The sequence below is a fragment of the Harpegnathos saltator genome, unplaced genomic scaffold, assembly GCF_003227715.2.
Source record: "Harpegnathos saltator strain DR-91 unplaced genomic scaffold, Hsal_v8.6 scaffold417, whole genome shotgun sequence".
Lineage (NCBI taxonomy): Eukaryota > Metazoa > Arthropoda > Insecta > Hymenoptera > Formicidae > Harpegnathos > Harpegnathos saltator.
This window is the reverse complement of record NW_020230225.1, coordinates 1-70953: the sequence shown is the minus strand read 5'-3', so window position 1 is coordinate 70953 and position 70953 is coordinate 1. Positions and strand designations below refer to the sequence as shown.

General features: G+C 41.2%; 5 protein-coding genes and 1 long non-coding RNA gene across 9 annotated transcripts; 2 read left to right on the top strand and 4 right to left on the bottom strand.

Annotated features, from left to right (window-relative positions):
- The first annotated feature begins 26884 nt into the window (after positions 1-26884).
- Positions 26885-28685, top strand: LOC112589180 (uncharacterized). 2 transcript variants are annotated; one of them, XM_025301421.1, is made up of 4 exons: positions 26885-27106; positions 27191-27271; positions 27452-27583; positions 28037-28685. In XM_025301421.1, the coding sequence occupies exons 2-4, from the start codon at positions 27214-27216 to the stop codon at positions 28273-28275; spliced, it is 429 nt and encodes a 142-aa protein (XP_025157206.1). In that variant the 5' UTR covers positions 26885-27106; positions 27191-27213; the 3' UTR covers positions 28276-28685. The 2 variants fall into 2 exon arrangements, with proteins under 2 accessions (XP_025157206.1, XP_025157205.1); XM_025301420.1 differs by lacking the exon at positions 26885-27106 and having other exon boundaries at positions 27113-27271.
- Positions 28686-29817: 1132 nt separating this feature from the next.
- Positions 29818-31384, bottom strand: LOC112589181 (protein ALP1-like). Its single transcript, XM_025301422.1, has 4 exons — positions 31202-31384; positions 30896-31109; positions 30470-30742; positions 29818-30346 (listed from the first exon to the last, which is right to left on the bottom strand). The coding sequence occupies exons 2-4, from the start codon at positions 31058-31060 to the stop codon at positions 30017-30019; spliced, it is 768 nt and encodes a 255-aa protein (XP_025157207.1). The 5' UTR covers positions 31061-31109; positions 31202-31384; the 3' UTR covers positions 29818-30016.
- Positions 31228-39619, bottom strand: LOC112589182 (uncharacterized). The gene is made up of 3 exons (XM_025301423.1): positions 36829-39619; positions 34525-36740; positions 31228-31722 (listed from the first exon to the last, which is right to left on the bottom strand). The coding sequence occupies exons 1-3, from the start codon at positions 39617-39619 to the stop codon at positions 31228-31230; spliced, it is 5502 nt and encodes a 1833-aa protein (XP_025157208.1).
- A 1744-nt stretch (positions 39620-41363) lies between these two features.
- LOC105188675 (uncharacterized) lies at positions 41364-44688 on the bottom strand. 2 transcript variants are annotated; one of them, XM_025301418.1, is made up of 6 exons: positions 44389-44688; positions 44114-44296; positions 43510-43647; positions 41941-42170; positions 41539-41770; positions 41364-41456 (listed from the first exon to the last, which is right to left on the bottom strand). In XM_025301418.1, the coding sequence occupies exons 1-4, from the start codon at positions 44651-44653 to the stop codon at positions 42112-42114; spliced, it is 645 nt and encodes a 214-aa protein (XP_025157203.1). In that variant the 5' UTR covers positions 44654-44688; the 3' UTR covers positions 41364-41456; positions 41539-41770; positions 41941-42111. The 2 variants fall into 2 exon arrangements, with proteins under 2 accessions (XP_025157203.1, XP_025157204.1); XM_025301419.1 differs by lacking the exons at positions 41364-41456; positions 41539-41770 and adding an exon at positions 42580-42645 and having other exon boundaries at positions 42003-42170; positions 43210-43647.
- Positions 44689-46775: 2087 nt separating this feature from the next.
- Positions 46776-50100, top strand: LOC105184942 (uncharacterized). The gene is made up of 6 exons (XM_025301417.1): positions 46776-47075; positions 47168-47350; positions 47817-47954; positions 49294-49523; positions 49694-49925; positions 50008-50100. Exons 1-4 carry the CDS (start codon positions 46811-46813, stop codon positions 49350-49352), a joined length of 645 nt encoding a protein of 214 aa, XP_025157202.1. The 5' UTR covers positions 46776-46810; the 3' UTR covers positions 49353-49523; positions 49694-49925; positions 50008-50100.
- On the bottom strand, positions 49952-51687 carry LOC112589179 (uncharacterized). Of its 2 annotated transcripts, XR_003113345.1 has the most exons (4): positions 51521-51687; positions 51081-51414; positions 50247-50353; positions 49952-50142 (listed from the first exon to the last, which is right to left on the bottom strand). It is a non-coding gene; the product is annotated as an uncharacterized LOC112589179 (long non-coding RNA). The 2 variants fall into 2 exon arrangements; XR_003113344.1 differs by having other exon boundaries at positions 51081-51657.
- Positions 51688-70953: the final 19266 nt, after the last annotated feature.

The following is a 70953-nucleotide window of genomic DNA, read 5'->3' as shown; positions in this document are numbered from 1 at the left end:
GTCTGCAATTATTTTAAGCACTTTTGACTGGAAACGCTGGAGGATTTCTTATTAGAGTTAGACGCAGTTTCTCATAACTGGATTTCGTTTGTCCAGATTGCTTTAATTATTGTTTTTGTAAAGGAGGAGCTTATTTTCAATATTTAACTGACAAGTGAGATCTGTCACCAGTAAGCCAGTATATCAGGTGTAGTAAAAAGAAATCCATTATTTTTGCATGAAATTGAAGGCTTTAATTACTATAGTTAGAATGATCCGATTTAGGTCAAATATGCGCCGTTTTGTTCGATAACTTGTTGCCATTTTGAAGGTAATTTCATTATGCCTCTCTCATAGAAGCTCTCGTCCCTGTTGGCAAAAAATTGAGACAGTCGATTTTCACAAGCCTCTCTTGAAGCGAATTTTTCACCAGCAAAATTGTTCGCCATGGACAGGAACAGATGGTAATCACTTGGTGCCAGGTCCGAACTATAAGGTGGATGCATAAGCACCTCCCAACCAAGCTCCCGGAGCTTCTAGCGAGTCACTATCGATGTGTGTGGCCTGACGTTGTCCTGATGCAACACAATTCCTCTCCTATTGGCCAAAGCTGGCCGCTTCTGGGCGATTGCTCCCTTCAGACGGTCCAATTGTTGACAGTACAGTTCCGAGTTAAGAATTTTGCCGTAGGCGAGCAGCTCATAGTAGATAATTCCCTGTCAATCCCACCAAACACACAGCAAAACCTTCCTGGCCGTCAATCCTGGCTTGGTCACCGTTTCTGCCGGCTCACCGCGATTCGACCACGACCGTTTTCGCTTGACGTTGTCGTAAGTGATCCACTTTTCATCACCAGTGACCAACCACTTCAGAAATGGGTCGATTTTGTTGCGATTCAGCAGCGATTCGCAGATGGAAATTCGGTCCATGAGGTTTTTTTGCGTTAACTCGTGTGGCATCCGTACATCGAGCTTCTTTTTGTATCCAGCCTTATTCAAATGGTTCCAAACGGTTTTTTTGTGCAATATTTAGCTTTTGGGCAATCGAAACAGTGCTTACATGACGGTCGGATTCGACAATGTCCATGATTTTATCGATATTTTCGACAATTGGCCTTCCAGTGCGTGGTGCATCTTTGACATCGAAATTACCGGACGAAACCAAAATTGCATGTGATTGGCTGTTACAGTATCAGGACCATAAACACTATTCACATTTTCAGCCGCCTGGCTTGCGTTTTCGCCTTTATCGAAGAAAAACTGTAAAATATAGCGTATTTTCTCTTTGCTAGTGTCCATCTTTGACGCGCGCTCAAACAAAACTGAGTCAACTAATTACAAAACTGTCAGAAAAGTTTTTTTTAGTACGAAATCTCATCTTTCTAACGCCATCTAGTGGAACCCGATCGGACTTATACAACGCGAGATACAGATAACTAAAACCATCTATTGGAAAAATAATGGATTTCTTTTTACTACACCTGATATTTTGCGAAGCTGTAAACCCAACTGTTTTCTTTTTGTAAAGATATACTTTCTCCAGTTTAATTTCCGATCTAGGTAACCCAAGTATTTGGTGTCGTCCTTCTGTAAAATTGGTTGGTCGTTTAAAAGAACTGGAGGGCATGTACTTGTTTTGATTGTGTAAGTAACGAATCGACTTGTCCTCGTTGACCTTGATACGCCATTTTTTTAACCACATTTAAATGATACTTAGAGATGTTTGTGATTTTTTGGATGTCATGTGTGGAATTTCATGCGTTGCAAGCATGCTTGTGTCGTCAGCATATGTAGCAATCATCCAGAAGTCTCAGGCAGATCAGCCGTAAATAATAAATAAAGGACAGGGCCAGTACACTCCTTTGCAGCACTCCCGCTCTAATAGGGGACAATTCGTTTCGGGTGTCTTGTTATTTAACTAGGAAGTATCTGTCCTTGATATACCTTTTCAATATAACGTAGTAATTTGTGGATAGTTTAATTTTTAATTGATACAATAGTCCGATGTGCCACACCTTATCAAAAACCTACGAAACATCAAAACACTGTAAAGCAATACTTTTTGGCTTCAAAGGCTTTGTTTATTGCTATCACTAGTCTATATGCTTGCTCCAAGATTGAGTGTTTTTCATGAAATTGGAACAGGTATCGTGGGATAAGTTTTGTTTCAGCTATTAAGGAGTAGTTTGGAAAGCAACAGCTTCTCAAAAACCTTACAAACAATGGGCAGGAGGCTGATAGGTCTACAAGATGTTATATGACATATTTTGGTGGCTCACCATAATCCGGTATAACTTTCGAATTTCGAAAATGTGAAAAAAAATGTTTTGGCCCGCTACTTTTTTCCAATTTTTTTGCAAGCTGTGAAATTTTCGAAACATGTCTTAGTCGTTTCTTATTGTACTTTTTTTTTTTTGGTAACGCAGGGGAAATTCATCATGGATACCCCCTCCCCTTTGAGGGGTAGGGGGTTATGTCGGACTCTTACCGACTAAAACCCCTGCGGGATATCTACTTGTTGGGCCGTTGGGTGGGGAGTTGGGGGAACTGCTACCGCATTCCTTCCCCAGCCCCCCGGCTCCAGGGCTCTCCGGGAGCCCCACGCCATCAATGTACCGCGCCCTGTCCCACAAAGGGAGTCCAGGGCGCGGTCCCCGGTGGGTTGCCCCACCGGTTGGCCTTCTGGTCACACCTATTAGGAGGGGGGGGATATCCACCCCACCCCCTTTACCCTTCCTCCCTTGCTAATCAAGGGGGGAGGGTTTTGGGGAAGTGGGCCCGGCCCCAACCAGGACACCACTCCCCCTTTACCCTGCCTGTCCGACCGCGCGGGGGGGATCTAGGGAAACCTAGTCCTCCCCGCCCGTACGGTGGCGGGCCCGAGGCGGCCGAGGAGTCTCCGACCTGTCGCTATCGACAGGCGAGTCCTCCCCGGCCGACGCCACCTCGGGTCCGCTGCCGATTCCTCCTCCCGGGGATCGTCGACCGGTGCGTCGCCTCCTGCGACGCACTCCCGGTCGACGTCCCCACTCCGCGGCCTCCTTCTGCGAGATCACCTCTCACATGGCCGTGACCATGTGCGGGAGCGAGAGCCCCCCCTTCGGCACCCCACCGCCCCCTCGAGGACACGGCGCTCCCCGTCCCATGCTGAGCATACGGACAAGGTGTGATGCGCCGTGTCCTCGAGAATGGGGCAGTGGTGGCATCGAGTGGTGGACTCCTTTCTTATCTGGTGCAGATATCGACCGAAGCAGCCGTGCCCGGTCAGCATCTGCACTAGGTGGAAAGTGATTCCACGTCCCCTCCTGCCCGTCACCTCAGACAGGCAGGGGCGGACAGCCGCGGCCGTCTTGAGACCGGACACCTTCGGGTCGGACAATGCGTCCTTCCATCTCCGAAGAGTCCGGTCTCTAGTCTGGAGTTTCAGGCCCTTCATGTCCCTGGCCCTTAGCGTCCCCTCCGCGCGGAGCTCCTTCACCCGCTAGTAGAGGACAGACCTCTCCTCGGCTAGGAGCTCCACGGGAGGGACGCCAGCCAGGGTGGTCGCCGCCATGTATGACACGGTCCGATACCCTCGCCCTTATCAATACCGGCCTCAAGGCCTGCTGGAGGGAGCGTTTTCCCCTCCGGCAGACCAAGAGGCTGGGCGCCCATATGGGCGCCCCGTATAGGGCGATCGAGAGCACGGCCGTGACATATAGGCGGCGTGCCATTCATCCTGGGCCCCCCTGGGCGCGCATGAGGCTGGCAACTGCCAGACCCGCCTTGGGGGGTTTCTTATTGTACTCGGCTAGCACAATTCAACACAACTCGCAGAATTTGAATATCTACTGTTCAAAAGCTATAGTGGTATGGTATATAGTGGTCTGAAAATTATTCCTAAAAATTGCTTTCCTTGAATGCTAGTAGTGCGAAAAGAAGTCATCTGAGGACATTTTACAATTAGAAAAAGTTGTTGGATTTAACTAGCACAATTCGACACAATTTTCGAAATTTCGAAAATATGAAAAACTTTTTTTGCGTTATCAATTTTTGCAAATTTTTTTGCAATCTGAGTAGTTTTCGATACAACTCTAAATAATTTCTTATTGTACTCGATTAGCACATTTCAGCACAACTTGCAGATTTGCGGTAAATGCATTGTAGGAAAAGTCATTTGTTAATTTATATTTTAACTTTAACATTTTATTTCTTCTAAACGAAAGGAGATATCCAGTTTCTTCAAACGGCGCAACGCGGCAGAAATTAATAGGAATTCACAAACAAAAATTGGGTTCATTCGGACAAAAGTTAAGGGTTGGCAAATTTCCATTTTTATTTCTTTCTCAAATGTTATTGAAGTTATTAGTCTGACGTTTGCGACACAATACGGCACAAACGTAGCACAATTCAGCACAATTAATGAAAATACAGAAGATTAGAAATACAGAAATACAGAATTCGAAAAAGTGGAGGCTATCAGACATTTCGTTTTCTTTAAATTTCTTGAATACGCTTTGAGCTATTGAGTTGCGATTTGCGGCAACAATATGGCACAAACGTAGCACAATTCAACGCAATTAACAGAAATAGAGAATTCGAAAATGTGAGGGCTACTTTCACACACGTGGTCTCATAGCTAAGCGAAAGTCCCCCCGTCTTGTCTTTTCGATTTCTCATCTTTTACGCAACGCACTGCTTGCAATTCGGGAAGAAATATTAGGTAAATCGGAAAGTTCCGTCCATTTAGCGACAAGTAGCTACAACTAGAACTGTCGTTAACCTGTAATGTCTAAACGAAGCTTAATAGTTTGTTTTGACATCTGTCAATAACATTCAGTACATAAAAGTATAATTTGCATCAATAACATTATTTTTCACTGCATCGAAAATGTCGAAATTTGAGCCAAATAAGCGTCATTTACGCGAAGTGTTAATATTTTGCTTCAATTTGAACTAAACTGCAGCTGAAGCTCATCGAATGCTTGTAGAAGTTTATGCTGATAATGCTCTTTCCGATAAAACATGCAGAGAATGGTTTCGACGCTTTAAAAGTGGAGATTTTGATATAGACGACAAAGAGCGTTCTGGACGGCCGAGAGTATTCGAAGACGAAGAATTGCAGACATTGATGCACGAAGACCCGTGTCAAACGCACAAGCAACTTGCAGAAGCATTAAATTGTGCTCAATCTGTCATTTCCGATCGTTTGAAAGCCTTAGGAAAGGAAGGAAAATGGACCCCATATGAATTGAAACCAAGAAACGTTGAAAGGCGAAAAACCATCTGCGAAATTCTGCTCGCTAGGCAACAAAGAAAGAGGTTCTTACATCGTATCATCAATGGGGATAAAGATGGATTTATTTTGACAATCCCAAACGTCGAAAAACGATTTGCGATTCTGGCCAACCCTCAACATCGACACCAAAGCGGAGTATCCACGGAAAGAAGGCAATGCTCTGTATTTGGTGGGAACAGAAGGATGTGCTATACCATGAGCTGTTGAAAAGTGGTCAAACAGTCACAGGGGATCTCTACAGAGAACAAATGATCCGTTTGAGCCGAACATTGCACGAAAAACGACGAGAATATGAAACGAGACAGCATAAAGTGATTTTGCTTCATGACATCGCTCGGCCTCACGTCACAAAATCTGTCAAGGAAACGTTAGAAACACTTCGCTGGGAAGTGTCACCCAATGCGGCTTATTCACCAGACTGTGCCCTTCCAACTACCACTTGTTTCGCTCGATGGCACACGCACTTGCTGAGAAATGCTTCAATTCTTATGAAAACGTCGAAAAATGGGTCGCTGACTGGATAGCCTCCAAAGATGAGTCATTCTTTCGCCGCGGAATTCGCTTGCTGAGCGAAAGATGGGAAAAAGTCATCGCTAACGATGGATAATACTTTGATTGATGTACTTTTTCATTCTGTTTCTTAAATAAAGTCATATGTTTTGCAAGAAAACGGACGGAACTTTCCAATTGACCTAATATTTAGAGACTGCGCAGACAACTTCTCAACAACAAATTGGCTGCAAAGGAAATTTAAAGCACCAATAATCATTGCTAAGACCCATGCCAGAAACACAATAGTTACTTTTTCATATCTCTAGTCTAGGCATGGGCTGGAGCGAATACCAGGTATGTAAATATGAAACCGGAATTTTTATATAGAAAATACACGTTTATTGTATAAAAATAATAAAAAATATTTTATTCGAAGTATTGCCCATCGCTAGCTATACATTTTTCCCATCTGTCTGACAATTTGTGGATGCCACGCCAACAAAACTGTTGCTTTTTTTAGGCAAACCAGTCATCGAGCCATTTTCGTACATTTTCGTAAGAAGTGAAGCGCTGCGTAGCAAGTGCGTGTCCCATCGATGCAAATAAGTAGTAATCGGACGGAGCCAAGTCTAATGAGTAAGCCACATGCCACATGCGAAAGTATTTCCCAACTAAACGCCTCAATCGTTTCTTTGACCAGTTTTGCTGTGTGTGATGATGCATTATCATGAAGCAAAATCACTTTGTGTTGCCTTTTTTGATATTCTGGTCGTTTTTCACGCAAAACTTGATTCGATCATTTGTTGTCGGTAGCGTTCAGTACGAACGGTTTCGCCAGGTTTTAGCAGCTCCCTCCCCGCGGGTGCCACCTGACATGGTGGGGAGGCTTGAAGGTCCCAATGACGTACAGAGCTGTGCCGGCGGGGGTTTCGGCCCCTGGCAGGTTCTACCATGCCGGAGTGGCCTGTACTGAGGGACTGGACAAGAGCACCCGACTGGGCTGGGTGACCACCCTGGTCCTAGACCAGAATGGTCACAGAGCGGGTGAGAGGGGATCACCACCCCTGAAGGCATTGCACGCCGGTGTTCCGGCAGCCGACAGGGATGACCTCCGCTACACTCGCTCCAGGAAGGGGACCTCTCTCTCCGAGGCATTGCACGCCGGTACTCCGGCAGCCGAAGAGAGAGGACCCTTTCCTCCTGCCTCGGTTGGACCGTTATGGTTAGACCGGGGTGGAGGGACTTACCCGCACCCAGGACTCCACCCCATGGGGATCCCCCCATGGGCCTGGGTGACGGACGGGTACTCCGAGCCGCTCGGACGTTTCCGAAGTCGGGGTCGGGATACCCTCGATGCGTCCTAGGAGGACCCCTCTCTCTGAGGCATTGCACGCCGATGCTCCGGCAGCCGAAGGGAGAGAGGACCTCCTTCCCTCATCCGTCACGGTCACGACTGTGCGGAGGGAGAATCCCACACCCGGGTCTGCACACCATGGGATAATTCCCATGGTACCTGGGGATGGAGGGGTGTCCCGGGCCGCTCGGACTTATTCCGAGGTCGGGGTCGGGGCACCCTGGGTTGATGAGGGGAGAGGACCCCACCTTCGCTGAAGGTGGATCTCCCCGACTTCCCTCACCCGTTCGGCTTCGGCCGGACGGACAGAGGAACCCACACCCGGGTCTGCACACCATGTGGATACTCCATGGTGGTACCCGGGGGGTGGAGGGGTGTCTCGGGCCGCTCGGACGTATTCCGAGGTTAGGGTCGAGACACCCTCAAGCGCAATTTAGAGGACTCACTCCCGGAGGCATGGCACGCCAGTGCTCCGGCAGCCAAAGGGGGTGATCCTCTCCCTCATCCGTCCTGGCCATGGCCGGGCGAAGGGAGGTACCCACACCCGGCTCTGCATAACGTGAAGGTTTGGAACCCCTCACGGTATCCGGAGGGTGGAGGGGTGCTCCGGACCGCTCGGAAATATTCCGAGGCAGGGCCGGGGCTCCTGTGTGCTGTGCTCGAGGGAATGCGATCGCATTACCCTAAAGCGGACCCTCAGGCGGCGCGAGCACGCTGGCTGCCATGGGAGAGGCGTTCCCGGTGGGATGCGACACCGATGAACTACCTCCTTCCATGGGGCCCCCCACGTGGCGGCGCTCTGCACGGTGCCCACATTGTCGGAGGTGTGGGACCTCCGAAAGCGATCTGGCCACCAGAAATGGTGGTCAGGGCGCGTGTAGGGGGCGGGAGGCCTGTGCCGACGATGACACATTCCGTCGGCCCGTGCCATATGGTGCTCCTCTGGGGGAACCCGGAGGCTCCCCCTTTCCGGGGGGATGCGGGCATGCCCGGGCACCGGAGCCGTGCAGAGTGGTGAGTTAGAAACCAGAATGAGCGAACATTTTACTCCTAAAAACGACCTCGCGGATACGGATCATGCCATACAGACCCTGGCAAGGCAAACGGACACTCGAGAAGCGGAGACCCATGGTGGTCCTGCTGGGAAGGAGGCAGGAGACATTGACACCGACGTGGAAATGATCATGGATGACCAGCCAGGTCCGAGTCACCGAGAAAGGCGGGAGGGGCTTTGCAGTGCCAGCAGGTTTGGCGCTGCGGAGACCTCCAAAAATGGACTGAGGTTGAAGATACCCAGTAACAGGAGGAGAATCGTGTCTTCCTCTGAAGGAGATTATAGCTCCTCGGAGGAAAATGATAAATGGGACATTCCCAGGAAATCCGACGGGGAGGTAGATGAGATGCATTTGCAAAGAAGCTAAGACCTCGAGGAAGACCTGAAACGACGGGGCAGTACAAAAAGAAGAAGGCCTTCTTAGCTCAAAGGAAAATCTTTGAGCAGAAGATGAGGGAAGAGGCTCTTCTAAAGCGTCTGGTAGACCATCCAAATGAAGAGTTCCGGGATTGCTCCAACAACCGCAAATATCGTGTGGAGCTACACAGGGTTACGGAGCAAATGGAGGATGCCCCGTTCAGAGATATCACTGCCTCGGTGATGGAGGCAGCGACAAAAATACTGGGATTCTCGGTTCGCTCTAAGAACTTAAAGGGCACCCACGTTAAGGTGCTGCGAGACGCCTCAGCGGCCATTGCAGCGGGTGCCACTTTGATGGCACAACGTATGGCCTCCAGTCAATGCGGGGAGGGCGAGGACGTCTTGGAGGAACTAAGAGCTGAAAACAAGTAGCTTCATATCGAGCAGGGTGAGATGAGGGAAAGGATGGAGGAGTTGGAGAGAGCACTTAGGAGTATAAAGGAGGTATCTCCTTCAAAGGAGATATCCTCCTCGCCTCCGGTGCAGGGAATGGGCCGCGGGCCTGGACTTGCACCTATTAAACGTAGGGAACGAGCCAACATTCATAGGGCCGCAGGGGGAGTCTATAATAAACCTCACCTAGGGTACCCTTGCGGCCTTGAGACGGATGCAGTCCTGGAGGGTGGCGGACGAATTGGAATCTCTATCAGATCATTTACTGATCGAAGTAGAGCTGTCCGTTACCCCCAATGGCCTGCGGCCACAGCGTAATGATGAACCCCGACCAGGGAGATGGGCCTTGAGCAAACTGAACAGAGAATCTCTGGAGTTAGCTCTGGAGGTTGCCACCTGGCCACGGCAAAAGGAGGGGCAGGATCTCGACTCTGAGGTATCAGACTTTATGGAAATAGTTGCACATGCGTGCAACGAGTCCATGCCCAGAGTCGAGTCCTGCCCCAAAAGGTCCGCCTGGTGGTGGACCGACCATATTGCGGAATTACGGCAAAGGACGGTCCACCTCAGGCGGATCTTCAGAAGGCACCGGAACAATCCGGATCAAAACCCCGAGGCCACCCAGGCCGCCCGTATCGAATATTGCAGAGCCGCAATCACACTGCGGGAAGCGATAGGGGCGGCCAAGGGAAGGGGGTGGGACACCCTCCTCCTCTCGTTGGATGCGGATCTGTGGGGGCGTCCGTATAAAATGGTTATGAAGAAGCTCAAACCATGGGCGCCCCCGTTAACGGTGTCGCTGGACCCCCGGTTCCCAAAGCGGGTCATGGGGGCCCTTTTCCCGTTTCGGGAGGGGCTCCCTGTGACCCCATGCTTCTGTATGTATCATACTTCTGTATTCCTACTCCCGAAGAACAAGGGGAGGTACCGGGGGTCATTGAGGAGGAGGTGGCCGGGGCCATCGAGGGGGTCAAGAGCAATAAAGGTCCTGGACCCGATGATATCCCCGGCCGAATCCTTACCCTGGCCTCGGGGTATATATGCGAAAGGCTCTCGTGTATATTCACGAGAGCCTTGAGGGAAAGGCGGTTGCCTCCAGTCTGGGGGAGGGCCAACGTGGTCTTCCTCCGTAAAGAGGGCAAGCCGAAGGATTGCCCCTCCTCGTACCGGCCCATATGCCTCCTCGACGAGGCGGGCAAAGTCTTTGAGAGGATAATTGCGGCCCGCCTCAAGAAGCACATGTCCCGGGAAGGACCGAACCTCAGTGACGGCCAATTTGGCTTCCGAGAGGGGAGATCGACGATAGACGCAATCGAGCGTCTCAGATTCCTCTCGGGGGCCATTGTGGAGAAGGGCGGGATGGCGGTGGCGGTGTCGTTAGACATCGCCAACGCGTTCAACACCCTGCCCTGAGGTAAGGTGTTGGAGGCCATGCGTACGCATTTCGGCTTCCCGCCTTACCTCACGGCCGTCATTGAGGATTACTTCCGGGGTCGGCGTCTCTGCTGGACCGATGCCGACGGCAAGGTGCGCGAAAGGGGGATGCATTGCGGGGTTCCACAGGGGTCCGTGTTGGGCCGGCTCCTGTGGAACCTCGGGTATGACACGATCCTCCGTGCTGTCCTTCCCCCCGGCTGTGACATGATTTGTTACGCGGATGACACACTCATCCTAGCCGGGGGGAGAGACTGGAGGGATGCCATCAATAAGGCGAACCTGGCGGTGGCGATCGCCGTAGGCTTAATCAGGAATCTGGGTCTGGTGGTGACAGAGAGGAAAACGAAGGCCATTTTCCTCCATGGCAAGAGAGCCAAGCCACTCCAGGCCCAGATCAGAGTAGGAACGCTCAGGATTCCGATAGAGGCCCAGATGAAATATTTGGGCCTCACCCTGGACAGCACTTGGTGCTTCAAGGAACATATAGGCCGCCTGGTCCCCCGACTCAAGTCAATCTTGGCGATATTGGGCAGACTTATGCTCAACATCGGGGGACCGGGGCAAAAGGCCCGTCGCCTCCATGTGGGAGTGTTAAACTCGGTCACGCTCTATGGGGCGCCAGTATGGGCCGAGGCCCTAGCCGTCAACCGACAAATGCGCGCGCAGTTGCGCAAAGCGCATAGAGTGTTGGCGGTCAGGGTCATCAGAGGGTATTAAACTATATCCCACGTGGCGGCGACGGCTCTGGCGAGCATACCCCCCCTGGAGCTCCAGGCATTAATGTACAAGAGAATGTACTTTGAGAAGAGGGAGCTCCAGGGGAGGGTTAGGGAAGACGAGGCGCTCGCCAGAGCTATAAGGGATATGAAGCACCAAACTCAGCAGGCCCTCCTCCATAGATGGCAAAGGATGCTAGCGCACGCCAGGTACGGGAGGAGGGTCGTGGCTGGCCAGCCCTGCCTACACGAGTAGGTGGGCAGGGATTTCGGGACCCTGACGTTCAGGTTGACACAGGTGCTCACCGGGCACGGATGCTTCGGTGAGTACCTGTGTCGAATAGGGAAAGAGCCCACGGCGAGATGTCACTACTGTGACTACGACCACGACTCCGCGCAACACACAGTTCAAGACTGTCCGGCATGGGCAGTGGAGCGTGGAATCATGGTCAGAAATTGGGCCAGGACCTCTCACTCCCAACGGTGGTGAGGGCCATGTTGGAGGGTGAGAGGAAATGGCAATTATTCGCCTTCTTTTGTGAGACAGTAATGCTCCAAAAGGAGGCAGCGGAGGAAATCCGCCGGCAGGCGGAAGGAAGAGGGAAGGGCCAGAAGAGAAGGCAGCGCCACAGGGAGTGGCGAGAAAGTAGGAGCAGGAGCAGGGATGGGGTGGACTCGTCAGAGGAGGAGGCACTGAGGGCCATGCTGAGGCAGCAACCTCAGCCGCCTCCCCCCAACCTGCTCCTCTCCCTGCAAGAGACAGGGGAAAGGCCCCCAAGAGGCGCGATGCTCCTCACAGGGCGAGCGTCGTGGGGGCAAAGAGGCGACGACACATGGGAGGGAGGCGGTGGTGACCGGAGGGTCTCCCCCGTTCACTGGCGCGTCATCGGTGGATGGAGGGGCGGGGAGGGGAGCGGGGCATCCGTCCCTAACCCCCAGCCGTGGTCCTCCGACCCCGGCTCCCAGTTTGGGGGCCGGATAACAGTAAAGGGGGGAGAGTGTGTCGGTGGCGTCGTCACCGGTTAAACACCTGTCCCCCTTCAGCAGGGCCCTCCACAATGCCCTCCACAATGGGCCTGCAGGAAGAGGTCTACAAGACCTCTCCCATTCCTCCTTTGGAGGTGGGAGCGCCCGGCGGCTAGGAGATCATTTTCCCCCGTAACCGCCGGGAGGGTGGGGCATCGGGCGGGGATTCCTGATGTCCCAGCTATCCCTCCACACGTAGGACGGCCGGCTGAGGAGGTGGATCAGCCGGTCGCAAAACATGCATTGGCGGCGCCCCGTCTGGCTGGGAACGGTGGTTGAAGCGCAGGCGTTGCCGGCTTCCCCCTTCCCAGCCGAAGAAGCGGAGCGTGAGGGGTGGAAAAAAGGGGAGCGGCGGTCGAAGCAAGCTCCGGCTCGCTTCCCCCCTCCCCTGGGAGCAGCGGTTGAAGATGAGCCTTGGCTCGCTTCCCCCCTCCCTTCCGCCCCTCGGGGACCGACGATGGTCGACATCTGGACTCGGGGTCTCGCAGTTACATGGCTCCGGGGCCCCGATCCAAGTCCCTTCGCAGCGCCACCCGAAGAGGTTTTAGCCGGTAGGAGTCCGGCATAACCCTGGCTCTTCCCCGAGGGTCAGGGTATCCATGATGGATTTCCTCCTTGTCAAAAAAAAATAAAGAAAGGAAAGTTTTAGTAGCTCATAATAGATCACACCCTTCTGATCCCATCAAATACAGAGCATCGTCTTCCGTCCATAGCGATTTGGCCTTGCAGTCGATGTCGATGGTTCGCCTAGAGTTACCCATGATCTTTTACGCTTAGGATTCTCCAAATATATCCACTTTTCTTCGCCAGTCACAATTCGATCGAGAAATGACTTTCTTTTGTACCTGGCGAGCAGCATTTCATAAGTGGTTTTTCGGTTTTCCTGCTGTCTTTCATTCAGTTCATGTGAAACCCATTTTCCCATCTTCTGGGTCTTTTCCATGGCTTTCAAACGTATGGAGACGGCTTCTCGTGTCACATTTAATTGATCCGTGAGTTGTTATTACGTTTAAGCGTCATTGTCATCCAACAATGCTTGCAATTCGCTGTCTTCAAACTTTTTCGGTGGTCTTCCACGTTCTTCGTTTTTCATGTTAAAATCGCCACGTTTGAATTTTTTAAATCACTCAAAGCACTGTGGTTTATCAAGAGCATGCTCACCGTAAGCTTCGACAAGCATTCGATGCGATTCTGCAGCAGTTTTCTTCAAATGGTAACAGAAAACCAATGCTGTCTGCAAATCGTAGCTTCCAGGCACAAAATTCGACATGATCAACGCTATTACAAACGATGCTGTTGTATGAAACTTGTATTGTTGTGAGTTAAAAATCTTTGTCAGATGTTAACAAATGGAAATGGTGGCAATGACGCGGTTTGACAGTAACTACATTGACAGCATGGCCATCTATGGGTAAATTCAGGTTTCATATTTACAGACCTGGTATATGCAACTGAACTGTCAAAATGATACAACACCGTTACATTGCTAAGATCGTTAATATTTATTTTGGAATGTGCAATAATGTAAACAATTTCTGTATCATTACAAACCAAAATACTTATTAACTACATAATTTACTTATTGTAACAATTATCAGTTTATCATATTAAGCTTAAATATTCTTAAGCGTACTTCTTCCGTAAATTTCTCGGAATAAAATTTTACTCAAAAAGTAGTGATAAACGAATTATTCGAATTACAGTTAGTTTACTCTTATAGAATATATACTCCACTCTGAATTGTTGAATGAATATTGTGATCCGAAATTGAAAAGTGAATCTACTTTTTATGGTCGGAGAAACATATTAATTCTAATCAATTGAAACATTGCCCACACAGCACTGCAATATTGCAGCAATATTGAAGCAATATTATAATATCGTAGCAATATTATAAATCACAACATTATTATATAATATTCCAGCAATATTATCACAATATTACAGAGTGATATATCAGATTACAATATCACTGGAATATTACTGCAATATTACAATGTGACTATCGTATGGCAACATAGTGACAATATTACAACAATATTGCGCGATGATAAATCTCATTGCAATATCACAGGAATATTGCCGCTATATTCCAGCATGATAGACCGCTACGTAATATTTCTGAATATCGGAGTAATACTTCAATGTGATATATCAATCTACAATATCGCAGAAATATTATAACAATATTGCAGAATGATATATCAGATTACAATATCAGTGAAATATTACTGCAATGTTACAACGTGACTATTATATGGCAACATAATGACAATATTATAACAATATTGCGCGATGATAAATCTCATTGCAATATCATAGGAATATTGCCGCTATATTCCAGCATGATAGACCACTACGTAATATTTCTGAGTATCGCAGTAATACTTCAATGTGATATATCAATCTACAATATCGCAGGAATATTATAACAATGTTGCGGAGTGATATATCGGATAGATTGAATAAATCAGCATTATAAAGTGAAAAAACGTTAGAAAAATCGATATAAGATGAAATTCGTGATTTTGGCTGCAATGTTGAGTCCGCCATATTGAAAAAGATTTAGAAAAAAACTACCCACATATTTTTAAGGTACAAATGTTAATAACGCGATCTTTGTAGTTTCCGGTATAAAATAACAATTTTTTTTAAGAAATCAATGATTTTCATAAAAGACAGACTGAAGAAAATACGCCGTTTTGTTTAGATCTAAATGGTCAAATTGTAAAAAGCTTACCCGAAAACTCTTAAAAAAATTATTCCCGAAAAGAATTATTAGCGATTTCTTTAATATCTGTTAGCTCAAAGTTTATAGTCACGCTATTGACGGTTGCTGTACTCAGTTTCAGAATCCTCTATTGAATAAGACATAAAATTTTTTCGATTTGCGAAAAGTTCTTATTGAGAACTTTTATAAATGTTATTCTTTATGCTATCATTATATTTATATTTCTTTTATTGAAAATTATCTTATATATATATACGTTAATATCAGGTGTAGTAAAAAGAAATCCATTATTTTTGCATGAAATTGAAGGCTTTAATTACCATAGTTAGAATGATCCGATTTAGATCAAATATGCGCCGTTTTGTTCGATAACTTGTTGCCATTTTGAAGGTAATTTCATTATGCCTCTCTCATAGAAGCTCTCGTCCCTATTGGCAAAAAATTGAGACAGTCGATTTTCACAAGCCTCTCTTGAAGCGAATTTTTCACCAGCAAAATTATTCGCCATGGACAGGAACAGATGGTAATCACTTGATGCCAGATCCGGACTATAAGGTGGATGCATAAGAACCTCCCAACCAAGCTCCCGGAGCTTCTGGCAAGTCACTATCGATGTGTGTGGCCTGGCGTTGTCCTGATGGAACACAATTCCTCTCCTATTGGTCAAAGCTGGCCGCTTCTGGGCGACTGCTTCCTTCAGACGGTCCAATTGTTGACAGTACAGTTCCGAGTTAAGAGTTTTGCCGTAGGAGAGCAGCTCATAGTAGATAATTCCCTGCCAATCCCACCAAACACACAGCAAAACCTTCCTGGCCGTCAATCCTGGCTTGGCCACCGTTTCCGCCGGCTCACCGCGATTCGACCACGACCGTTTTCGCTTGACGTTGTCGTAAGTGATCCACTTTTCATCACCAGTGACCAACCGCTTCAGAAATGGGTCGATTTTGTTGCGATTCAGCAGCGATTCGCAGATGGAAATTCGGTCCATGAGGTTTTTTTACGTTAACTCGTGTGGCACCCGTACATCGAGCTTCTTTTTGTATCCAGCCTCATTCAAATGGTTCCAAATGGTTTTTTTGTGCAATATTTAGCTTTTGGGCAATCGAAACAGTGCTTACATGACGGTCGGACTCGACAATGTCCATGATTTTATCGATATTTTCGACAATTGGCCTTCCAGTGCGTGGTGCATCTTTGACATCGAAATTGCCGGACGAAACCAAAATTGCGCGTGATTGGCTGTTACAGTATCAGGACCATAAACATTATTCACATTTTCAGCCGCCTGGCTTGCGTTTTCGCCTTTATCGAAGAAAAACTGTAAAATATAGCGTATTTTCTCTTTGCTAGTGTCCATCTTTGACGCGCGCTCAAACAAAACTGAGTCAACTAATTACAAAACTGTCAGAAAAGTTTTTTTTAGTACGAAATCTCATCTTTCTAACGCCATCTAGTGGAACCCGATCGGACTTATACAACGCGAGATACAGATATGTTACGTCCTGTAGATTTAATTAGTAAAAATTCTTTCCTCTCGCGGATTTATATTTTCCTAATATAACTATAATAGGAATATATACATGTATAAATATAAATTAGGAAACAAACCCATCTGGCGAACAGCCGTCGCGCCAAATGAAAGGCGATTCGGGAAAATTCCATAACAGGAAACAGTGCCCTGTTGTAAAAACCTATACCTGGGTAGTGTTCGCCAAGTGTGTCCGTCGTCTCAGCTATAAAAATTTGAAACTCCGCGCTAATAAACCTTCAGTGAAACAAAGCAACTCAGAGCATTCCTGCTCTAAAACTTGAAACTTACATCTTCCCAATCCAAAACCATATGTGCCCAATCAGTCAACCAACAAAGCCTACTTCACTGATAGTCGTAAAATCTGATCCCAGCCTTTGATTTACGGCATTTTGATTTTTCCAGCCGGCCACTTGTATACATTTCTCTATCTCAAGAACCCACCACCTCCACGCTTGTCGCGCCTAACTCATTCAGCCAATCATATATCCATCTAAAACTATGAGACACTCACGCTCCACCCTTTAGCCCTTCCATATTCATATCTCCAAAAACTAACTGTCTCCTCCCACGATGTCTTTTAACTTTGCTAATGGCTGAGACTTTTTCCCACTAAGACCAATCCACCCCTTCCTCAAAGGCCATCTCTCTACCCACCCTGATAGCTTCTGCCTCCGATTATCACTATAAAAACCGCGGTAATCCGCCTCCGCGACACTACTTCTACTTCTACTTCTACCGTTACTACTACTCTGAGAGACAGAAGAACACGGAAACGAAAAAGCTCAGACTCGCACTCTCACTTCATTCAAATATTTAGTATTCAAATATTCAAGCATTCGGATTTTGGAAAAAGTGCGGGCTTCCTCTTTATATAAGTGAACGACTATTTGGTGCCTCAATCGGAATACGAATATTAGAAACGAGAGCACCTACGCAGATCTGCGCCATTTTCACTTCTGCTTGTGTCAACTCATCCCGAATCAGCAGTAAGTTCTGTTTTTTTTATATATACAGGGTGGACCATTTTAACCTTTAATGGAGAATAACTCGACCGGTGAGCGAAATAATGAAAAAAGTTTCATACAAAAGTTGTTGGACAAGGAGGGGGACGTATGACCATATCCTTGAATTTGACCTTGACTTTGACCTTAGGAGTTATTTGAAGGTCAAATAACATTTTTTAAATGGAATTGCCTATTTTCGACCCCGGATTTGGAAAGAGCGGGAAATTTTAGAACAGGATATGGTATGATCGATAAGATCAAATGTCATGTTTTGAGGTCATTTCAAAGTCAAAAGGAACTTGTACGTGTATTCATGCGAAAATCGTATCTGTATACGGGGATTTCTAAATTATCTTCTACACTTAGCATTACTCAGAGACAACGACGTGGACGTGGTAGAATTCTGCCTCTTTCGGGGTGCTTGTTTAGAGTGAGTCCCCTTGCTTCTCACTATGCATACTTTGCTATTGTTAATCTAGCTATTCAAAAGGTTTTCGAAAGTTGCACCGTTCGCATTTATGCAATAATTGAGCCTTCTTTGGAAATGGGCCACTGTGCTGAGCAAGACATTTCGTGGAATCGCTTCACAAGCTCGTCTTATGCGATTTTCCATATCTTCTCTTGTTGTTGGTTCTTCTTTGAAAACAACTTCTTTCAAATAGCCCCAGAGATAAAAATCGAGTGACGTCAAATCAGGAGAACGAGGAGGCCATACAATCGGACCCTCTCGACCAATCCATCGGTTCGGGTACCTTTCATCTAAAAACCTCCTGACTATACGTGCAAAGTGCGGTGGTGCACCATCCTGTTGGAAGAACATCCTTCGCCTGGTTTCCAAGTCTACGTTCTCCAACAAATGAGGCAATTGGTCTGTGAGCAAATCGAGGTACGTATTTGCATTCACAGTACGTTCGAAAAAGAATGGACCGACCAAGTATCCATTAACAATCCCGCACCAGACATTGAGGCTCCAGCGGTGTTGATTGTCAATCGCTCTATGCCAGTGCGGATTGGTATCGGACCAATAATGGCAATTATGCCGGTTCAACTCCCCTGTGTTCTTGAACGTCGCTTCATCGGAAAACATCACAAATCTAAAAAAATTAGGGTCCCGATCGATCTGCTGTAAGGCCCACCGGCAGAACTCGAGGCGTCGATCAAAATCGGCAGGTAATAATGTTTGGGTCAAAGTGATATGATAAGCATGGTACTTCCGAGCCTTCAAAATCCGCAAGAATGTGGACTTCGGTATTCCTGTGGATACCTCCAGTCTACGGCTCGAAATATGAGGATCGAGATAGACCGATGCCAAAATAGTCAGCACTCGAACGTCATTCTCGTCATATTCGTGATGACGACGTTGACGTGTCATTTGCCCAGTACGTGCCCTCGTGGTCAAATTTCTGATCGTCACGTTACACGGATGTTGTCTCCTCGGAAAGCGCTGAGCGTAAAGTGCTGCGGCATTCACATAGACACCTCGACATTCTCCTAAAATATAAATCATATCAACGATCTCATTGAGTGTATAATCTCCCATTTTAATCACACCAAATCTCTGCTTATTAATACTAAGAGACAAGCTGTATGATAATAATTGAGTTTTATCTCAATGAACAATATTTATTATACTAGCTTTATAATAATTATTGTTATAATTATTATTATCAATATTATTTTTGGGCGGATAATGATAATAATAACAATGATAACACTATTTTATATTCTCAGCGAATAATTCCTTACGAGTGAAAAATGTGAGCATTACGCGGAAGCGACGTGGACATATTGTATTTCCCTGCGTGCTCCTACTGGCCACATGTGAATGCCGCAGCACTTTACGCTCAGCGCTTTCCGAGAAGACGACATCCGTGTAACGTGACGATCAGAAATTTGACCACGAGGGCACGTACTGGGCAAATGACACGTCAACGTCGTCATCACGAATATGACGAGAATGACGTTCGAGTGCTGACTATTTTGGCATCGGTCTATCTCGATCCTCATATTTCGAGCCGTAGACTGGAGGTATCCACAGGAATACCGAAGTCCACATTCTTGCGGATTTTGAAGGCTCGGAAGTACCATGCTTATCATATCACTTTGACCCAAACATTATTACCTGCCGATTTTGATCGACGCCTCGAGTTCTGCCGGTGGGCCTTACAGCAGATAGATCGGGACCCTAATTTTTTTAGATTTGTGATGTTTTCCGATGAAGCGACGTTCAAGAACACAGGGGAATTGAACCGGCATGTCATTATTGGTCCGATACCAATCCGCACTGGCATAGAGCGATTGACAATCAACACCGCTGGAGCCTCAATGTCTGGTGCGGGATTGTTAATGGATACTTGGTCGGTCCATTCTTTTTCGAACGTACTGTGAATACAAATACGTACCTCGATTTGTTCACAGACCAATTGCCTCATTTGTTGGAGAACGTAGACTTGGAAACCAGGCGAAGGATGTTCTTCCAACAGGATGGTGCACCACCGCACTTTGCACGTATAGTCAGGAGGTTTTTAGATGAAAGGTACCCGAACCGATGGATTGGTCGAGAGGGTCCGATTGCATGGCCTCCTCGTTCTCCTGATTTGACGTCACTCGATTTTTATCTCTGGGGCTATTTGAAAGAAGTTGTTTTCAAAGAAGAACCAACAACAAGAGAAGATATGGAAAATCTCATAAGACGAGCTTGTGAAGCGATTCCACGAAATGTCTTGCTCAGCACAGTGGCCCATTTCCAAAGAAGGCTCAATTATTGCATAAATGCTAACGGTGCAACTTTCGAAAACCTTTTGAATAGCTAGATTAACAATAGCAAAGTATGCATAGTGAGAGGCAAGGGGACTCACTCTAAACAAGCACCCCGAAAGAGGCAGAATTCTACCACGTCCACGTCGTTGTCTCTGGGTAATGCTAAGTGTAGAAGATAATTTAGAAATCCCCGTATACAGATACGATTTTCGCATGAATACACGTACAAGTTTCTTTTGACTTTGAAATGACCTCAAAACATGACATTTGATCTTATCGATCATACCATATCCTGTTCTAAAATTTCCCGCTCTTTCCAAATCCGGGGTCGAAAATAAGCAATTCCATTTAAAAGATGTTATTTGACCTTCAAATAACCCCTAAGGTCAAAGTCAAGGTCAAATTCAAGGATATGGTCATACGTCCCCCTCCTTGTCCAACAACTTTTGTATGAAACTTTTTTCATTATTTCGCTCACCGGTCGAGTTATTCTCCATTAAAGGTTAAAATGGTCCACCCTGTATATACTCTTATTTATTGGTTCCACCCGTTTATTGAAATACATTTTTAGTGGGTCATTATTGTCGTTCTGTGGTATCCATCCAACAAGTCCTTCATTTCTTTGAGACGGTGTACGAGACTAGAGACCTATATGAGTTCGAACACCAACTGCAATATCTCCGTTCCATCATAAATATTACATTTGAAACAGATTTTCACCCAGACCCGACACTCCTACCCCCTTTTCTACTCCGATGTCTACTTATTAGTCCTCCCTCGTCTCCTACGCGCGCTTCTACTCCTTCTACCCCTTCAATATCGTATTCTCCCGTCTCTTTTTCCGAATTATCCACCCCCTTAAATTCTCCTGACCGCTCTCGTTCCCCCTCACCCGACTAACTCTTTACTCATATTCCTTCCTTTTTTTATTTATTATTTCCTCCTTTCACTTCTCATACACACACACATACACATACACAGTCATTCAACAATTATATTAAATCGCGCCGTAATTAATTTTGTTATTATACTCATTTTTAATAAATCTGTTATATTTCATTTTTTTTTCCAATTGATTTCAAAATCACATATACCCTTCCAACAGTCAACTCATGGTCCTATCCCCGGTAAAGGGATTCGCATCCCTGACCCAAAAACGGACCGCTCGTCGACGTCGGTGCCGAGTAAAGGGACCGTCTGGTCCTGACCTTCACTGACAGGTGTACGAAGAGGTTTTTGCGACAGATTGCAATTATGGTTTTAATTAAATTAATTTAGTTTAAGCATGTTCGAATTTTGGTTTTAACTTAAAGATAGCGATTATCAAATATCACTGGATATTACTGCATGTACAAGTGACTATCGTATGGCAACATAATGGCAATATTACAACATTATTGCGTGATGATAAATCTCATTGCAATATCACAGGAATATTGCCGTTATATTCCAGCATGACAGACCGCCACGTAATATTTCTGATTATCGCCGCAATACTGCAGTGTGAACAATTTATACAGGGTTCCATTTTAATGTCACATCATATATCTAGAAACACTGCGTTAAATAAAAAAATTTTCAGACAAAATTGTTTGGCTTGAAGGAGGACAGGAAGCGATAGCATTTTGTTTATAAATGGCGCCACTTTTGGATATTACTGACAATAATTTCATAAATAAACCATTTTTTGTTATATTTTTTTCTATCAATATTTGAAATTTTGTTGAAACATTTTTTTTTGGTAAATTTTGAATATTAAAAAAAACTTGGTAACTTTTCAACATTTAACTTACGATATCTCGCTAACTATTCGTCGAAAGAAAAAATAGTATTAGACTTTTTTACTTTACTTACTATCAAGAATATATTATTATAATAGTGCCCTAACTTTTGTTAACATATCGACCTTTGGAAATTTCAAAATTATTAAATTAACAAAAGTTAGGGCACTATTAATATATTCTTGATATTAAATAAAGTAAAAAAGTCTAATACTATTTTTTTGTCAACGAATAGTTAGCGAGATATCGTAAGATAAATGTTGGAAAAGTTACCAAGCTTTCCTTAAATATCTCAAAAAATATTAAGCAAATAAAAAATGTTTCAGACAAAAGTTGTTCAAATTAATTGGTATAAAAAGAAAATAATGAAAAGTGGTTTTATTTAAAATTGATGGTCGTGAACGTTGAAAGTGGCACCATCTATTAACAAAATGCTATCGCTGTCTTATGTCCCCCTTCAAGTCAAACAACTTTTGTCTGAAACATTTTTTTATTTAACGCAGTGTTTCTAAAGCGTGGTCTACAATGGCCGTAAGCAATAAGAAGAAAGCGTGAACAGTAAGAAATGGACCAACCACAGTTGATTATATTTGTCATAATCGACAGTGATTGGTTTATTTCTTACCGCTTACGTTTACTTCTTACTGCTTACTGTCATTGTAGACCATGCTTGAGATATTTTTGCGAGATTTATGCCTAGGACATTAAGTATTTTTGCAATATTGCTGTGATATTTATGCAATATTTCAGTAATATTCCTGCAATATTGCAGCAACATTTAAGAAATATTGTAGCAACATTCCTGCACGATGCATAATATTTCGGCAAAGTGCAATATTTGGCTATACATAGGTATTCCTGCAAGATTGTGGCGATATTTCAACAACATTGTGGCAATAGTCCTGTGATATTGTAATAATATTCCTACAACATCATAACAATATTCCCGCAATATTTCTGCGAGACTTATGCCTAGGACATTAAATATTTCTGCAATATTGTTGTCATATTTATGCAATATTTTAGTAATATTCCTGCAACATTTCTGTAATATTCCTGCAATATTGCGGTGCTATGTGGGTGGCTCATATGGAATCAGAATTCATTTCAATCTTGAGTGAAATATTCAATTTTGTGGTTTCGAATGGGACCGAATGGTATGAAAATTATAAAATTGAGTATAAATGTAAGAAATGGCCATCGTTTCATGTTATTGTGTTATTACATACGAGGGTAATCCCAGAAGTACCCGACCTGACGTATAGAAGACAGTTGTTGTTTGTAAAGAATGACTATGGTAGAAAGTATCAACCTTATACGACGTTACGTTGTTTAGTATTTGTTTGGCAGCCATCAATAGTAAACGCTCTCGGTGAATTTGTAAACATGGAAAAAATTGATCATCGTTATGTGATACAATACTTTCATTTGAAAGGCCTCAGTCCAACCAATAACAAAGCGGAGCTAGATTCTACTCTAAGGGAGTCTGCTCCTTCGTTTGCAACAGTAAAATATTGAGTGGCAGAGTTTAAACGAAGCCGTACGAGCTGCCAATACGAACATTGCAGTGGTCGACTAAATGAGATGACCACGCCAGAAATGGTGAAAAAATCTACAAAATGGTATTGGATGACCGTCGACTGAAAGTGCGCGAGTTAGCAGATATGGTAGGCATTTCAAAAAGTGCTGTACATCGCATATTGACTGAAAATTTGGACATGAGAAAGCTGTGCGCAAGATGGGTACACAATGATTGGAACAAAAACAGCGTCGTGAGGATGTTTCAATCGAGTGTTTGGCGAAGTTTCGCAGCAATAAAGCCGAGTTTTTGCGTCGATTCATAACCATGGATGAAACATGGGTCCATCACTTCACACCTGAGACGAAGGAACAGTCAAAACAATGGACTGAAAGGGGAGAATCGGCTCCAAAGAAAGCGAAGACAGTTCCATCTGCAGACAAGGTCACGGCATCAGTTTTTTGGGATGCGCCTGGGATAATTTTCATTGATTATTTTCAGAAAAAAAAAACAATCAACGGCGAGTATTATGCGAACTTATTGCAGCGTTTGAGTGATGAAATCAAGAAAAAACGGCCGCATTTGGCGAAAGTGAAAGTTTTGTTTCATCAAGACAATGCACCAGTTCACACATCCGTTATCGCGATGGCCAAAATCAATGAGTTAAAGTTTGAATTGCTTCCTCACACACCCTATTCGCCAGATTTAGCCCCCTCGAATTATTTTCTATTTCCAAACTTGAAAAAATGGCTCGGTGGTAAAAGATTTGCCAACAATGAAGAGGTGGAGTCTGCGGTTGATGGCTATTTTGAGGAGCTCGACGATTCCCACTATAAACAGGGTATCGAAGCTATTGAACATCGCTGGGAAAAGTGTATTGAGCTAAAAGGAGACTATATAGAGAAATAAAGATATTTTTTCCCAAATTTTTTGTGTTTTCTTTGTTAGGTCAGGTACTTCTGGAACTACCCTCGTATATTTTTACTATCGACTTGAGTGCTACGTTTCATCTTAAAAAATTAAAAAGAGTATAAGTACATCTATTCAAAGCATTTTGGTTTGTAATGATATAGAAATTGTTTACATTATTGCACATTCCAAAATAAATATTAACGATCCACACAGCACATAATATTACAGTAATATCATAATATTACTCCTCTATTACAATATTACGTTGTAATATTGCAATAGAGGAAAAATATTACTACATTATTACAGTGATATCACAGTAATATTATGGTAATATAATACTGTGATCAAAAAATAAGATGAATTTTTCATTTAAACTTCGCGGATACCATAAAATCATGAAATTATTTTTTGGTGGGTTGGTAGCACTGTCTATGACATTTATGCAGTCTATGAGTTTCATGTCAATATATTCAATTGCTGCAGAGCTATACGTGTTTTTGTAAACATGCAAAAGTGAGTTTTTCGATTTTTATCTTTACTATGTTTATTTTTACTATGTCTGATTTTGTTGAGCAAAGGATTTGCATTAAATTTTGTTTGCGGAATGAATATTCTGCCGCGGAAACGTTGAGGATATTGCAGAAGGCCCTTGGTGATAAGGCTACATCGCAAAAAAATGTTTACAAGTGGTACAAAGACTTCAAAGAAGGCCAAAAACGAGTTCAAGATGAACAGCGCCCCGGACGATCATCAACATCTACCGATGAAAGCCATATCAAGGAAATCAAAGATTTGCTGTTCGAAAATCGTCGATTGACAATTGAGACCTTGCTGATGCTACGGACATTTCATTTGGATCAACCCAAACCTTTTTAAAAGATGTTTTGTGCCTCAAACGCGTCAAATCTCGATTGGTTCGAAACACTCCATTTTTTGGAAAAAAAGAGCGTCGCGTTGACATCTGTGAAACAATGATTTCTGACTACCAGGACGTCATGAAACGCATCATTACGGGAGATGAGACTTGAATCTATGCATACGACCCGGAAACAACCGACCAATCGAGCGAATATCGTGCAAAAGATGAATCAAGACCGAAAAAACCGCGCCAAAGTCGCTCAAAAATCAAGGTCATGTTGACAGTTTTCTTCGATTATCGCGGTGTTGTGCATTATGAATTTCTTCCGCCAGGTCAAACTGTTAATAAGGAATATTATTTGAGTGTGTTATATGCGTCGTTTGCGTGAAGCTATTCGCCTCAAGAGGCCAGAATTATGGGCAGACAATTCTTGGTTTTTACACCACAATAATGCACCGTCCCACACTGCATTGGTTCCTCGAGAATATTTCGCTAAAAATTTGACCCATATCATTCCACAACCACCGTATTCGCCTGATTTAGCACCGTGCGACTTCTGGCTGTTCAACAAACTCAAATGACCACTCCGGGGACACCGTTTCGACTCGATTGAGAAGATAAAAGCCGAATCGAAGAAAGTATTGAAGGCCATCCCGGAAAAGACTTCTCTGACTGTTTCGAGGATTGGAAAAAACGTTGGCTTAAGTGCATTGTGTCGGACGGGGAGTACTTTGAAGGCGATGAAATTGATTTGGAAGAATAAATAAAGATTTTTCATTTTATAAACAAATCCACCTTATTTTTTGATCGCAGTAGTACTACAGTAATATTGCAATAATATATTATAGTAATATTGTCACAGTAATATATCACAATAATATTATTGTAATACTGTAAAGTTATAGAATATTCTTACGGAAAAAAAACACTCAAACAGCAACTGCAAAAGCACATGTTTTTTCGCCTGTTTGGTGGACCTTACGGATTGAATCGAATTGTGGTCTAAATGATAGCTTATGATGATATATTGATCTGGGAAAAATTTCAAGTTGAGTATAGGAATGGTTTCGGAGATATGAAGAGTCAAAGGCAGCCACAGGGGCTGCCTGCAAACACGAATAGCTGAGCCACCAGACGTTTGCGTTGTTAACGAGGTGCAGCGTCGCTCGGTAAAAGGTATCGAGAAACTTTTACTTATCAAGGCTTACATGAAGTCTCGGTTTCTTAGCGGAAAATGTCATCACATTTTTGTTTTAGTAGATAACGTAAAAACTGGTAGGGACTCAATTCGCGAGTACTACTGTACATGCGAAAGTGGTGCACAGACTGTTGGTTGCTGCGGCAACCAACTTGCCGCGTCCTTGCTGCAGCCATATTATGCAGCCATTGTATGGTTCCTAGGTTATGCACAATATGAGGGAATTCATATACCGAATCCGGATATATGTAATATATCCATTTCCATACTTAAGAAAGCAACGCCAGATACATAAATCCCACACGGAACAAAACCTCCATTAGACATCCAAATAACAACCATAGCTCCACTAGACATCCATCTCCATGGTAGATGTCAAAATGACATCTAATGGACATCCATATTATATCCATTGTGGATATCCATATAATGGGTGCGTTCGGAAACAACACTCGTGTGCACACGAGTGCACACCAGCCGTTCGGAAACACTCAGTGTGCACTCGTGTGAAGTCGTTCGGAAACACTAGTGGAGTGACATCCCTAGCCACCAATCCACCCGACGAAAAAGGACGTGGAGTCGGTGGGACTAGCGAGAAAATCTAGTTTTGGCGCGTGTTATTTACATTACTATACACTAGGTGTATAGTATATCGTCGATGTAACCTATTAATCTAGATATAATCTATTAACATTTGGCATTAATAATAAAAAAATATAATAATGCATAATAATATTACATTAGTAGAAGGACGGCATCGTGCTGTAATGATTGGGGATCTACCCGTGTTTAATTCTAAAGGATTGCTTGTGCAGGATGTACAAAGTAAGTTATTATATTGACATTCAAATAATATAAACAGAAATTGTAAAGTTTGTATCTCTTGCATATTTTGTATCAATACAGATTGAGAATGTTATATTTATATAGATTTGGACTTTTTTATAACAATTATATAGCATTATGTATTATCAGTAGAAATGTATTCATAGTTTCATCTTGTAGGTAACAATATTATCGTGCCTATATGTGAGGAGACAGCAAAATTCTTCAATTTGCGGCTTACTGAGGAATCACCTATACATGACAACGGTGGTCCAAATTCTGCTGACATGGTTGAATTGGGTGAGAAAACAGGTAAAAGTTTATCTATGGCGATTGAACTGTTTTGCATGTGACAACTTTTTTCCTGATTTTTCAGAAATACAGTAGAATCAATAGCATCTATCGATACAGCTTAAAATGTCCTTCAAGATTATATATAAACATTTTACAATGTCATATATACATTGATAGTTATACGAATTTCAAAAGTGGTCAAGTCAGTATTGTCTAATTTGTCCACTTTTGAAATTCATATAACTATCAGTGTATTATGACATTGTTTAATATTTATATATGATCTTGAAGGACATTTTCCACTCTATCAACTGATACTGTTGGTTTTATTGTATCTTTGTCTAGAAATCCAGAAAAGAAAGTCGTTACGTACAAAACGGCGTCCGATCACCCACATGTTACGTGTGGTTTTGTCCAAATATATTGTGTCATATATTCAAAAAAATACTAATATTAAAATATAACCTGCAGTTTCAAGTACGGCATCCTGGAAGAACGATAATGAAGTGAGATGCCTTATTTCTAATCTTTGGCAAGATCACCAAAACCATTTCAAAAATATGAAGAGCCGGGATGTATGGCTTATGATTAGTAAAGAATTAAAAAATAGTAATCCAGAATGGAATCAAAAATCTCCTGTCCAATGTGAAAACAAGTGGAAGGACATAAAGAGGAAATACAAAGACCATAACGGAAACGAAAGACCATAACAATCAATCTGGGAATGATCCTAAAACCTGTAAATTGTACGAAGAATTGGAAGAAGTTTTAGGCGAACAGTCGTGTGTTAAACCCATTGCTGTTGCCTCGAATCTTATCAAGAGGAAGAGAGCAGATATAAAAGCCAAAGATCCAACTTATTTCGAGGAGATGAGTGAAGATTATGAGTCACCAACTGAAGGTGAAGAAGGTCCTTTATCAAAGAAAAGACAACGGAAGATAACAAAAGTTCAAAGAGAGTTGCAAGACTGGTCCACTGCTCTTCTTTCCGAGGCGAAATCTCGAGAAGAGGCGAGGGAGTGACGTCACAGAGAGAACATGGCTGAATCGAAGGCAGCAATGGATGCATATAAAGAGATGATGGGGAAACTTATTGATAAGTTGTGAGTCTTTTTGTATTTCCTCGTTAACGTTTTAATGTTTATTTAAATGTTTACTTTGTTTTACAATTTTAAATACTGTTTTTATACAAGATGTAAAAGGTTTGTATTTTCAAAGAATTTTCTAAACTATGCAATATAATTTTATAAATTTTACATTATACAATAAGTTTTGAGTAAAACCAACTCTATTAATTTCGCTCTAACTTATTGCATCACTTCAGGAAGTTATTCGAAAAACAATAGATCTATTCATATAGATAAAATGTTTTTTTTTAATCCTTATGAAACCTTAATGTTCTACTACATAATTTATAAAGTTATACGTGTTAAAGCATGAAGATGATTAAGATTTAACTAAACGTAAGATCCTAAGTAACATATGTTGGTTTACACATTTTCTAAACATATGTAACGCTTTATAACTGTATAAGTTTGCAGAAATGTTTCTTAAATGATGTGTGCTACTTGGGATATAACAATTTTGTTAGTAGTAAGTTACAGTAAACGTCGATACTCATATTCTAAACTTTTTTGATTAAGATGTCGATTGTGTATTATACAATACAGCGAAAAGTACAAAAGTTAAGTATTGTACTAAATTGTTTACTAAAATTTTGTTTAGTAAAATTATAGATACTTTAATGATTGTGTGATATATGATCGATGCTCAAATAACATATAACATATGAGGCTGTGATGCAAAGACTCATTTATTAATATTAAAATAAATATATTTATAACAGTTGTGATAAAAACACTGATAGTTATACGAATTTCAAAAGTAGACGTTATGTACGGACCTTTATCTGTTTTCTCATTCAACTTAACCATGTCAACAGAATTTGAACCACCGTTGTTATGTAAAGTTCGCTATATTTTATGGTGCAATCGTCCTTGTGCTTCTTTTTTTATAGTGCTGAATGTATGCTACTGCTAAATTCTATTAAATGTTAGTATGTATGTCTCAAAAGTATCTTAATGTAGAAACATAAGTTTTTGTTAATATTTTTGAATCATGTAAGACTGAATTCTGTTTGAAGAAAGCTTCTGTGTATTATCAGAATAACAATTTTTTTGTTAAACTACACTATATACATACTAACTATATTTGTGTTCAGATATAAAATTTATTAAATAAAAAAGACCATGTTTTAAGTTTTGTTTTCTTATCCAGACAAACTTTCATAGCTGTATATGATATTACAACATACTATATTACAACATAAGACCATCTTGACCAATGAACATCTAACATAAAGTATCCACGTTAACAGTCTTATACATGCAGCCATACAGGTTTATCTGGATAGGCCTTTATGCTTTATTTCGTCAGAACCAATATATTTCATTATACAATGTGTTCCACAAGAGTTGTAAGATATTCACGGCGGGCCAATCTTATTGGGTCATTAGGTAACCAATTAGGGTTTAAGTTATTCGCATTATTGTTACCAGCATCCTGGTCCATACCCTCTTCTATAAACTCATCTATATCATGTTCACAACCTTGAAGGCAAATATTGTGAAGTACACAACATGCCAAAATTACATAAGGTATCAGATCGGCACAGCTCATATGCAAATACTTTAGCCGTCGGAATCTTCCCTTAAGAAGTGCAAAAGCTCTTTCAATAACCGCCCTCATTTTTGAAAGATGCTGATTAAAATTGTTCTGTGCCTGCACAGATAAAGGAACAATATTTAATTAAAGCAACTTACAGCACAGATATAAAAGAAGTTCTTGCTGCATTCTGAATTAAAACTTTAAACAGAAAGTTTACTACTCTACAATTGATTATACCTCAGTCATATTGCCTCTATTGATATGTGGAGCTATGCACCATGGCAGCACCGGATAAGCTTTATCAGCTATAATGAATTCATTATTAGGAAAAAAATCATTTTCATTTCTTCTTACTATATGCCAGAGATCAGAGTTCCTGAAAATTCTGGCATCATGAGCAGATCCAGCAAACCCAACAAAACAGTCTGTGAATATTAGGTCTGCATCGCACACAGCCTGCAGTGTAATGGCATATTCTTTTTTTCTTGTTCTATAGGAAATAGGATGAACCTATAAAAATAAGATAACAAAATTTGATAACAAAAGTATTTTTAGTTTCCATGAATTCTTATAAGTTATTCTTATAAGTTATTCTTATAAGTTAATTATAACTTAGGTTAAGTAAATTAAGATAAGTAAATTCTTACAAATAAGTTAACTTACCTTTGGCACTGGGATAGGAATGTGACATTCATCAATTGCCCCTATGACATCAGGAAGAGAGCCAATTCGTGAAAATCGATGTTTAACAGCATCCAATCGTTCACCTACAGGCCATTTAATATACCTGTCAGCTACATTATTCAAGGCATCCACAACTCTTCTCATGGAATCATGCAATAATGATTTGCTAATACCAAAGCGATCAGACACAGATCTAGAAAAGTAAGAACCGTGAGATATAAAATTTCTTTCCTTTTTACAACATTAAAAATACGTATCTTCGACAGACATCTGACATAAACTTACTTGAATGAATCAGGAGTTGCAAGCAATTACAGAACTGCAAGTAACTGTGTCCGGACATCTAAAGTATGTCTTCCACTTTCCGCTGTTCTAATCAGATCAGGTGCCAATATTTGCTCGAAAATTTCGTATGTTTCTCTAGTCATTCGGAAATGTTCTCTGAATTGTCTTTCTGAATAGTCACGTATTGTTATATTTACATAATCTTCAATTCTCGTAACGTGTCTGAAATCTCCTCGTTTACGTATCCGTGCCTCAAATATATTTGCCTCTTCATTCCAGCGATCGTATTCTTCTTCACTGCTCTCTTCATTCTGAGTTTTTCCAACAATTAATTTTAATAAATTATATCCACCAGTTATCGCACCGGCTACAAGTACAATATCCATTTTAGTAAATATACCTAGTATCTGGTCGTTCTTTGGTAATGGCTGAAAGCAGAACTCATGCGTCACACCTAGTACGTGAGAAGCGTTCGGTGACGTGACTAGTTGAGGGCACACTACTAACAAACTACTGTTCCACTGAAACAACCGAAGCACACTGTTTCCGAACGTACCCAATATTCGTCACAGACGTCCTTTAGAGATCCATCATAGACATAATGATGGAGATTTTATATAAGTTATATAGAGATTATATGGAGCTACTAGAGATTTAATGGATATACAATGGAGACTTTGTGGATGATCTGTCGTACTTTTATGAAAGAAGGAGGGCGTACTAGGTGGCGACGGGACGCCGTGCGTTCGGGACCTGCATCTCATTTTTCGTTCCGAGGAGAGAAAAATATCGAGAGTGCGGTAGTCGCTAGACCGAGAATCGAACCCGGGTCTTTCGCTTGCCGGGCGACTGCTCTAGACCACTGAGCTATCTGACGCTCCACGCTCACGACACTCTCCCCTCCCTAGATAACGTTGAGAGATGTCGTTCGGAAGCGACATCTCTAGTGCTATCCCGAACGCACGGCGACTACAGTTATAAAGCCTTTACAAATATAGCCACTTATCAGGCTTGAAGTACTTGTTTTATTTTTTATGTAAATGAAAAATATTAATAGTGAAATTTTAACGTAAGAAATAAAAATGAGCCATTTTTATTTATTACCTAACGGTTGAAGCGCAGACTGAAGTAAACAATACAATATAAACTAATTAAGGATGGAAGCTCACAGAATTTTGAGAAGTGATTTTATTTAATATGTAAAAGGAGCTAGTACATAGATGTGCACAAATATAATTATAAATATAAATACAAAAAAGTGCATATAAATTAAAGTGTAAATGTAAATATAAATATTGGCTGGCGTCTTCGAAGAACACTCTTTTTGGAACTCACGTTGCTGCTGTTGGACAAACCTACGCATCACCTGTATCTGAACGCTGTGATATGGTTGGACAATTACCTGCAAAAATTGGAAAATACATCTAAAAAGTATGACGGTTTGCAATTATGCTGTCTGATTAATCGTAAAGAACTAAAAAGCGAGGAAAATCTAGGATACAGGTGGTTAGTGCGAACATAAAATATATTGAAATAATTTGAACAGATATTTCTAAACGTTTCGTTAAAACAGAGGAGAGAGCGAGAGAGAAAGTACAATTCAAAGTAAATATAATAAGCAGTGGTCATATTGAACACTTGGAAATATCTGTTCGAATTATTTCAATATATGTTCGCACTAACCATTTGCGTCTTAGGTTCTTTTCGCTTTTTTTCGAAGTCAATATAATAAATAGTGGTTATAAATAGTGGTGAATTGTACTTTCTCTTTCTCTCTCTCTCTCTCTCTCTCTCTCTCTCTCTCTCTAGTTTTTTTTATATTATTTTAATGTTTTCTTTGTATCCTCAGAATTACATACAAATGTATGCGATATATGTAAGTTATTAAAAACTTCCTAGTATCATTGGCTACTTGCGCAGATCCTGAAAATAATCTTAATTAATCTCTTCATGTATTATTGTTCGGAACTAGCCCGAACATATGATAGCTCCGGAGAGCTGGCTGGAAGTACGGATCGCAGAGCGACGTCCGCCTGCGTCTAGGCTCGCTCGAGTCCGCTCGGTGACCGTCCGGTCGTCCTGATCAAAGGCCGGGGCCTCGCAAGGCGACCACAGACCCTGCTGATCAGGCAACGTCGCGCGCCGACTGGGCCATGCCCAGGGACGGCGGCGAGAACATGAGAGAAGAAGCACGCGCACGTGCCGACGTAAAGTGACACGCAGTGTAAACGCAATGGACGCAATAAACGCAGTAGTAACGCAGAAGAGAATAACGCAGAAGAACGACGCCGAAGAACCTAAACGTAGCTATATACAAGCGAAACAACGTCGCCTACGCAAGTCCCGCAGGACACACGTCCGTGACGTCAACGGTGCGCGGCACCCGAAGCACGCCAAGGACGTGCAACGAAACGACCTCCGTCGTTTCGGATGGCCTGCCCTTCCGGGCGTACTGGCCAATAGCCAGCCACGGTCCCGAGGACGCGTGGAAACGGAGCTCCGAGAGCTCCGGCTCGCAGGACGACCACGTCGCTCCTGCGAGAAAGCCAAGTTCCCAATGGACACTTGGACGAAGGAGCGCGAACGCTCTAAGACTGCGACCGAGCCGCTCCAAAACCGCCAAGGCCCCCTACGGACACTTGGGCAATAAGAGAGCTCGAAGCTCCGAGGAGACGGTCGAGTCGCTCCTAAGATCACGGCAACGCCGTGAGTCCGAGATCACAAAACGAGATTCGAACCATTTGCCTCAACCCAGCAGGGTGTATCGACGCCACCTTCAACTCAGCAGAGTCTATAGAGCAGTGGTTCGAATCTGAATGAAATACCGATCGCCCTAGGAAGCGCGTCGGTAATCACCAGTACACGATGTACTAACGCGTAGCACTACTTGCTACCTAAACTGGCCAGGCAGAAGACAAGACAAGGCCCGGACCAGGCATCGCGCGCCTGGTTATATATCCGGGCGGTCGAATCTTGCCCGCGGGCAGCGGAATCGCGAGCCGCGCTGTGTAGCGGCCGCGGTTGGACCTAGTGGGGGTCCCGCGCGCTCGCTCGCGAGAACCCGAGTCCCCCGCCGCCAGCGAGAACGCCCCGGGCACCAGGCCGCCCGCCTTGCAGCGTTGACTCGCACCGACTTTCCGTACGGCATCACGTGCCGTACGGAACATACCGCCCGCCTCCGTCGCGGCGACGGAAGTCAGTGGTGGAACAAATCCCACCAGGAAGGCCGCACTCGCGGCCTTGCGTCCGTGAAGGCCTGTTGAACCCCTTCATGTTGAAGGTTGATTGGGATGAGCCCCCTTCGGATCCACAGGGAGCCTCACCAGCTTGACCAGTGGCCGGGTCAAGGTCGAGTCCGCTGTGCGCACCTGCGCCACGCGGACGTGCCCATCCGGGCCAGGCAGCAAGCCGGTGATGCGGCCGAAAGGCCACCGAGTAGGAGGAAATCGGCTATCCGCCAAGAGCACGAGGTCGCCGATGTCCAACGGACGAGAAGCGATGAGCCACTTGCCCCGGACCTGGAGCTGGGCTAGATATTCTCTAGACCATCGCTCCCAAAGATGCTCCGTCATATGCTGGAGCAGCTGCCAGCGACTCAACCTCGCGACCTGAACGTCCCCGAGGGATCGCTCAGGCGGACACAACAGCGGGCGCCCAATCAGGAAGTGTCCAGGTGTCAGGGCCTCCAAGTCCTGTGGGTCGTCCGTCAACGGACACAATGGCCTGGAGTTGAGACAGGCCTCAATGCGAGCTAGAAGAGTGGCGAACTCCTCAAAGGTCAGTGCCTGCTCTCCTATTACCCGTCGCAAGTGGTGTTTGACGGACCGCACTCCCGCCTCCCACAGTCCGCCGAAATGCGGAGCTGAAGGAGGCATGAACTTCCAGGTGGTGCCCTGGTTACTCAAGGAGGCCGCGACCGGTCCCCCCAACGCCATGACCGCCTCAAACTGCCCTCGCAGCTCGCGGTCCGCACCCACAAATGTGGTCCCCCTATCGCTGTACACGGTAACCGGCAGGCCCCGCCGGGCCGCGAAACGATGAAAGGCCGCTAAGAAAGTCGGGGCCGAATAGTCACTGACCACCTCCAAGTGGACAGCGCGCGTGCTGAAGCAGACGAAGACAGCAATATATCCCTTGGAGGTGGTACGTCCGCGTCCTCGAGACGGACGCACCGCGACCGGTCCAGCATAATCCACCCCGGTGGCAGAGAACGGTGGATGAGGCAACACCCGATCGCGAGGCAGCGGAGCCATGAACGGGGTGATCGGGGTGCCCTTATGGCGTGTGCAGCGCACACAGCCCCGTATCACCTGGCGCACGAAAGAGCGCCCAGCTGGAATCCAGAATTCGCGCCTCACGGTGAGCAACGTAAGCTGCACTCCCCCGTGCAGCGTGCGTTCGTGCGCATCTCGCACAACGAGAGTCGCGAGCCGAGAGCGTCGCGGTAGCAGGACTGGCTGCCGTGCATCGATCGGTAACGCTGAGAATTGCAGGCGGCCCCCCACCCGCAAGAGGTCCCGCTCGTCCATCATGGGGTTGAGTGGCCGCAATGCCGATCTCACCATCAATGCTCCCCCCCGCTTCAGACGACCCAACTCCTCTGCGAAGAAGCGGTGCTGCGTAACCCGCAGCAGGCGCAGTCGAGCTTCACTCAGCTCGTCCGCCGTTAAGGGTCCACTGATCCGTGGGACTCGCAGGAATCGTCGTACATAGGCCATCACGCGGATGGCCTTGCGGAAGGAGCATGCTCGGAGGACACCGGACCAGTCCTCCGGGTTCACGGCCACCACGTGAACCATGCGCCGTTCCTCGCTAATGCTTCGGTCGACCGCGACACAAGTTAGACCCGGCCAGCCCGCCGGGTCCTCGACAAGCCAAGAGGGGCCACGCCACCAAAGGGCGTGTTCTCGTAGCCCGCCGGCCAACAAACCCCGGGAGGCGCAATCCGCGGGATTGTCGCCGGACGGGACATGCCGCCACGAGGCCCGCGGAAGGCTCTCGTGAATGTACGAGACGCGATTGGCGACAAAGGTGGTCCATCGAGATGGATGCCCTGTTATCCAATGGAGCGTGACAGAGGAGTCGGTCCAACAAACCAGGGAGGCCTCGGCAGAACCGAGCGCCTCCACAATGGCCTTCATGAGGCGCGAGAGCAGCTGCGCACCGCACAGCTCCAGGCGGGGCAACGATACCCGCTTTAGTGGGGCGACCCTGGTCTTGGACGCCAATAGAGCGACACGGGTGGTCCCATCAGACCGTCGAGCCCGTAAGTAGATGACGGCGGCGTACGCCCGCTCCGAGGCGTCCGAGAAGCCGTGAAGCTGGATCTCCACTTCAGGCGACCATCCGGTCCAGCGAGGAACTCGGATCGCGGAAACCTCCGCGAGCCCGGTGCTAAAGGCGTCCCAACGTCGCGAGAGCGGAGAAGGGAGAGCCTCATCCCAACCGAGCCCGGCCAACCACAAGTCCTGAAGGAGGATCTTCGCCAGTACTACCATAGGCCCCAACCAGCCCAGGGGGTCGTATAATCGCGCAACGACTGACAAGATGCCACGCTTCGAGATGGCTGATTGAGCCCCGGGGTTGACCGAAAAGCAGAATGCATCCTCGACCGGAATCCAACCGACCCCCAGCACAGATGCACCCACGGCCCCAGAGTCCGGCAAGAGGCACCAAAGGCTCGCGGTCCCCCTCCGGGATACCGGACAAGAGTTCCGGATGTGAGGCCGCCCACTTCCTGAGTCGGAACCCGCCCGCCATGAGCAAGCTGCTCAGCTCACGCTGTCGATGGCGTGCCTCCCCAAGGTCATCTGCCCCCGCAAGAATATCGTCGACGTAGGTTTGTCGACAAAGTAAGTCTGCTGCCCGGGGATAACGTTCCCGCTCATCCAGCGCCAGCTGGTGCAGCGTGCGGATGGCCAGATAAGGAGCGCACGCCATGCCATAGGTGACCGTGGTCAACCGGTACACCGATATTGTCTGCGTCTGGCTGTCTCGCCAGAGAATCTGTTGGAGGTGTTGATCCTCCGGAGCCACCCGCACTTGACGAAACATTTGCTCGATGTCTGCAGAGAAGGCCACTCGATGCATGCGCCAGGCAAGTAGAATCTCGCCCAGTTCTCGCTGTAAGCGCGGCCCCACGTGCACCAAGTCGTTCAACGACCGGCCATTGGTGGACGCCTGCGAGGCGTTGAACACCACTCTTACCTTAAGCTCGGGGGCTTGTTTAATCACCGGGTGATGTGGAATAAAGTAAGAGGGCCGCGGGGTCTCGACATTGAGCGGCAGGCGGATCATATGCCCCTGTCGTTCATAGTCAACAAGAAAGTCGCGATAGGCCCCGCCCAAGGAAGGCTGCCGAAGCAGTCGCCGCTCCAAGCGATGCAACGAGGCAGTGGCAATCCGCCGAGTGTCGCCGAGAGACAGCTCAGTCGGAGGGCTCCTGAAAGGCAACCGCACCTGATAGCGGCCGTCCGCACGACGCCGAAAGGACGCCGCGAAAAACTCTTCACAAGCCCGCTCCTCCTCAGAGAGCGGGGAAGCAACCGGAATCTCCTCCACCTCCCAGAAGCGCCGCAAGAGATCCGCCATGTTGTCCGACGCACACTGCACCACATGACAATGAGAGCCGCCCGCTCCGGCGGCAGACGGGAGAGCCCCGAACAGCACCCACCCCAAGCGGGTACGCTGCGCGACGGGAGCTCCCCGTGGGCCCCGGCGAAGCCCCGTCAACACGATCTCGGCGAATACCTCCGCTCCAAGTATCGCCTCGATGCGCTCGTCATCATCGTGATCATCCGCCAACCGGAGGTTCCTCAAATGCGACCACCTCCCCGTCAGCCAAGCCCTCTGCGGGGGGTGGTACGCCGTAAGCCTCGGTAGAATGAGGGCCTCCACCGTGGTGGAGAACGGGAGGCCAGCAGTTGCCCTGAGCCGCAATGACGTGCTGGCCCGCACCCGCTGAGGGGGTCCCTCTGAGACGCCCGACAGCCCAACATCCACCGATCTACGAGACGCGCGCAGCCGCTGCGCAAGCGCCTCGGACACCAGGCTCACCTCAGAGCCCTGGTCAATGAGCGCTCGAACCACAGCGGATCGGCCATCGGACGCCATCAGACAAACCCTGGCTGTGGCCAAAAGCACTCGCTGTGCAGGCATCCGCGTCGCAGCATGCGCCGTGACCGGCGCCTCCCCCGACGCCGCGGCCGGAGACTGCCGAGCGGAGTGCAGAAGTGAATGGTGCGGCTCTCCGCACTCCCGACATCGACCCTTAGACGGGCAAGCGGCCGCCTGGTGCGACGGACCGAGGCAGTTGAAGCACAACCCGAGAGCGCGCACCCTTGCCCGTCGCGAAGAGACCGGCCGATCTTTAAAGGCCGAACACTCTCTGAGTCCATGCTCAGAACCGCACCCAGCGCAACGGGTCGGCTTGGGCCGATGAAGATGTAGCGATCGTCGACCAGTCCGCTCGGATGCCGATGAGGCACGGGGGCCGTCCCCAATGGACGGAGCCGCGGCAACCGCCTCGAGCGCCACCCGACGCTCGTCCAGGAAGACTGCCAGTCGGTCCCAGCTCACTGGCTCGCGCCGGTCCGCGGTGGCCATCTCCCAGGCCCGCCGCGTTGCAGAGTCCAGCTTGGAACGGAGGATATTAACCAATATCACGTCCCAAGCATCCACTGGCTGGTCAAGAAGGCGCAAGGCGGCTCGCAGCTCGCTGGCTCGATCCAACAGCCTCCGAACCTCGGAGACGCTCTCCTGACGCATCGGGCCAATATCCCGGAAAGCGTCGAGATGCTGGTCCACAAGCAAACGACGTTTATCGTACCGTGCACATAGCGCTTCCCACGCTTGCTCAAACGAGCCAGTAGCGACGCCGTAGTGCCGGAGCAGACGTTCAGGCTCTCCCGACACGCTCTGTTTTAAATAATGCATCCGGTGAACTGATGCTAACGACGGGTTATCGACTATTAAGGACTCAAAGAGATCCTTAAAATTGCGCCATTCGTCAAACTTCCCTTCGAACTTCGGAATGGGAATGCGAGGCAACGAAGCCTCGGGCACTACTGCCTGCGCGGGGACTGCGTGAGCAGCCGACTCAGCCTCCTGAACCTTCAACCCATCGAGCAGGGTTTGGATTTCTGCGCGCTGCGCAATGTAGACTTCCTGTACCGTGCCACAGGCATCCTGTCGCACGTAGTCCGACTCTCGCACGGTCTTGAGGCGAGACGCTCGGATCGTGCGATGATCATCCTGGAACTGAGCCCAGTACGTGTCGAGAACCTGCAAACGAGACGTCAACCCGCCAACTGACTTCAGTTGACCGGACTTGCGTGCATTGTCCAGCAGCCGCTCCATGCGGTGCTGCCGGTCGTATTGCAGCTCGATGAGCCCAAGAATGTCCTCCTCCTTAGACATAACGGAGCCCGAGCTAACCAACCCGACCCAGGTCCGAGACTACCGCTCCCGATCCGGCTCGAAGGACCAAAATTATGTTCGGAACTAGCCCGAACATATGATAGCTCCGGAGAGCTGGCTGGAAGTACGGATCGCAGAGCGACGTCCGCCTGCGTCTAGGCTCGCTCGAGTCCGCTCGGTGACCGTCCGGTCGTCCTGATCAAAGGCCGGGGCCTCGCAAGGCGACCACAGACCCTGCTGATCAGGCAACGTCGCGCGCCGACTGGGCCATGCCCAGGGACGGCGGCGAGAACATGAGAGAAGAAGCACGCGCACGTGCCGACGTAAAGTGACACGCAGTGTAAACGCAATGGACGCAATAAACGCAGTAGTAACGCAGAAGAGAATAACGCAGAAGAACGACGCCGAAGAACCTAAACGTAGCTATATACAAGCGAAACAACGTCGCCTACGCAAGTCCCGCAGGACACACGTCCGTGACGTCAACGGTGCGCGGCACCCGAAGCACGCCAAGGACGTGCAACGAAACGACCTCCGTCGTTTCGGATGGCCTGCCCTTCCGGGCGTACTGGCCAATAGCCAGCCACGGTCCCGAGGACGCGTGGAAACGGAGCTCCGAGAGCTCCGGCTCGCAGGACGACCACGTCGCTCCTGCGAGAAAGCCAAGTTCCCAATGGACACTTGGACGAAGGAGCGCGAACGCTCTAAGACTGCGACCGAGCCGCTCCAAAACCGCCAAGGCCCCCTACGGACACTTGGGCAATAAGAGAGCTCGAAGCTCCGAGGAGACGGTCGAGTCGCTCCTAAGATCACGGCAACGCCGTGAGTCCGAGATCACAAAACAAGATTCGAACCATTTGCCTCAACCCAGCAGGGTGTATCGGCGCCACCTTCAACTCAGCAGAGTCTATAGAGCAGTGGTTCGAATCTGAACGAAATACCGATCGCCCTAGGAAGCGCGTCGGTAATCACCAGTACACGATGTACTAACGCGTAGCACTACTTGCTACCTAAACTGGCCAGGCAGAAGACAAGACAAGGCCCGGACCAGGCATCGCGCGCCTGGTTATATATCCGGGCGGTCGAATCTTGCCCGCGGGCAGCGGAATCGCGAGCCGCGCCGTGTAGCGGCCGCGGTTGGACCTAGTGGGGATCCCGCGCGCTCGCTCGCGAGAACCCGAGTCCCCCGCCGCCAGCGAGAACGCCCCGGGCACCAGGCCGCCCGCCTTGCAGCGTTGACTCGCACCGACTTTCCGTACGGCATCACGTGCCGTACGGAACAATTATTATATAAATTAAATGATATATGTGCATAATAATAATAAAAGTAGTATATGTCTCCCGTACCTGGATGATGGATATCTCTATTTCAACATTCCATACCTGAAGAATTTTCTCAAATGGAGTAATTTACAGCTACGGAAATATACTTATATTAAGATCTGTCTACTTCTCCATAGATTCTTGAATTGCGCTTTTCCTCGTTTTCAGATCTTGCTTTGGAGTGCCGGAACCATTCCATAACCCTTCGTTGAATCTTTCCTTGATCAGAATCTGACACATTGCGGAGAACGAATCCTAGAAAAATAATTTCTATGGTATGTAATAAAGTTCGATTCATTTATTTCGTTATTTTAATATATTTCATATATTTGTGATGGTTGCGTTAATACTCATTGAAAATAACTTTCATTAATTCCAGATTGTGTAATGCTGCTTTCCCACGTCGACCTTCCCAGTTGTACTGTTCCGCCAATCCGTTTGAGATTAGTTTATAGAGGCTTCTTTTCACCGCATCATCCATGTTATTTCCTCCTATGGATTTCACATACGCACGCTGCAAAGTTGAAATATATATTATATCATACGAGTGAAGCACAATAAAGTACATTTCAGGTAGCTTACTATTGTTAACTTACTATTGCATCGCCGCGTTGGGATTTAGGGTCTTTTAGAATGTCCTCAACCTCCATTAATTGGAATTTTTTTTTAGTGGAAATAAATCTTCAATATCCTCGAAGAGATATGTCGGGTTCCGTGATTTTTCTTTTTCGTCTGATTTCTTCACTAAAATATGCAACAAGTCCAATGACCGTCTTACATTATATTTTACGACGGTTATTTCTCGGGTCAGTTTTTTTAAATAGTCCACTGCAAATATAAAGTGTATTATTTATTATTATACACGATTAATACTATGCTACTTAAGATAAGAGATTTACAAAGGAAGTAGACTTGTTTATTTAGCCAAAAACAGCAATAAAGATTAATATCGCATCAATGTTATACTTTTGCATCCAACTATGTAACTTGTTACTTACATTGTTCGCAAGTTCGGCAGTTCGTTTCTTTTTAGGCTTGTTAAAAATTTCAACTTACCAATCGCTCCTTGCGATTGGTAATTTAAATTATCAGTATGGAGCTCGAGCTCCTTCTCCTGAATTTTGTGCAGAAACTAATGGATCCTGATGATGTCTCAGTGTGCCGATTCTTTATGCGATCTCGTTAGCTTCTTTTATCCTCCCATATGATGAACTTTCGTTACCTACGTCTAAACACGAGAAAAGGAAAATGTATATAAGGTAAAGGTACCTATGTCTGCACATGTACCTAATCTACTCTTATCGTTTTTTGTCTTTAAATACACTGAAAAAAGATATCTTAAAAATAACAAATATTTCTTTCAGAAACGCTAATTACTAAAGCGTATTTACTTAAATTAAAATTTTTTTTATTAAAAGCAAATATTGTTTACTCAACTGTTTAAGTTAATAACACTTGATTTAAATAAAGAGAATTTAAATTTAAATAAATATGCTATCAATACCTCTCTAAGAATTATTTGTTATTATTAAGATATTTTTTCTCTCAGTGTACGATTATTTTATTTTTACTATAGAATATATATATATATATATGTAATATATGTTTATATATTCTACACTAGTGGTCGGAATTACTTTCAGGCGTGTTTCGAGAGTTACGACTATTTCTCTTTCCTTATCTCTCCGCTCTCACGGTCATCCCTATAAATGACATATGACAGTCCTACACGCAGAAAAATACTCATTGCACAGCCAAAAAAAGCAAATTACTCGGTTCTTTTTATTTTTTTTAAGTAATACTTGCGAAAAGAACCCGCAAGTATATTATATACTCATCGTAAGAATCACATGTACTTAAAATAATTACTATTATATATATTAAGCTGTTATAAAACTCAAATTAAAGAAAATATTTTTCGTTGAAAAGAACTGTCACTTAAAAGAAATTTTTAAAAAACCGAATAATTAGCTTTTCTTGGCTGCACAATGCATTTTTTCATGTGTACACTGAGTTGCAATAAATTGTTCCGCGAGAGGGGAAATGGAGATCCTACACTCTGGTATATGGTCTGTTCTTTGTAGCTGCACTGCTGAACTGGTGCAATAAGTTAGAATGAGAAAATCTATATTTATCTTACTTTAACTTATTGCACCAGTTCAACAGTGCAGCTACAAAGAACAGACCAATAGTATGGTCTGTTCTTATTAACTGCACCGCTGAACCAGTGCAATAAGCTACAGTGAGAAAACCTATATTCGTCTCACTTTAACATATTGTGCCAGTGCAGCAGTGCAGTTGCAAAGAGCAGACCATAAATCTGACGTAATCCACGTGTCCGGCGTGACACTTGTAGAAATTGTCGTCGGAGCGTATAAGCAAGGGAAGAGAAATAGGCATAGTTCTCGAAAATCATCTAAAGTGCACGAGTAATTCCGAACCACTGTTCTATATACTTCAAATATTCGTACTTAAAGGCCAAAATAATAAGAATGTGCAGAGAGTTGCATATGTTAAAACGTTAATTTCACCGTGCATAAGTACTTTATATCACAGTGTTTACTTACCTTTACAAAATGAGCGTGTGCCTTTATATGACATCGTCGGTGATTCATAATCGTTATGTCTGGTGAAACTCTGGAAAGTGACATTCTCCGAACGTTCACTACAAATATTTTCATCAGCGTCGTTTCTGCGTCGTTGAACTATAAATATTAAAAGACATTAAAATATTAATATAATATTAATGTAATACCAATCAACAATAAATTTTCTCCAACATTTAAGACGTATTCGGTAATTGTTACATTATTGCTTTTTGCTAAAAAGCTTTAATATTTTGAGTGCGTGTGTGTGTGTGTGTGTCTTATCTCTGTTTTTTCTACAGAAATATACGATAAGAACATTACTTTTGAATCAAGATTTGTTCTTATATGTTAGCAAAGTGATTGTGTGATTAATTTGAATATATTCGTGTCTTCAAACAAAAAATTGATCTTTAATTGGATGATTGATTTCCTTGGTTGAAGACGAATATATTCAAATAAACACAATCATTTTGCTTACATATAAGAACAAATAATCTTGATTCAAAACAAATGTTTTTACTGTGTCTTATGTACAAATAGGTGACTTCTAAACACCCAGTGTTTTACATCTATTTCTAATTACCTTTCAGAGGAAGAGATGGAGGAGGTAAATAAACAGTTGTATATGGCTCTTCCTCACTTTCCAATGAAGTAAACACTCTTTTTTTTGTTCTATGTTTCCTATATTCCTTTCCCTCCTTTTCGGTATCCATATCTGATGTGTAAATAGCCCTATTTGCCTTCTCATCAGCTGTTTCCAAAGATGCTGAACATATTATAGACATATCATTAATAATATTCATGTTATTAAATGTATTATGTTAAATTCTAATCTTGTTTAATTAAAATATTACTTACAATATTCGCCAAATATCCGAATAACTGTGTGGAATGTCCAGTTGGTGCTTGGAACTTCTTCTTTTTCTACCGCTTTTCTAATTCTTTGATCTGTTTTGTAATGAAGGATATTTGCACAGGTCTCCATTTTGCAGCCACAGTTTTGGTATAACCTGAATATCATCTTTAAACTCTGCGACCACAAATCTTCGACTGAGCAGTCTTTCCCTGCCAAAAGAAAAATCACTCTACGAGCAATTTGTCCATCATACATCTGCATGTACATATATACACAGTGACAGTTTTTGAAATATAAAGAATTAAGGTATGTATAAAAGACAAATAATTTTATTAAATCTGGACAGTGTGTGCGTGAGTGCGTGCGTGCGTGCGTGTGTGTGTGTGTGTGTCATAAGAATCTCCATCATCAATTTATAGTATTTTTAGCGGTATCACTGCAAAGTAATCGGTATCTTTATATGGCAGTTTTAAGAATTTATGATTGATTTTGCGTAGGGGCCAAACTTGAAGAGCAGATAGTTCTCTTACTTTGAATATACCCAAACAAACAGAACTACATGGAGTACTATATAATTCCTCGACAACCAAGAATTTGCGACCTATTGCAACATTAGTACCTTCAGTTGTAATAGCGATATTTTCTAAGCACACTACATCGTTTCCTATAAAGCAACAATTGTTTGAAGATTTGATCGAAAGGTAAAAATCTGAAAATTTTATTTTTGAATATTGGGGACTACGGCAATCTGATACGAATGGACCATTATCATGTGGATCTTTGACACATATTTTTGAAGGACTTTCATCGCCACAAGTTGTCTTACAAATACTCTGATGGCTTGCTAATATCATGTTCTAATTCTAATCAATTATGGCCAATTCTAGGTCGATTTATGTTTCACGGAAAAGTATATCTTATCGATTGTTATTTCGGCAAAAGTAAACCAGCGGATGCAAATGAATTTTTACAGCAATTCGTAAATGATATCAATATTTTGATAGATAACGGCGTAACGTATAATGGAAAAACATTTTCAGTCTCAATACATTCAATCGTATGTGACGCACCTGCAAAATCTTTCATCACTTTTACGAAAGGTCGTAACGGATATTTCAGTTGTCCAAAATGCACAATGGGAAGCGAGTTTATTGCAAATAGAATTTGTTTCCCGCATGTTAATTACCAAAAAAGAACTGATAATAGTTTTCGTAACCAAGAACAAGAAGAGCACCATCTCGGTTGGTCTGTGCTATTAGATATAAAGAATTTCAATATTATATCCGGGATACCATTAGATTACATGCATATGATATGTATAGGTGTTGTAAAGAAGCTAGTAAAATTATGGATAAATGGTCCTTTGGAAACCAGGTGTTTAACATCTAAAACACAAAAAATATCTCCAAAAACCTTCTAGATATCAGACATTTTATTCCGAAAGATTTTGCAAGAGGACCACGAGCATTAGAAGATTTTGCTCAGTGGAAAGCAACTGAGTTCCGTCAACTGCTCTTGTACACTGGGCCTGTAATATTATATAAAGAATTACCATTTATTCCCATTATCTGTGTCTACACGTTGCTGTACGCATATTAAGTGAAAAAAATACTCAGTATATTGAATATACTGGAAATTTATTGAAGCATTTTGTTACATGTTTCATTAAAATTTACGAGCCAGAATTTACATTCCATAACATTCACGGTCTTCTGCATATAAGTGACAGCGTAAAAGAACTTGGACCGTTAGATACATTTAGTGCCTTCCCTTTGAAAATTTCCTGAAAAAATTGAAATCTACGTTAAGGAAGTTTGAGAAACCATTAGAGCAAATTAGCAATCGCTATGCTGAAATGAGTATTTGTAAGACAACTTGTGGCGATGAAAGTCCTTCAAAAATATGTGTCAAAGATCCACATGATAATGGTCCATTCGTATCAGATTGCCGTAGTCCCCAATATTCAAAAATAAAATTTTCAGATTTTTACCTTTCGATCAAATCTTCAAACAATTGTTGCTTTATAGGAAACGATGTAGTGTGCTTAGAAAATATCGCTATTACAACTGAAGGTACTAATGTTGCAATAGGTCGCAAATTCTTGGTTGTCGAGGAATTATATAGTACTCCATGTAGTTCTGTTTGTTTGGGTATATTCAAAGTAAGAGAACTATCTGCTCTTCAAGTTTGGCCCCTACGCAAAATCAATCATAAATTCTTAAAACTGCCATATAAAGATACCGATTACTTTGCAGTGATACCGCTAAAAATACTATAAATTGATGATGGAGATTCTTATGACACACACACACACACACGCACGCACGCACGCACTCACGCACACACTGTCCAGATTTAATAAAATTATTTGTCTTTTATACATACCTTAATTCTTTATATTTCAAAAACTGTCACTGTGTATATATGTACATGCAGATGTATGATGGACAAATTGCTCGTAGAGTGATTTTTCTTTTGGCAGGGAAAGACTGCTCAGTCGAAGATTTGTGGTCGCAGAGTTTAAAGATGATATTCAGGTTATACCAAAACTGTGGCTGCAAAGTGGAGACCTGTGCAAATATCCTTCATTACAAAACAGATCAAAGAATTAGAAAAGCGGTAGAAAAAGAAGAAGTTCCAAGCACCAACTGGACATTCCACACAGTTATTCGGATATTTGGCGAATATTGTAAGTAATATTTTAATTAAACAAGATTAGAATTTAACATAATACATTTAATAACATGAATATTATTAATGATATGTCTATAATATGTTCAGCATCTTTGGAAACAGCTGATGAGAAGGCAAATAGGGCTATTTACACATCAGATATGGATACCGAAAAGGAGGGAAAGGAATATAGGAAACATAGAACAAAAAAAAGAGTGTTTACTTCATCGGAAAGTGAGGAAGAGCCATATACAACTGTTTATTTACCTCCTCCATCTCTTCCTCTGAAAGGTAATTAGAAATAGATGTAAAACACTGGGTGTTTAGAAGTCACCTATTTGTACATAAGACACAGTAAAAACATTTGTTTTGAATCAAGATTATTTGTTCTTATATGTAAGCAAAATGATTGTGTTTATTTGAATATATTCGTCTTCAACCAAGGAAATCAATCATCCAATTAAAGATCAATTTTTTGTTTGAAGACACGAATATATTCAAATTAATCACACAATCACTTTGCTAACATATAAGAACAAATCTTGATTCAAAAGTAATGTTCTTATCGTATATTTCTGTAGAAAAAACAGAGATAAGACACACACACACACACACGCACTCAAAATATTAAAGCTTTTTAGCAAAAAGCAATAATGTAACAATTACCGAATACGTCTTAAATGTTGGAGAAAATTTATTGTTGATTGGTATTACATTAATATTATATTAATATTTTAATGTCTTTTAATATTTATAGTTCAACGACGCAGAAACGACGCTGATGAAAATATTTGTAGTGAACGTTCGGAGAATGTCACTTTCCAGAGTTTCACCAGACATAACGATTATGAATCACCGACGATGTCATATAAAGGCACACGCTCATTTTGTAAAGGTAAGTAAACACTGTGATATAAAGTACTTATGCACGGTGAAATTAACGTTTTAACATATGCAACTCTCTGCACATTCTTATTATTTTGGCCTTTAAGTACGAATATTTGAAGTATATAGAACAGTGGTTCGGAATTACTCGTGCACTTTAGATGATTTTCGAGAACTATGCCTATTTCTCTTCCCTTGCTTATACGCTCCGACGACAATTTCTACAAGTGTCACGCCGGACACGTGGATTACGTCAGATTTATGGTCTGCTCTTTGCAACTGCACTGCTGCACTGGCACAATATGTTAAAGTGAGACGAATATAGGTTTTCTCACTGTAGCTTATTGCACTGGTTCAGCGGTGCAGTTAATAAGAACAGACCATACTATTGGTCTGTTCTTTGTAGCTGCACTGTTGAACTGGTGCAATAAGTTAAAGTAAGATAAATATAGATTTTCTCATTCTAACTTATTGCACCAGTTCAGCAGTGCAGCTACAAAGAACAGACCATATACCAGAGTGTAGGATCTCCATTTCCCCTCTCGCGGAACAATTTATTGCAACTCAGTGTACACATGAAAAAATGCATTGTGCAGCCAAGAAAAGCTAATTATTCGGTTTTTTAAAAATTTCTTTTAAGTGACAGTTCTTTTCAACGAAAAATATTTTCTTTAATTTGAGTTTTATAACAGCTTAATATATATAATAGTAATTATTTTAAGTACATGTGATTCTTACGATGAGTATATAATATACTTGCGGGTTCTTTTCGCAAGTATTACTTAAAAAAAATAAAAAGAACCGAGTAATTTGCTTTTTTTGGCTGTGCAATGAGTATTTTTCTGCGTGTAGGACTGTCATATGTCATTTATAGGGATGACCGTGAGAGCGGAGAGATAAGGAAAGAGAAATAGTCGTAACTCTCGAAACACGCCTGAAAGTAATTCCGACCACTAGTGTAGAATATATAAACATATATTACATATATATATATATATATTCTATAGTAAAAATAAAATAATCGTACACTGAGAGAAAAAATATCTTAATAATAACAAATAATTCTTAGAGAGGTATTGATAGCATATTTATTTAAATTTAAATTCTCTTTATTTAAATCAAGTGTTATTAACTTAAACAGTTGAGTAAACAATATTTGCTTTTAATAAAAAAAATTTTAATTTAAGTAAATACGCTTTAGTAATTAGCGTTTCTGAAAGAAATATTTGTTATTTTTAAGATATCTTTTTTCAGTGTATTTAAAGACAAAAAACGATAAGAGTAGATTAGGTACATGTGCAGACATAGGTACCTTTACCTTATATACATTTTCCTTTTCTCGTGTTTAGACGTAGGTAACGAAAGTTCATCATATGGGAGGATAAAAGAAGCTAACGAGATCGCATAAAGAATCGGCACACTGAGACATCATCAGGATCCATTAGTTTCTGCACAAAATTCAGGAGAAGGAGCTCGAGCTCCATACTGATAATTTAAATTACCAATCGCAAGGAGCGATTGGTAAGTTGAAATTTTTAACAAGCCTAAAAAGAAACGAACTGCCGAACTTGCGAACAATGTAAGTAACAAGTTACATAGTTGGATGCAAAAGTATAACATTGATGCGATATTAATCTTTATTGCTGTTTTTGGCTAAATAAACAAGTCTACTTCCTTTGTAAATCTCTTATCTTAAGTAGCATAGTATTAATCGTGTATAATAATAAATAATACACTTTATATTTGCAGTGGACTATTTAAAAAAACTGACCCGAGAAATAACCGTCGTAAAATATAATGTAAGACGGTCATTGGACTTGTTGCATATTTTAGTGAAGAAATCAGACGAAAAAGAAAAATCACGGAATCCGACATATCTCTTCGAGGATATTGAAGATTTATTTCCACTAAAAAAAAATTCCAATTAATGGAGGTTGAGGACATTCTAAAAGACCCTAAATCCCAACGCGGCGATGCAATAGTAAGTTAACAATAGTAAGCTACCTGAAATGTACTTTATTGTGCTTCACTCGTATGATATAATATATATTTCAACTTTGCAGGGCGCTTATGTGAAATCCATAGGAGGAAATAACATGGATGATGCGGTGAAAAGAAGCCTCTATAAACTAATCTCAAACGGATTGGCGGAACAGTACAACTGGGAAGGTCGACGTGGGAAAGCAGCATTACACAATCTGGAATTAATGAAAGTTATTTTCAATGAGTATTAACGCAACCATCACAAATATATGAAATATATTAAAATAACGAAATAAATGAATCGAACTTTATTACATACCATAGAAATTATTTTTCTAGGATTCGTTCTCCGCAATGTGTCAGATTCTGATCAAGGAAAGATTCAACGAAGGGTTATGGAATGGTTCCGGCACTCCAAAGCAAGATCTGAAAACGAGGAAAAGCGCAATTTAAGAATCTATGGAGAAGTAGACAGATCTTAATATAAGTATATTTCCGTAGCTGTAAATTACTCCATTTGAGAAAATTCTTCAGGTATGGAATGTTGAAATAGAGATATCCATCATCCAGGTACGGGAGACATATACTACTTTTATTATTATTATGCACATATATCATTTAATTTATATAATAATACATGAAGAGATTAATTAAGATTATTTTCAGGATCTGCGCAAGTAGCCAATGATACTAGGAAGTTTTTAATAACTTACATATATCGCATACATTTGTATGTAATTCTGAGGATACAAAGAAAACATTAAAATAATATAAAAAAAACTAGAGAGAGAGAGAGAGAGAGAGAGAGAGAGAAAGAGAAAGTACAATTCACCACTATTTATAACCACTATTTATTATATTGACTTCGAAAAAAAGCGAAAAGAACCTAAGACGCAAATGGTTAGTGCGAACATATATTGAAATAATTCGAACAGATATTTCCAAGTGTTCAATATGACCACTGCTTATTATATTTACTTTGAATTGTACTTTCTCTCTCGCTCTCTCCTCTGTTTTAAACGAAACGTTTAGAAATATCTGTTCAAATTATTTCAATATATTTTATGTTCGCACTAACCACCTGTATCCTAGATTTTCCTCGCTTTTTAGTTCTTTACGATTAATCAGACAGCATAATTGCAAACCGTCATACTTTTTAGATGTATTTTCCAATTTTTGCAGGTAATTGTCCAACCACATCACAGCGTTCAGATACAGTAGTATCTGCGTAGGTTTGTCCAACAGCAGCAACGTGAGTTCCAAAAAGAGTGTTCTTCGAAGACGCCAGCCAATATTTATATTTACATTTACACTTTAATTTGTATGCACTTTTTTGTATTTATATTTATAATTATATTTGTGCACATCTATGTACTAGCTCCTTTTACATATTAAATAAAATCACTTCACAAAATTCTGTGTGCTTCCAACCTTAATTATAGTTTATATCATACATCTACGAGAGCTTTATAACGTCCATGGAAGTCCTTAAAACGTACAAAAATCATCCATTAGATCTCCATTACGTATCCGTAAGAGCTTCAGTAGCTCCATATAATCTCCACATAACCTCCATAAAATCTCGATCATTACGTCTAAAATACATCCAGTGGAGGTGCTATAAGCGGACATTTGGATGTTCAATGGAGATCCATTGGATGATACATGGACGTCCATTAGAGGTTATGTATCTCTATGATGGATGTTCAATGGACGTCCATTAGATGTTTTGTTCCGTGTGGGATGTTTCCTGTGTCGAGATTTTCTCAAATGTTAATTTGTGTTAATTAAGAAAAATAATATACACTCTAAGAAAAATAAAAATAAATAGAAAATAAAAAAATATTAAAAATTAAAAGAAATTAAAAGAGAAAAAACCTCTTCGTAGATTACTACTGTAACGTGATGAAGAGACTTACATATTGAAATACATTACAATAATATAACCAAATCTAATCTTTTGTTTCACAGATGATCATTTGTGTATCTTTGAAAGTAATTAATTGCATATCCTATTCATGTTTTTTTATTAATTTATGCTGTTTCGATTGATTTTCATAAATATTTATAACGAATTACTTCCAACTTTAACAACCGAAACCACCCCAGATAGCCAAACTTGTGCGAGCAGATTTCGAGCAAAGCCTGCTATCATAATTTGATGGCAAATAGGCAACAAATTTAACGCAGAATCTGTTGTATCAAATTATGCCACCAATCTGCGGTCAAATATGCGTCGGATCCTGCTATCGGATATTTGACTGCAGATTTGTAGCAAAAACCGCGCAAAACTTGCAGTAATTTGACGGCAGATTGGCGACAGAAACCGAGCAAACTCTGCGCTCAGACTTTGCACGTAGATTGGCAGCAGGACCTGCACGGTTTCTGCCGACAATCTGCTCGCACGGGCTGTCACGCAAGTCCTGTCGACAAAACACGAGCCTAATGAGGACACAGATGGCTATGGTTTTGATGTGGGGATCTGATCGAAATTGGCGTCAATCTGCGCGCATTCTGCTAGCATTTTGCTTACTAGGACCATATTAATTCGGCCATTTTGATTTTTGAACGTCTGATTTAAAATTAGCAATTAACGAATTCCGACATGTACTCTGGGTATACATCGTTCTACAATTTTTCAACAAGTATACTAATGAAAGTCAATATAATATTCTTATCTATCCGTACCGTTGGATTCGCTTATCGATTTCAACAACTTTGACTCTTCATATCTCCGAAACCAAACCTATATTCAACTTGAAATTTTTCCCAGATTAATATCATAAGCTATATCATAAGCATTATCATAAGCTATCATTTAGATTTAAATCATAATTCGATTCAATCCGTGAAGTCCACTAAACAGACGAAACTTGCGGTTGCTCTTGGAGTGTATATTTGAGAGTAAATTCGAATAATTGAGTTTAAACACTCAATATTTGAATGTTTCTTTCAAAAGAGTTAATTTTATATTAGTTAATCTAATATTAGATTTGAAATGTTATTATTGAAATGTTATGTTTGTTAATCATTTTTACCTCCTGAAGATGCAAGCAATTCAGTTTTCTGTGATGTATTTATATCTTTTAATTCGGATAAAATTTTACAACTGCTATATCTCGAAAACTAAACATGTTAGAAAAAACTATTTTAAACAAAAATTGTATAGTTTTAAGAAGGACATAGAATAACTATATCATTTTGTTTACAGATGATGCCACTTTCGAAATATTCACTGATTATTATTTTTGTTAAATGAAAACTCCATTTTTTATTATATCTTCTTTTTCTATTAATTAATTTGAACAACTTTTATCTGAAACATTTTTCTATTTGCCTAATATTTTTTGAAATATTTAAGGAAAACCTGATAACTTTTTCAATATTTAACTTATGATATCTCGCTAACTGTTTGTTGAAAGAAAAAATAGTGTTAGATGTTTTTACCCTATTTACTCTTTTTTGTCTGAAATGTTTCTTAATATCTTCCATATTTTCCGAAATTTTTGCCTGACTCATTTAAAATGGGATGCCCTGTATTATCTCCGAAATATTTTATTTATACTCTAATGTATAACGTTTAAGTTAAAGTAGCAAGTGACATTAAATGACGTTTCAATGACGTTTCTAATGTCCATAAGACATAACAAAAACGTCATTTGACATCATCTCGCTACTTGAGATGGAATATATTGCAATACAATATTATAATAATCTTTTAATGTTACGTATAAACATATTATCCACTATTGTAATATTTCAACATCATATATAAACGTAATATATCAGTAATATTTCTGTAATATTGTATTATAATTTGTAATATTAATTATATATTGCAATCTAACTATGATATTTCTGTAATATTATATGCTATGTGGGAATTGAATATGAAAATTATAAAATGGCCACCCATTAGCGTCATTTTATGTCATTATTAGAAGTTGTCCGCGCGGTCTCGAAATATTTCTTCCCGAATTGCGGGCAGTGTGTTGCATGAAAAATGAGAAGGCGAAGAGACAAGACGAAGGAGATTCTTGCTTAGCGATAAAATCACCGCTGACTCGTCTCGTGTCTACTCCTGCCGGGCGGTTCATTGGTGGTGAGACAAAGTGAGAGACCGATTGATCATCTGTGTTTTTCTAATTTACTATCTTTCTTAAGAAAGTAAAGTGAACAAGAACCGTACATGTTGCCGTCAGAACGGACATAGTGTATATATATTTTCCCAGAGGGCGCGACGAAAAAAGTGTCTTGGAGTAACCAGCCCAGTGGCCGCTCTGAGGCTCCTCTCTGATTATAATAACGATACATTTACAGGATGTTTTTGTATCATTGGTAATTTGTATCGCCATGGTAATCGAAATATAATATGGTATAAATGTTTATGTTATCCTAACGTAGTTAAAACAGTCGGTATTACCATCGCTTCAATTACCTCCGGGCCTCTCAAGAGCCTTTTGCCTATATGAAAATTTACCCAGGACTGATCTAACCAGTCTTTGATATTATCTTGTCGGTGATATCACTAAAATTCTATATTAAATGAAGGACATTGTATATATATTTAAATGTAAATTATTTACATATGTACAATGCTATTAGTAGTATATATATATATATATATATATATATATATAATCTATGCACTACAATTAAATAAAATTACATACAATAGAACATATTGAAGGAAATACAAAATTCCAAAAATAGACAAATTCTTGAGAATGTATCATATAGAATGCATGTGTTCTCAGAAATGTAGCTTATTTTTTCTTAAATAGAGTAATTTTATTCATAAAACGTCAGAGACTTAAACTATTATTAGTACTAATTTTTGAAATGTGAGAAAGCTTTATTTTAATGTATTTTGCACTAATAGTTTTGATTAAATGCGAACGATAATTTTCTGTCTCTAAAATGTTTTGAACGCGCGAATGTATTTCTAAATTAATAGATAATCTAAAATAGATAAATATATTATATATTTATATTATTATAGTTAATAGATAAATATATCTGATTCAATAAAATTCAATAAAACAAAACGATATTTAAAAAGAAAGTTTATGCTTATCAATATGGCGCCCCCTTCCTCTAAAAAGTTTAATTTTTCTTGCCAGGGTGCTTCGTCCATGTATTTTGTTTGCATATGTCCGTGATTGTTCTCTGTGCGATCGAAGAATAATCGACTGTGATTGGTCAACTTGCTTGCGACTTTGCAACTTGCAACTAATGTAGAATAAACTTATCGGAATACAGCCTATGGCTCGGTTGGTATAGCTGCAACGATATAAGAAAGGAAAATTTATCTCATTAGATACGCGACGGGGCGACGGGGTGCGAGGTGCAGGGACGGGAGTGAGGGTGACAACGACGCAGTGACTCTCTCAGAAACGATGATGTTAGTAGCTATACGGAAGCCGAATAAGTATGATGAATCCAACAATTGCATCTGTGCTCTTTTGCGCCGTGTTGTGCTCTTATTATACGTCATGTGTTACCTATATGTACGAAGATTGCGGTGAGTACGCCCCATATTATTCTAATAAACCTTGTTCCGACGATTCTTGCAAGTGAATCGGGCTTATTTGGACCGTTCTTGAAAGTATGTTTTTGTTCCTAAAAAGATTTGTTTGTAATAGAATAGGAATAGAAAAGAAATAGCCCGAGTGTAAAAGATTATATATAATTAAAAATTCTGTCTTAATGTAATTGTATATATAGGAGTTACTTTCGTTGTTAATATTTACCGTATTTCAGTATTTTCCACGTCACCCATGAGGTATTATTGTTGACGCGTTTTTTTTAAGTGGTATCCCCAGTAGGCCTAATCCACTGACTGTAACAACCCGTAACTAATTGAACAGAAGCGAAATAAAATACCGTATTTTCGATAATAAATTCGGAGAAAAATAGATTTTCTGTTTTGAGGAAAGAAGACGGGTCCATTTTTTTAATCATCATGATCTTAGTCATTTTTCTTCTATACGATATTACACTTTTGGATATATTTTTAGTTATGGTTTTAGGACTTTGCACCTCCTGTTTATCGTTTAAATATCGTTACTTTTTCTTTGTCCAATATATTGGTACGTTTCATTTCGAGCACAAAGATAGCTTAAGAGAGACAAAGAGAAGTGGACGAACGGATCTAATTCCAGCGAGTGATCGGATTTCGACGTTATAGACAAAGGAAAGAGCGATTTGTATGTCTTCTTTACTATCAACAGAATGCGTTTATCTTATTGTAAAGCTTTTCCTACATATTCGAGATTTTGTTTCGGACACAAACATTTAACGTTTGCCATGCATCTAGAACACTCCTAAGTATTTTGACTCAAATTCTTGAGATAATTATTATCTCGGGATCCTGTTCATTTCCCGATAATCCGATAGTCTCAGACTATTAGCCTATTGTTGCGCAGATATAATATAATAGAAAAGTTTCGATAACGTAAAAAGCTAAAGACTAAGAAAACTAAAAGACGTAACGATAATAATTGTAGTTAAAAGTTACAAAATAAGTCTGCCTCGGACTTGTAAATTCTGAGTCAATAGCAAATATATCTATAACAGTCAAACATATGAACATCTATACAGTTTGCTTAGTAAATCTAACCGGCAAATTTTTCTTCTGGATATTATTAGACGAATTATTTGACACATACAATAGAATCGTTGCCCCACGTTGTAAATAAATTTTTAATTGTTTGGCTTTTATGTGTGGGATGGATGTTTCCGATCAAGAAAAATATATTTACTAAACCAAATAATATTTTATTATAATTATATCTAAATGAATCAAATTTATATAGTTGTCATAAAATATATTATAAAGTAAAAAAACATATGTTAATAGTGAATTAAAAATATGAGCTACATATTTTTAATTCACTATTAACATATGATTTTTACTTTATAATATATTTTATGACAACTATATAAATTTAAAATCTTTTTGCTTAAACTTAATTTTATTACTATTAATTGTTTTACAATTGTTTGTTAAATTTGTACGTCGTTTACAATATATACAGTTTTCATCAATTCTTATTCTAGATAATTTACGATAATGATTGCTATCAATAGCTAAAATAATATTAATAAATGTTCACAATTAATATGAATAAAAATTGTTATAAGGTAAGAGAATTTAGAGGAAATAATTAATATCGAGAATGTGATTTACAGACTCGGTTTGGCGTGGTAAGTCGCTACTAGACAATTGAATTCTACGAATGTAATGTGTCTGTGAAGTTAGAACGTCAAACTATTAATATGAAAAAAAACAAGTAGAGTTCTATTAGCACTTTTTATAGTTCTATAGTACCCTTATAACGAAAAATATAATTCTGCAACGTTACACCAAAAAAATCAAATATAAAAATATAACGTGCTAGGTTCGTGAAGTTAGCACGTCACCTCTCTTTCTCTAAGGTACAAGAAGCAATCAAATATTTCAACTTTTGGCAATAGTTCCCATTCTACCCCAGTTCTACCGGTAAAACTCCTGTTTAGGGAACCCACCTCCGATGACCTTGTCTATTAAGCCAGCGGCACACGGTGCTTGTTTTCATGCTGGATTGCTTGCTGGGTGAAAATACTGCGTTCTGATTGGTCTCATTTCCATCCATCTTCGGAAATATACCAATCAGAACGCAGTATTTTCATCCAGCAAGCAATCCAGCACGAAAACAAGCACCGTGTGCCGCTGGCTTTAGATATATTATCGAGGAGATTCTTCTGAGTCACAATCAAAAGATTTTAGCTGTCGCTCACTGTTTATTAAAAAGTTATTAACAAAAAAAGTTGTACGAATGTAACGTAATTTTTCGAAAGTGTATATACAGAAATGTAGGAAACAGTACATATAAGCGGGAGAGGGGCTTTGCCACTCCTCTGCACCCCCTCCCGCATAAATCCTAACCCAACTTAACTTATTGCATCTTTATATGAAAAAATATCCTTAAAACCTACAACACCAAATTGTATGCAGATATAATAAGTTAAATTGGGTTAGGTCAGAGCTCGGCAAAAAATGCACGCGACGGCCGATTTTCGACTATCTCCGCCCACCGCTGTCCCCTTTACCTCGCCACTCCGCATGCTGCCTACAAGCCGCTCGAGCCTCAGGAGCGTGTTTCCAACAGTTTTCCACATCACCCATGAAGTACTATTGTTGACGCGTTTTTCTTTAAGTGGTATCCCCAGTAGGCCTAATTCACTGATGACTGTAACAACCCGTAACTAATTGAACAGAAGCGAAATAAAATATGTTAAATGAAGAATATTTAATTCGTTTTTCGGCGTCTTTTATTAGTAAGAGCGGAAACGTCAATTTGCATATTGCATGTAGCGAGCCGCATAAGACGTGGTAAGGAATCGTCGTTTAAAGAAGAACGCTTCTCATTTTTTATAAACTTCATTTTTGAAAATGAAGTTTCACACAGATACGTGGATCCAAACATAGAATGAATGCGAAGTCCGAAATCCCGAAGCTTGGGGTATAATGACTTTTCCAATATTTTGTAAAGATCGACAGCGGTTTCTTTAACCGTTTTGAACGAAATATCGTTTTGCAAATCGCACAATTCCTCCTGCAACTCGAGAGGCTGTTCGTCGATTGCCGCTGTAAGGGGATTCGCGAAAAGAATTAATTCCTTTCGAAGGTTTTCGAAGCAAGTAAAACGCGTATCGAATTCGTCTATGACAGATTGTATAAAATGATTATACTCCTTAAAATTACAGCTATTGCCGTATTCTTCGAGAAGAACTTGGCAAGAAGGAAAGAATTGAAAAATATCATTATTTAAATGAGATTTTAATAACTGTAATTTTGTTCGGAAGGAATCAATGTGACTCACTAATTGACAAATATTTTGACCCGTTCTTTGCAGCTTTAAATTGAGAAGCCTAAGTTGATTCGTGATGTCGGTAATGAAGGCAAATTCGGCAAGAAATGTGACATCTTGTGAAACGAATATATACTCCTGAAATTTCGGGTTGTTTATTTCTTGCAAGAAAAGGAGGATCTCTTTTCTTATGGAAAAAAATATTTCTAAACATTTAGCAGCACTAAGCCAACGAACCGGGCAATGAAGTGGAACATCTTTGTGAACAGCATCATGTTCATGAAGAAGTAATTGAAATTTGTGATGAGTAAGGAACTTATTTCCACCTTTAATAACGTTAATTATTTTTGTCACAGTCTCCATAGCTGTGGATAATTTTACTACTTTACTACACAATGCCTTCTGATGAATGATGCAATGTATAACAGGGATATTGATATTTCGCTGCTTTAATTGCCCGGTGAACCCTATCTTTATACCCGTCATCGCTTTCGCGCCATCAGTTGTAGTCGAAGAACATTTACTGAAATCGACGTCAAAATTTTTAAGCGATTTTTCAACTGCTAAAAAGATATCAAGACCCGTTGTTGTGTCATGTAATGAGACGAAATCTAGAAGCTCCTCGGTATATGAAAAATCGTCTTGCACGATTCGAGTAAAAATACTCAATTGGCTCATATGTCGAATATCGGTGCTCTCATTGATACATAAAGAAAAATATCTACATGACTTCAGAAGATCCTTTAAGAAGAGTGTCCTTTATAGAATCACTGATATCGATAATTCGTGACGTTATAGTTTTTGCACTAAGAGAAATGCTCGCTGCTTCGTCAAGAGTCATGGAATTGCCGAAAGCCTTTACCGCTTCGATAATACAGCTTTTTACGAAAGAATCTTCGATAAATAGTTTTGAATGTTGTGCTATAAGCAAAGAAATAGCGTAAGAGGCTTGTAGGGATTTTTGCGAAGATGAAGAACAAATAGAAGGTATTAAACCTTCCTGTTGAACTAATTTCAATCCGTCGATAATTTGTAATTTTTCAGCATTAAAATAATTTGAATATTGCATTAGAATAATTTGAATATTGAATATGATAACGTATGAAATGCCTTTTAACTGCAAATTTTTTAACTACCGCCGGTTCAAAACCGCAAAGTAAACAAATTGTTCGACCTGAAATATTACTGAAGAAGAAGTTAACTTCCCAAGATTCATCAAAAATTTGAACATATCTCTTTTTGTCCATTCTGGAAATTAATAAAAGAACAAGAAACCTATTAATCCTCGTCGCTATGGAACGGCTGCTGCTTCGATCGACCGATGTATCCGCTGTCATCCAGAGAGGTTTTTATATGATATGTAACACTGATTCACTCTTAAAAGTATGAGAGACAAATAATAACCAATTCTGCAAGGTCGCTACTGTCTTAAAAATGCTCCAATGTATCCATGTACGTTAGAAAACAAAAAGTTGAAAATGAAAAGAAAATCGTGTGTAAACAATTGCTGGCGACAAACGCTGGCGTATCTCTCGCACGTTGCGTAGGAAATACACACGATTTTCTTTTCATTTTCAACTTTTTGTTTTCTAACGTACATGGATACATTGGAGCATTTTTAAGACAGTAGCGACCTTGCAGAATTGGTTATTATTTGTCTCTCATACTTTTAAGAGTGAATCAGTGTTACATATCATATAAAAACCTCTCTGGATGACAGCGGATACATCGGTCGATCGAAGCAGCAGCCGTTCCATAGCGACGAGGATTAATAGGTTTCTTGTTCTTTTATTAATTTCCAGAATGGACAAAAAGAGATATGTTCAAATTTTTGATGAATCTTGGGAAGTTAACTTCTTCTTCAGTAATATTTCAGGTCGAACAATTTGTTTACTTTGCGGTTTTGAACCGGCGGTAGTTAAAAAATTTGCAGTTAAAAGGCATTTCATACGTTATCATATTCAATATTCAAATTATTCTAATGCAATATTCAAATTATTTTAATGCTGAAAAATTACAAATTATCGACGGATTGAAATTAGTTCAACAGGAAGGTTTAATACCTTCTATTTGTTCTTCATCTTCGCAAAAATCCCTACAAGCCTCTTACGCTATTTCTTTGCTTATAGCACAACATTCAAAACTATTTATCGAAGATTCTTTCGTAAAAAGCTGTATTATCGAAGCGGTAAAGGCTTTCGGCAATTCCATGACTCTTGACGAAGCAGCGAGCATTTCTCTTAGTGCAAAAACTATAACGTCACGAATTATCGATATCAGTGATTCTATAAAGGACACTCTTCTTAAAGGATCTTCTGAAGTCATGTAGATATTTTTCTTTATGTATCAATGAGAGCACCGATATTCGACATATGAGCCAATTGAGTATTTTTACTCGAATCGTGCAAGACGATTTTTCATATACCGAGGAGCTTCTAGATTTCGTCTCATTACATGACACAACAACGGGTCTTGATATCTTTTTAGCAGTTGAAAAATCGCTTAAAAATTTTGACGTCGATTTCAGTAAATGTTCTTCGACTACAACTGATGGCGCGAAAGCGATGACGGGTATAAAGATAGGGTTCACCGGGCAATTAAAGCAGCGAAATATCAATATCCCTGTTATACATTGCATCATTCATCAGAAGGCATTGTGTAGTAAAGTAGTAAAATTATCCACAGCTATGGAGACTGTGACAAAAATAATTAACGTTATTAAAGGTGGAAATAAGTTCCTTACTCATCACAAATTTCAATTACTTCTTCATGAACATGATGCTGTTCACAAAGATGTTCCACTTCATTGCCCGGTTCGTTGGCTTAGTGCTGCTAAATGTTTAGAAATATTTTTTTCCATAAGAAAAGAGATCCTCCTTTTCTTGCAAGAAATAAACAACCCGAAATTTCAGGAGTATATATTCGTTTCACAAGATGTCACATTTCTTGCCGAATTTGCCTTCATTACCGACATCACGAATCAACTTAGGCTTCTCAATTTAAAGCTGCAAAGAACGGGTCAAAATATTTGTCAATTAGTGAGTCACATTGATTCCTTCCGAACAAAATTACAGTTATTAAAATCTCATTTAAATAATGATATTTTTCAATTCTTTCCTTCTTGCCAAGTTCTTCTCGAAGAATACGGCAATAGCTGTAATTTTAAGGAGTATAATCATTTTATACAATCTGTCATAGACGAATTCGATACGCGTTTTACTTGCTTCGAAAACCTTCGAAAGGAATTAATTCTTTTCGCGAATCCCCTTACAGCGGCAATCGACGAACAGCCTCTCGAGTTGCAGGAGGAATTGTGCGATTTGCAAAACGATATTTCGTTCAAAACGGTTAAAGAAACCGCTGTCGATCTTTACAAAATATTGGAAAAGTCATTATACCCCAAGCTTCGGGATTTCGGACTTCGCATTCATTCTATGTTTGGATCCACGTATCTGTGTGAAACTTCATTTTCAAAAATGAAGTTTATAAAAAATGAGAAGCGTTCTTCTTTAAACGACGATTCCTTACCACGTCTTATGCGGCTCGCTACATGCAATATGCAAATTGACGTTTCCGCTCTTACTAATAAAAGACGCCGAAAAACGAATTAAATATTCTTCATTTAACATATTTTATTTCGCTTCTGTTCAATTAGTTACGGGTTGTTACAGTCATCAGTGAATTAGGCCTACTGGGGATACCACTTAAAGAAAAACGCGTCAACAATAGTACTTCATGGGTGATGTGGAAAACTGTTGGAAACACGCTCCTGAGGCTCGAGCGGCTTGTAGGCAGCATGCGGAGTGGCGAGGTAAAGGGACAGCGGTGGGCGGAGATAGTCGAAAATCGGCCGTCGCGTGCATTTTTTGCCGAGCTCTGGGTTAGGTGATAGATCTTAAGAGAACTTGTTCAACAATGTCCAAAAATATATAAAGACGCAATAAGTTAGGTTAGATTAGGATTTATTCGGGGAGCGGTTGCGGGGGAAGGGCGAAGCCCCTCTCTCGCTTATATGTACTGTTTCTTACATTTCTATATATACACTGTGTTTGAATTAATTGTATGGAAAAATTTATGAAACTTCATTTGTTCATAACTTTGTTATAAACAATTAGCGTGGGTTAAAACTTTCAGAACATTACTCATTACAGAATAACATTACAGAACCTTGATAACATATGTAAAAATTATTGACATCGGGAGGTGGTCCCTATTTCTGCGTAATTACCAAAAAAATTTTTTGCGACTAAAAAGAACAGATGAAGTTGTAGGTCAGTAGTACGGTGAATATATTCATGTATAGGACATGTATAACATGTGCTCATTCCTTAAGTATGTACACAATGTCGGAAAATTATATTTTATTTATGAAATTTCTTTTGTTAATTATTTTTTAATAAACAATGAGCGACGGCTAAAACCTTTTGATTATGACTCAGGAGGGTCTCCTTGATAATATATCTAACAGACAAGGTCATCGGAGGTGGGTCCCTTAAACAGAAATTTTATCGTTTTATCAGAGTTCTGTTTCTGAGTGCAAGCATAAAAAACAATTTCAACATTTAACATTTTTTTGTAAATTTTAAATACTGCAATGCATCCTCTGGGGAAAAAGCAACGTGCTGATAATTTCCCGCAGATCTAGCGATAATTCTCCTTAGTTTTCGCACAATTCTATATCTCACGATCATTTTATGAAGAGTTCCGACCGTTAAACATTATTATACAATTGCTAATGAAACGTGCCAGTACGTCGTTCAGAATAAAAGCGACGTGCTGATCAATTTCTTGACTTCTAACGACAGTTTTAGATGCATTTCACAGAATTCTATGCTCTGCGATCAGTTTTACAAAGAGTTCCAGTCGTTAAATATTTTCAAACAATTATTGATGAAACAATCTACAAAAAAAAATGTTAAATATTGACATTTTTTTTTATGCTTGCACTCAGAGACAGAACTCTGATAAAACTAACTATTGCCAGGAATTATTGCGGGAACTATTGCCAGAAGTTGAAATATTTGATTGCTTCTTATACTTTAGAGGGAGAGGCAACGTGCTAACTTCGCGATCTAACGCGTCGACATGTCAGCATACGAGGGTAGTCCCAGAAGTACCTGACCTAACAAAGAAAACACAAAAAATTTGGGAAAAAATATCTTTATTTCTCTACATAGTCTCCTTTTAGCTCAATACACTTTTCCCAGCGATGTTCAATAGCTTCGATACCCTGTTTATAGTAGGAATCGTCGAGTTCCTCAAAATAGCCATCAAGCCACCTTGATCCATTGTTTTGACTGTTCCTTCGTCTTAGGTGTGATGGACCCATGTTTCATCCATGGTTATGAATCGACGCAAAAACTCGGCTTTATTGCTGCGAAACTTCGCCAAACACTCGATTGAAACATCCTCACGACGCTGTTTTTGTTCCAATCGCGGCACCCATCCTGTGCACAGCTTTCTCATGTCCAAATTTTCAGTCAATATGCGATGTACAGCATTTTTTGAAATACCTACCATGTCTGCTAACTCGCGCACTTTCAGTTGACGGTCATCCAATACCATTTTGTGGATTTTCTTCACCATTTCTGGCATGGTCACCTCATTTGGCCGACCACTGCGATGTTCGTCTTGACAGTTCGTACGGCCCCATTTAAATTCTGCCACCCAATATTTTACTGTTGTAAACGAAGGAGCAGACTCCCTCAGAGTAGAATCTAGCTCCGCTTTGATATTGGTTGGACTGAGGCCTTTCAAATGAAAGTATTATATCACATAACGATGATCAATTTTTTCCATGTTTACAAATTCACCGAGAGCGTTCACTATTGATGGCTACCAAACAAATACTAAACAACGTAGCGTCGTCAAACTTCAAACTTTAGCTTTATAAGGTTGGTACTTTCTACCATAGTCATTCTTTCCAAACAACAACCGCTATCTATACGTCAGGTCAGGTACTTCTGGGACTACCCTCGTACGTCGTTCCAAATAGAAGCGACGTGCTGATTATTTCCCGCAGATCTAGCGATAATTCTCGTTAGTTTTCGCATAATTCTATAGGTTGCGTGAAAAGTTCGCGGAGCGACATTTATAAGTAAACGGTAGAATTATAAATTGTAGTCGGTTATATAGAATCACTCTTCACATGAACCTAGGTTAGGTTTCATTTCCATCTGTCAATTCTTTCTGTGTTTACAAGCCAATTGAAGTTGACGTGTCAGTATATTTGTTTGCAATGGAAAATTTGAAACAGCATGCAGTGATTAAGTTCTTTGTTGAAAAAGGTTTAAAGGCAATGGAAATTCACTCCGAGATGGTAAATGTGTTAGGGGAATCTGCTCCTTCAAAAACAATGGTTTGTAAATGAGCATTTGAGTTTCAACGTGGTCGTACAAGCATTGAAGATGACCCACGTAGTGGACGTCTAAAAAGCGCATCAACACCAGAAATCATTGAGCAAATACATGTTATTTTTTCTGAAGATCCAAGTGTGACTACGCGTGAAATTGCTCATACCATAGGCATTTCAGATGAACGGGTACGGCATATTTTGTATAAAGAATTACAAATGTAAGAGGTGTTTGGAAAAGTGGTGTCGCATACGTTAACAATTCAACAAAAACTCGCTCGAAAGCAAATTTCTCAGCGTCATTTGGATCATAGTCCAATTTTAAGAAGAATAAAACCGATTTTGTGCATCGTTTTATAACTATGGACTTGGATCTATCACCATAATCCTAAATTGAAGCAGGAACGTTTACAATAGATTGAAGCTGGATATTCAGCTACAAAGCAAACAAAGCATGAAAGATCGGAAAAAAAAGGTTTTGGCATCAGGTTTTTGGGATGCTAAAGGGATTTTGTTAATTGACTATCTGGAAAAAGGTAAAACAATTAACTCTGAATATTATTGTAACCTTTTGGATCAATTGGACGCAAAGATTCGTGAGAAAAGACCTGGTTTGCAGCACAAACAAATCATTTTTCACCAAGACAACGCACCTGCTCACAAAAGTGTTTTGTCAATGTCTAAATTCATTGAATTGAAGTACAAATTGCTTGATCATCTACCGTATTTGCCAGATTTGGCACCCAGCGACTTTTATCTGTTCCGAAACCTGAAACAATTCCTCCGTGGAAAGCATTTTTTGTCGAATGAAGAAGCTATAGCAACCGTAGAGGCATATTTCGCAAACCTTCCAGAAACACACTTCCGCGATCGAATAAAATTATTGGAGAGCCATTGGGCCAAGTGTATTGAAGTTAATGGAGACTATATTGAAGAATAAAATCACTTTTAGAATTAGGTATTCTTTATTTCAGTTTTGCTCCGCGAACTTTTCACACAACCTGTATATCTCACGATAATTTTCAAGAAGAGTTCCGGCCGTTAAACATTATTAAACAATTGCTAATGAAACGTGCCAGTACGTTGTTCAGAATACTAGGTGCGCAACTAAGTTTCCGGGTTTTTTTGATCAATGAAAAATGGAAAATTTCAAGAGAAATACAAAAATGGTTTATTCAAAGTATCGTCCCTCGCTAGTTACACATTTTTGCCATCTCTCTGGCAATACATGAATACCGCGACGATAAACGACGCGTCTTTGGACCGAAACCATTCATCTAACCAATTTTGCACTTCTTCGAAATTGGCCAAGTGTTGCCCAGCCAAGTCATACGTCATCGACCGGAACAAGTGATAATCGGAAGGGGCCAGGTCTGGCGAATACGGCGGGTGCGGTAGCAGATTCCATTTCAGCGTTTTGATGATGTCCTGGACGATAGAAGTGCAATGGCACGGAGCGTTGTTGTGCTGCAATATCACTCATTCCATTCTGGCCGTTTTTGGAACAATGCATGGTTCAAATTGATCAGTTGTTGTCGGTAGCGATGCCCATTGACAGTTTCGCCCGGTTTCAGCAGCTCATAGTATACGATTCCTTTCTGGTCCCACCAAACGCAGAGCATTGTCTTCTTTCCGAAGCGATTTGGCCGTGCCGTCGATGTTGATGCTTCGCCAGGTAAGCCACGATTTTTTGCGTTTGGGATTCTCGAAATATATCCACTTCTCATCGCCAGTAACAATTCGATGCAGGAAACTCTTTCTTTCATGCCGCAAAAGCAAAATTTCGGAAGTGGCTCTTCGATTTTCCATCTGTCTCTCAGTCAACTCATGCGGCACCTATTTTCCTTCCTTTTGAATTTTTTCCCATAGCATGTAAACGTTTGGAAATACCTTGGCGAGTCATGTTTAATGCCTTCGCAAGTTGATCTTGTGTTTGCGTATCATCTTCATCTAATAACGCTTGCAGATCGGCGTCCTCCGGCTTGTTTTTGGTCTTCCGGAGCGCTCCTTGTATTCAGTGTCGAAATCGCCACTTTTGAAGCGTTTAAACCAATCTTCACAGGTAGTTTTCGATGGTGCATGTTCGCCGTAGGCCTCCTCAACCAAACGACGTGCTTCAGCTGCACTTTTTTCAAGTTAAAGCAAAAAATCAAAGCTTCCCGCAAATGCTGTTTATTTGGCACAAAATTCGACATCTTCGTTGTTAGAAAAAATATTTTTGTGTTGCGATATGTGTTGGTATTACGACTGGTTATTATTAACAGATGTCCAAGCTATAAAAAAACACAACTTCAGACATGTATGTCGACTACATGTGTCGTTAGCGCCATCCATGTGTGAAACCAATTAATGTGTGAAACTTAGTTGCACTAGTAAACCTTAGCGCACCTAGTAAAAGCGACGTGTTGATCAATTTCTTGACTTCTAATGACAGTTCTAGATGCGTTTCACATAGTTCTTTGCTCTGCGATCATTTTTACAAAGAATTCTAGTCGTTAAATATTTTTAAACAGTTGATAAAACAATTTTACAAAAAAAAATGTTAATGTTGAAATTTTTTTATGCTTGCACTCACAAATAACATTACCTAACTGTCGCTCTCTGATTCGCCAACTCTGATTCGCGCGTCATATAGTCGGTCGTTTATACCCGCATGTTTATCATACTTAACTTACCCGATAGGATAGCCTACCTTTAATCGGCTAATTTCGGGATATTAGTCCTTAAAAGATGGAGTTATAACAAAAAGTCGGGACATTCCTATCGATATATTGTATCATAAAATATTAATATATATCTTTTTCTGCTTTTATCACCGGGTGAGTCAGTTAAAGATTTACAGATTTATATCACGGAAATATTTTAGAAAAAATGTATCAGACGAAAGTTATATGATTTCAAAGGGATCATAAAACAACTATATCAGTTTGTTTATAGATGGCGCCACTTTCGAAATATTTAATGATCATTATTTTTCTTAAATAAAAATCCCAGTTTTTTATTATATCATCTTTTTCTACCAATTAATTTGAACAACAATTGAACAATTAATTTTTTGTTTGAAACATATTTTTTATTTACTTAATATTTTTTGAGATATTTAAGAAAAACTCAGTAACTTTTTCAATATTTGACTTATAATATTTCGCTAACTGTTTGTCGGAAGAAAAAGTAGTGCTGGACTTTTTACTGTATTTGATCTTAAGAATATATTGTTACAATAATGCCCTAACTTTTATTAACTTGTCGACTTTTGGAAATTTCAAAATCATCAAATTAACAAAAGTCAGGGCATTATGTAACAATATTCTTGAGACTAGTAGAGTAAAAATGTCTATATCTTAATGAGGGGAGGAGGTAGTATAACATATCAAATTCATCGTAATTTGAGAGTGAAAATCCTAGTCTTTCCCTTATTAATATTAAATTTGTATACTGAATATAAACGTTCCCTGAGCTGCTCATAGTGAACGATCATCATTTTTGTAAGCGTAATTTTACTTCTTACGCTCACGTTAAGTTTGTTTAACTCTATAACTTATATATTGGTATATCCTTAGAGGAAATAATACACAAATATGAAATAAATATTAAAGAATATTTATAGATAAATTATTTTGTATCACAGATTCAGTATTACGTGGGATATAACCACAGCTGTAACATTTATGCTATGTGTTAAATCGAATCCACTGAAATGATAATAAAAGTATATATGATAATAAATGATAATAAAAACTAATAAAAGTAATGTTTTCATGCCTTCGTAATTTTCGGACTGATTTTACGTAACAAAGATAAACGTCGCATTGACTCGTTTTTTATTTGGAAATATTTTTGATTAAGCTCGATCAAGTACATTTTAAAAATATCATATTTATATTGTTGCGCTCACTCTCGCACTCGCACTTGCACTCAGCAATGAATAAATGAAAACACTCGCGTAAAAATAACAAGCTTTACTATATACAGCGCAGCTCACTTAAGCTTTAAACAAGAATAATTCTCTGATCTACAATTCTCGCGTCTGTCTACGATGACAGCTTACCAGAGACTCTCTGTCAGCTGTTGTTGTTTTCTTCTTATCGATTTTCCGTCGTCCAGAAATCTTCGTTCAGTTGTCAAAATCAGCATCAGATGCCTAAGGCTCACGGACAACGGACGCTGCCACAAACCTTGTGGCTCGGACACAACAATATATAGAAAAGAGACTCCGTTGATATGTAATTATATAAAAAATATAAAGAGAATTTGTGTGCGCGCGCGCGCGTGTGTGTAAACCTGTCTACTTATCTTCTAATATCTCATAGTGTCTTATCTAATCCATACATTTATTTTCCAGTATCATATGGTGTTTTATCTAATCTATTCTTATGGTCTCCTTCTTCTTCTTTTTCTATTTTAATCTCCTAGGAATTGTTTATCCTAACGAGTCTCTATCTTTTCCTTGGTCTTCTTGATGATCTTCTTCCTCTTGACGACATGTCTCTTACCATTCTTAAGAAACTGTCCTGATTCCTTCTTGTAACGTGATAATTCCATTCTGTTCTTCGTGTTTATACCCACTCGGTGATTGTCTGTATTTCACATTTCTTTCTGATTTCCTCATTCGTTATGCGATCTAGCTTCTTTTCTCTGGCAATTTTCCGTAGTGTCTGCATTTCTGCTCTTTCAAGGGTTGTTTCATTTTGGCAGTGTCCGGTCGTGTCTCTACCTCATATGTCAGTACTGAATGTATGACTGATCTATATATTCTTACTTTGGAGTTTGTCTTTAGGTATTTATTATACCATATAATGTCATTCAGACATACCGAAATTTTTGTTATTTTTTGTGCTTGATGTATTACTTTCTGGGTGAGTGACCCGTTGCTAATTATAAGGATGCTTAGGTATTGAAATCTCATCATTTATTCCATTTGAATATAGTTGTAGTTTACATCGGAGTAAATTTCTGCTGATTGTCATCGTTTTCGGTTTGTCGATATCTGTAATCCAAATTTCGCGTGCGTTGGAAAAAATATATAACACATCGATCAATAAGTCCCGGGACTAACCAACAAATGGCGCCTCTAATAACAAATCCATATCATTCTCAGTTAGTACCAACCTTTAGAAGTTACGTGCCAAATTTTCATGACGTTCCGACATTGTGTCATTGAGTTACAGTGGTTTTAGTGACGTTACACCATGTCACAAGCCGATGGTAACGATGGCCAAATTGCATGAGTTGAACTTCGAATTGCTTCCGCACCTACCGTATTCTCCAGATTTGGCCCCCAGTGATTATTGGCTGTTCGCAGACCTCAAAAAAAGATGCTCCAGGGAAAGAGATTTGGCTCCAATGAAGAAGTGATTGTCGAAACTAACACCTATTTTGAAACCAAAGATCGTTCTACACGGCTGGCATAGAAAAGTTAGGAAAGCGTTGGAATGAATGTATCGCTCTTGAAGGAGACTATGTTGATGAATAAAGAAGAATTTTGGCAAACGAATGTTGTTTTAGTAGTTAATCCCGGGACTTATTGATCGATGTGTTAGGAGTCGTTACAAGTCGTCCTCGTTATCAGCGATTAATGTTATATCGTCCGCGTAGCGTATTAATCGGACCTCCTTATTTCCCATCCTGTAACTTCTGGGGCATCTTTCTAGTGTTATTATTCTTATTATTTCATCCATTATTATATTGAATAGAAGAAAGCTCAACGAGTCTTCCTGTCTAATGTCTTTGGTTATATTTATTCTTATGGTGTTTTCTAATATTTTATATGATCTCTCGTTGTATAATAAAATCAAAGAGACGCATTGATATTCGATTTC

What these genes read in the sequence shown, in the direction of transcription:
- LOC105184942 (XM_025301417.1), top strand. Translation starts at nt 46,811, where the DNA reads ATGTACATGCAGATGTATGATGGACAAATTGCTCGTAGAGTGATTTTT. An exon ending in TCCATCTCTTCCTCTGAAAG is followed by an intron (nt 47,351 to 47,816) that starts GTAATTAGAAAT and finishes TAATATTTATAG; the next exon opens with TTCAACGACGCAGAAACGAC. An exon ending in CACACGCTCATTTTGTAAAG is followed by an intron (nt 47,955 to 49,293) that starts GTAAGTAAACAC and finishes TCTCGTGTTTAG; the next exon opens with ACGTAGGTAACGAAAGTTCA.
- LOC112589181 (XM_025301422.1), bottom strand. Translation starts at nt 31,060, where the DNA reads ATGAGAAGAGTTGTGGATGCCTTGAATAATGTAGCTGACAGGTATATT. An exon ending in TTCCTATCCCAGTGCCAAAG is followed by an intron (nt 30,743 to 30,895) that starts GTAAGTTAACTT and finishes TTATTTTTATAG; the next exon opens with GTTCATCCTATTTCCTATAG. An exon ending in ATAGAGGCAATATGACTGAG is followed by an intron (nt 30,347 to 30,469) that starts GTATAATCAATT and finishes TTATCTGTGCAG; the next exon opens with GCACAGAACAATTTTAATCA.
- LOC112589182 (XM_025301423.1), bottom strand. Translation starts at nt 39,619, where the DNA reads ATGTCTAAGGAGGAGGACATTCTTGGGCTCATCGAGCTGCAATACGAC. An exon ending in TGGGTGCATCTGTGCTGGGG is followed by an intron (nt 36,741 to 36,828) that starts GTCGGTTGGATT and finishes GCATCTTGTCAG; the next exon opens with TCGTTGCGCGATTATACGAC. An exon ending in CCCGGCCACTGGTCAAGCTG is followed by an intron (nt 31,723 to 34,524) that starts GTGAGGCTCCCT and finishes CGGTTGTTTCAG; the next exon opens with TGGAACAGTAGTTTGTTAGT.
- LOC105188675 (XM_025301418.1), bottom strand. Translation starts at nt 44,653, where the DNA reads ATGTACATGCAGATGTATGATGGACAAATTGCTCGTAGAGTGATTTTT. An exon ending in TCGGATATTTGGCGAATATT is followed by an intron (nt 44,297 to 44,388) that starts GTAAGTAATATT and finishes TAATATGTTCAG; the next exon opens with CATCTTTGGAAACAGCTGAT. An exon ending in CACACGCTCATTTTGTAAAG is followed by an intron (nt 42,171 to 43,509) that starts GTAAGTAAACAC and finishes TCTCGTGTTTAG; the next exon opens with ACGTAGGTAACGAAAGTTCA.
- LOC112589180 (XM_025301420.1), top strand. Translation starts at nt 27,169, where the DNA reads ATGCATAATAATATTACATTAGTAGAAGGACGGCATCGTGCTGTAATG. An exon ending in GCTTGTGCAGGATGTACAAA is followed by an intron (nt 27,272 to 27,451) that starts GTAAGTTATTAT and finishes TTCATCTTGTAG; the next exon opens with GTAACAATATTATCGTGCCT. An exon ending in TGAATTGGGTGAGAAAACAG is followed by an intron (nt 27,584 to 28,036) that starts GTAAAAGTTTAT and finishes TATAACCTGCAG; the next exon opens with TTTCAAGTACGGCATCCTGG.